Below are 72,089 nucleotides of genomic sequence, written 5' to 3' on the forward strand. Positions count from 1 at the left end.
TCATTTCTAAACTCCTCTAATCGATTCTTATAGTTATCATGTAAACATGCTCTAGTAATTATTCCTTTCTTAATGGAAACTTCTGTTCTAAATTGGGAGGGTGGCCTAATGGTTAAAGTGTTTGCCTTGCAAATACAAGGTGCAGGGTTTGAGTATCACAAGGGACAATTGGCTAGGCTTAGAATGGCTCGCAAGGGCAGTTAGCTTAGTACTAATCTATGAACCTACTAAAAACTCTACCACTGCTGATCTTTCATTTAGGACCCCGCTGTTTCTTTCTCATTGCCTGTACTCTGATATCAATCCTTGCTAGGGAAGGCAATCGCTAACCTGCAGACCAAATAAATTCTTTGTGTCTTCCCATTTGATTACCTTTCCCTCTCTACTTATTTGCTCCCAATACCTTGGTTCCTTTGCCTGTTTTCTCCAATAAATTCCAACCCACCCTCTTGGCTATTGTCTGTATCCCTAATTGCAGTCATGCCTATCAGCAGAACCTCCTTTCTCTATTCATGTGTTGGCTTAGTTCTTTGAATACTTTCTGCTACTTTATGAATATAATATTCTGCATGATTATTGTTATTTTCCTTAAGGGTCTGCATCCAAAATCCCAGCCTCTCCTTGTTTCTTGAGCTTCCTCCCATTTCATCATCTCTTTCCACTTTGAATTATAGTTTTCTGTTTATGCTATGTATAGGAGCCTTAACTGTGTTGCTCTGAAAAACCCCTTCAAATTGGGTAATCCCAATTTGCCCTGTTCTATTGGAAGAATAAGCTTATCCTACTTGACTCTTGCCATCTTCCTGCATGAATTCCAGTGTATAGTTTATACGTCATCGGAAGGCAAGTTATTGATCTATAGTTTTTAGTATAGCTTGCAAGTTTGCTCTTATGTAGGAGTATTGTTTTCCCTGTTGTTAACCAGGCTGGTGTCTGTTCAAGATGTGCATATAAGTAGTTCTTACTCATGGCTATATCTTCATGTAAAGATGTTAATACTTTCAGCCAGAAATTAGGTACTACATCTGGGCCTGGGGTTTTCCAGTTAGGAGATTTTCTTAACTTTGTTTCAGTCTCTTTGGCCATTACTTCATCCCTTTTCATATCCTGTACATTTGAACTTATTATCCTTTCTTCTACTTCTTCTATCCATTTACCATCTTTGTTATGTTCCACAGGATCTTCATAGATATTTCAACAAAATATATCTATTTCTTCTTTTTTTGGTGGTGTTTCAATTCCCTTTGCCTTGTTTCCCAATTCTCTATAAAACTTTTTGGATCATCAATAAATTGCCTATTTTGTACTATTCCTTTATATTTATCTGCTTATCTTCTAAGTCTTTAGGCTTGTGCTGATATTTTTAGCTTATTATTTGTGATAGTGCATGATAGATCCCGATCTGTTTTGAAACTGCACATTGCTTTTATCATGTCTCTCTTTTTGATAATTTTTATTTCTATACTCTTCTAACAGTGGCATTTCTTGTCTTAATTGCTTTATGGTTTTCTCTATTTGATACTACCATGATGGCATTCGATTTCTTCCCTTCCTTTCCATTATTACCCCATGTTTTTCATTAAGACTTTGTTATTAATTTAGCTGCACAAAAATATATCCTATTTACTTCTGTTATATCACATGAATCTCTATGAACTGTCCTAATTACTGTGTTTATTTGCTTTATCAAACGTCTAACTTTTGGAGTTTTATTGACTTTCTATAGTCTGTTTCTTTCATTGATCTTAATATGTTTGTCCATCTCTATTAAATCAAACAACTCTTCTGTTAGACCATTTTCTTCTAAACTGAGGGCACATTCATAGGTTCATAGGTATTTACTAGGCTAATGACCACAAGGGCCTTTTTAAGTCTAGCCATGCATCCTAAATATTTGACAAGTGCTAGTACCCTTGATAAGTGTAAGCAGGGGCTTGCGAGTTGAAACATTTACAAGGAGGGGCTTGGGAGATGAACCATTTACAGCCTGCCTATGTCCATTAGAGACACAGATGCCAAACCAGGGATACATTTCATGTTCTCCATCCAACTGTCCAGGTTACACTTGAATTGGTTTAGGGAGTAACTCTGCTCCCCATGGATGGGGAGCCTGTTTCAGAAAAGGGGTAGTCTCTGGGATAAATACTTGTCCCTCTAGCAGATCCAATTTACTTCACAGGCAAGGTTTAAGTCTTTAGAATGGGTAAATTCTGGTGCTGTTTATTTTTCAGATATGCAGGAGGTCCATCAGAGTGGTGTCTGACAATGCCTTGTATTACAGACATAGATCTCTCCTCAACAGCCTATATGCGACAGAATACAGAGGATAGGGTCTTGAGGCATTCTGCATAGGACATGTTATTTATGCCTTGTATTCATTTAGTAAGGAACCTCTGTGGATGTTCCAATTGTTGGATATGCCTGGTTAGGTAAATACCAATGAGGGCACTGTACTCAATAGGTCTGACGAATGCCGACTAGAGTGAAATGACTTCCTTGGACCTAGGTGCCATACCTTTGTTTATAAGTTGCACAACATAGAATGATTTCCTCAGTACTGTGGTCATGATAGTCAAAGGCTAGATTACTGTCCAGGGGTGGATGACTTCCCGAAGGATACTGTTATACATTTAGTTTTAGTCCATGACTCTGACACCAGTTGTTTGTCTGTGTCAGCCCTTCCTTGAGAACATTTATGTCGGTGCACAATTCAATGACAGCTTATAGTTTGCAATCATTTGCAAACTTAACCAGAGGCCATTGACAATGGCCTTGATTTCAAAGAAGTAAATGCCAAAAAGGAGCAGTCCCAGGATTGATCCCAGAGGTACTCTGCTTGTGATTGGCCTCTTTGTAGAAGTAGACTCCCCAATTCTAACTTCCTGGGTCCTCTATCTAAGCCAGCTGGCTATCCACTGGATGACAAAAGGGTCTGTACCTAACCTGTTAAGTTTGTCAACAATGCCAGAGAGGGGTATTGTGTCAAATGCCTTGGCCAGGTCAAAGTAGGCAGTGTGAACCATTCTGCCCTCATGTGTTACTTTGATGACCTTCTCTAAGAAGTCCATCAGGATGAGTAGGCATTAGAAATTCTTTGTTCTTCATTTCCTGCAGTCATTCTATAGAAAGTTCCAGAGCATCTTCCTGCTACACATTTTTTTCAGTTTCACCCTGTGTCATCCATTGCTCTTTCATATGGGAACTCGCTGGCCTATTTCTCCACATTGACTCCATCAAAGTTGCCACAGTTTCCTGTTCCTTCCCTTGCTGTCCAACTCCAACTGAGTGTTTGTACTGGTTTCCTATGGAAGGCTCCAAAGTATCTTCAGATGGCTACTGATGAGATGTTTCTTGCTCGACTGGTTTCTCCTTAAATTAGGGATCCATTGCTCTATCCTGCTGTGATGTTATCAGAGTTAGAGTTTCTATCCAAATCCTTCACATCGCAGTTAATCCATAACCTCAATTTCTATTTTCTTTCAAGGACCGCAACAGGCAAATAATGAAACAAAACATATATTTTTATCTTGCCATGATTTACTGTACCTCCCAAAGCTGCCTGCAGCAAAATAAGTACTCATTCCTAATTTTATTTATTTTTTACTCTTGTCTGCCCTCATAGGGGTAGACATTATGATTCTTTTGGAAAGCTAAATCTGTCTCATAATGCACAGATTGTGAGAATAAATAGCCTTACCATTTGTTGTCAGACTAGACTTCCATTCACTTAGAATGGAACACCTGAAAAAAACTGCCAAGTCTGAGAGTCTGCAGCTATGTGTCATTGACTGGTCTGCACTAAGTTTCATAAATGTTGTTCCTACTGATGTACTACACATTCTGTGAAAGAAGCTTGCAAAAGTATCAAAAAATTACTGAGATAAAAAAAGATTTTTCATAAGGAGCAGTTTTGCAAGTTTCAATTCCTGGTCAAGTTCCACCCCCAATGGGCTACAGTCTCACATTTCCAGCTTGGCTAGATTTAACTATTTAGTCAACTTTGCATGACAATAGACATCAAACAAATCACAGCCTGGTGTACCACTAAAACTGTTCCCACATATGTCTCTTCACTTCTGAATAGCATTTAATTGATGTCCAAGAATGAAGTTTCCTGGAGAAAGTGTGAGATAGTTTTATTTTATGATACCCTTCTTACGGAGAATACGGTGTTCCACTCCACAGTGGCACAGAATAAAATAATGCATGCAGAATATCAAACCAAGCAGGTATTTCATTTAACTCTACAAGACTTTCTTTAGAATACATGATGACTCCTTTTATCCATTCCTGGCTTCACAGATATCCACTAAACTTCTGCTTTCAGAGTTACCTTTCTACTACCCTTATCATACACTGGGTTCTCCCTGGTTTTCCCTGTCAGTTCTGAAAAACAGAAATCTAACTCTTATCAGAGTAATGGACCTGAAATATCTTTAACTGCAGTTGATTCATAGGTTCATAGGTAGGTACTAGGCTATCTACCCAAAGGCATTTATAAGCCTAGACGGAATGTGTTGATTTTCACCGCCCCCTTAGATTAGTTCCATGTGCCTCTGTCCAGCAGAGCCATTGAAGTGATCCCTGGGGTAAACTTTCTGTTTCCCATCCACTCGTCAAGGTTTCTCTTGAAGAGGGTTAGTGAGGAGCTCTGCCTAATGTAGACTGGAATCTTGTTCCAGAAAATGGGAAGTCTCTGGGACAGGAATCTATCCCTGCAGCACATCCTATTTATTGCTGTGGTGAGGTTTAGATCCCTGGAGCCTGTGGCTCGAGGGGATATGGTTTTCTTTAGGTGGAGCATGTCCATCAATTCTGGGTTGGACATGGCCTTGTATGTCAAGCAGAGATCACCTCTGAGTAGGCGGTATGCAACTGAGTACAGCTGGAGTTTCTTCATTCGAGCTGCATAAAGCACCTGATTGAGGCCAGTGATCCTCTTGGTGAGGTACTTCTGTAGTCTTTCCAGTTGTTGTAGGTGTCTTGTAAGGTGCATCTCAAATGGGGCATTGTGCTCTATGATGGGTCTGATGAGTGATGCGTAGAGGGGCCCAATGACCTCTTTCGATCTGGATGCAAACCATTTTGTGATTAGATGGGCCACATAGAAGGATTTTCTAACCACTTTGGCAATGTGATTATCAAAGGAGAGGTTACTATCTACTTAGGTCCCCAGATCCCTTATTACATCTTCTGTATTTAGGGGGCTACCAGCTATGTGGTAGTTTGTGGGTACTTTGTTTTTTTCCAAAGGGGATGTCTATGCACTTTTTGGCATTTAGCTTGAGGCCATGGTTTTTGACACCAGGTATCTGTCTCAGTGAGACCCTTTTGGAGGATGTCTGTGTCAGCCAGAGAGTCAGTTATAGCCCCTAGTTTGCAGTCGTCTGCGAACTTGGTCAGTCATAGTCCTCCTGTGATTGCCTGTACCTCTGAGAAGTATATGTTGAACAGGAGGGGTCCTAGGACTGAGCCCTAGGGAAAGCCACTTGTAACCGGTTTAGAGTCAGACCTAGCTCTCGCAACTCTTACCATGTGGGTTCTGTCTGTGAGCCAGTTGGACGTAGCGGTTTATGTTCAGGCTGGTGAGCTTGTCTATAATACCTGAGTGGGGAATGGTGTCAAAGGCCTTTGCGAGGTCTAGGTAGGCTGTCTGGACCACCTTTCCCTCATCTATAGCCTTGGTAACTGTCTCAAAGAAGTCCACCAGGTTTAGGAGGCATGATCTGTCCTTAACAAAGCCGAACTGGGTAGGGTGCAGTGTTTGGAGTTTCCTAATTTCTCTACTAATGAGATCCATGATGATGCACTCCATAGCTTTGCAGACCAAGCTAGTCAGGCTTATAGGGTGATAGTTCCTGGGGTCCGTTGTGGCTCCACCTTTGTGGAGCGGAATAACCATTGCTGTGCACCACTCTGTGGGCATGTAGCCTGTGGAAAGGCTGAGTTTAAACAGTGTGTTTAGGTGAGGGTTAGTTAATCTTTGAGCTCATGTAGGACACAGCCTGGGACACCGTCCAGTCCCACTGATGCTGTGTTTTTGGCTTTGGAGAGAGCTGTTTTAACCTGAGTGTCTGTGATTTCAGGGACACTACATTCTTCTGGTATAGTTATGGGCCCTTTTGGGGGTGAGAGCGGGGTGAAGTTTGCCCTGAACCTGTCTGCCAGGATGTTGGCTATATCGGTCAGTTCAGTGTAGTTTGTGTCATTCTGCACTAACTCCGAGCAGATCTGAGAATTGCCACTTAGATTCTTGACATAGCTAAAGAATGCTTTGTGGTTATCTTTGGAGTCCATGGCAAGTTTTCTTTCGAAGCTAGCCTTGGATGATTTTATGAGGGAACATAGTTTCTTGCTGATACTGATCAGGGATGTCTTCCCTTCTTGGGATTTTACTCTTTTCTGTACTAGTTTCCTCCTTCTATTGTATAGCTTGTTTATGGCAGGGGTCCACCAGACTGGTTTCCTTTTCTTGGAGGAGTGAGTCTCGGTTTTGTTTGGGATAGCACAATCCATGCATTCTTGTAGGTGCTCATAGAGTGCATTAGTAAAGGATTTTGCAGCTTGGACAGTGTAATCCTTTAGCATGGGGGCTTTGAAACTTCCCACCTAGGATCTTAAGTAACGTGAAGTTTGCTTTTGAAAAATTTTTCACGGTGGCTTCTTTGACCGGGAGTGGTGGAGGAATGTGGATATCCAGAGTGATTAGTTTATGGTCAGATCTAACCAGCGAGGGGTTGACCTCTGGTATGGAACACCAGTCGCCCATGTTGGTGATGACCAGGTCCAATATGTTGTCACCTCTGGTGGGGGTGTTGATCAGTTGATCCAGTGCATTTGAGTTTATAAATTCTAGGAAATGTTGGGCAAGGGAATTTGTACTTGAGTAGTTCTCCCAGTTAATATTTGGGTAATTGAAATCACCCAATATCAGGGTGTTTGGTTGGAACTTTATGTTTCCCAGTGTTTCCAGGAATGCGGAGTGAGGGTCCTGGGACATGGTGGGTGATCTGTAGCAAGCTATAATTTGAATAGCCATTTTGCCTGTTGTTAGTTGCATGTGGATGATCTCTTAAGCATCGTGCTGTGCCACTGACCTGGAGGTGTGGGTATCCTTGATGAATATGGATACTCCCCTTCCTTTTGTATTTCAGTCTGGGTTTTCTGGCTGAAATGTATGGTATGAGTTGTAGCCTGGTAGTGCTGGGGTGCTCTCTGGCCAGTATTTGAAAGCCTAAGGGTGACAGGTGCAAGCCATCCCTAATGAAGCAGCGTGGCTTGTCGAGCATGTCGTCCCAGGATAACAGACATTGGATCCCCTTTGAATGACACCAGAAGTTTAGCCAATTGTTGAAATTGATAATTTTTTCTCTATACTGTGGTATCATTCTTGGTGAGGGCAGGATGCTACTCAGGGTCATACCAGCCTGGGCTACGTCATCAGAGAACTCCTCCATGTCTCTTTTCATGTAGTCCAGGGAGGTATGGCTCAGATCATTCACACCAACATAGACAATGACAGAGTCATATTTGTACTTGTTCTGGAGTGACCTGAGTGTTTGTGTTATGTGGTGGATCCTGGCACCCGACAGGCAGCTAACAGTAACCTTCTCCTTGTTCAGCCTATTGAGTGGGACATCAGTGTGCCTGACTATAGAGTCACTTATTACTAGTGTGTTGGGTATGTTATTTTGCCATAAGGGCTGTGATTGCATGGCACACTGGTTTTGTGAAGTATGTGTTTCATGGTTTGTGTTTGGGGTGGAGGTTGCTTGGATGTCTGCTTTGGAGGTCTCTGTTGCTTTTGCAGATTTTTATTTAGAGCCTCCGAGTATGTTTTTGTGTATTTATGTGTGTTTTTTGCCAGTGTTGGTTTCATAGGTCTATGTGAGACTGGTGGTGTGATGCAAGTAGTTCCCTTCTCTTCTTGACTGCCTGGTCCAGTCTTGGGTTAAGAGAGCTTAGCCTCCAGTTTGGCTGTATAATTGCATCTCTTGCATGTAATTGTGTTTGGTAGAAGGAGGAGATGGTTGTCTGTGTACATGAGGCAATTGCAACATTGCCTCAAAATGCCCAGATTCACCAGTTGGACCAGAGAGTACACCTGAAACTGCCCTTTGGACATGCCTGGATAGGTACAATGAACTGTTGTACTGATTGGCTGGTAAGGTTGAATAGAGTGCCTTCTCCTTCTCTACAGTATAGTGGGGTCTAGTGCTAAGGCTTATTAGTGCTTGCTATGAATTTAGAGCAAGTGCCGGGATGATAAGTGAATGGTTTGGGTGCTTAAGTTGAAAGATTGTCTAGTTCCAAGGGAAAAATTGAAGAGTAGACTTTGTGGAGCCGGGAATATTTATACCCTAGATAACTGCCACTGCCCGGCGTACAAAACCTTGCAAATGGGGGTTTTATAGCAGGGAAATAAAAGAGATAGAAATTAGCCCAAAGTGGCCAATAAACTGTTAATTTCTGGGCTGAAACCACTACTCCAGGGACAGATAGACTGCTCAAAGCTCCGTCTCTTACAGTGAACAGAGAAACTTCATTCTATCCAAGTAAGGTATGGGCAAACACATAAACTTGTAACACAGCCCTGAATTCAGCACTAGCTTGAAAACTGGACTATACTAGCTTAGAAAAGCAGGAAAACAAGTATATATATATATATATATATATATATATATATATATATATATATATATATATATATATATATATATATATATATGTTTTTTTCTTCAGAAAATAAAGCAGATACAATCAAAAAAACACTTTAAATGCACATAAATGGCTATCACACATGAGTGTGTAGCCTACAACAGTTAAACAGGTAATTTAAATGCAAAAATGACTTTGTTAAAGAGCAGGCAGTAAAACAAGTACAATATGTAGCTGAAACAAGCTTTTTAAATCACAGAAACACTAGACAATCGGCATTTTAGGTGGAATTAGCTAAAGGCAGCAAGAAAATGCAGAAAAATGATAATCACTCCAAAGTCTCTCTTTTGTCTTTCTGCTGCTGTAGAACTCTGCAGGGCACCAGGCAGGAGCTTGATGAGCTCTATACAAGCACAAAAACCTTGCAAATGCTGGTTTTATAGCAGGGAAATGAAAGAGATAGAAATTAGCCCAAAATGGCCAACAAACTACTACTTTCTGGGCTGAAACCACTCCTCCAGGGACAGATAGGCTGCTCAAAGCTCCCTCTCTCACACTGAACAGAGAAACTTCCTTCTATCCAAGTAAGGTATGGGAAAACACAGAAACTTGTAACAAATCCCCGAATTCAGCACTAACCTGAAAACTGGACTATACTAGCTTAGAAAGGTGGGAAAACAAGTATATATATATATTTTTTTTTTTCCAGAAAATAAAGCAGATACAATCAAAGAAATACTTTAAATGCACAGAAATGGCTATCACACTTGAATGTGTAGCCTACAATAGTTAAACAGGTTATTTAAATACAAAAACGACTTTGTTAAAGTGCAGGCAGTAAAATAAGTACAATATGTAGCTGAAACAAGCTTTTTAAATCACAGAAACTCTAGAAAATCGGCATTTTAGGCAGAATTAGCTAAAGGCAGCAAGAAAATGCAGGAAAATTATACTTAATCACTCCAAAGTCTCTCTTTTGTCTTTCTGCTGCTGTAGAACTCTGCAGGGCACCAGGCAGGACCTTGCTGAGCTGTACACAAGTACAAAAACCTTGCAAATGCAGGTTTTATAGCAGGGAAATAAAAGATATAGAAATTAGCCCAAAACTGCCAATAAACTACAAATTTCTGGGCTGAAACCACTCCTCCAGGGACAGATAGGCTGCTCAAAGCTCCCTCTCTCACAGTGAACAGAGAAACTTCCTTCTATCCAAGTAAGGTATGGGCAAACACAGAAACTTGTAACAAATCCCTGAATTCAGCACTAACCTGAAAACTGGACTATACTAGCTTAGAAAGGTGGGAAAACAAGTATATTGTTTTTTTTTTTTTCAGAAAATAAAGCAGATACAATCAGAAAAATACTTTAAATGCACAGAAATGGCTATCACACTTGAGTCTGTAGCCTACAATAGTTAAACGGGTTATTTAAACACAAAAACGACTTTGTTAAAGTGCAGGCAGTAAAATAAGTACAATATGTAGCTGAAACAAGCTTTTTAAATCACAGAAACTCTAGAAAATTAGCATTTTAGGTGTAATTAACTAAAGGCAGCAAAAAAATGCAGGAAAATGATACTTAATCACTCCAAAGTCTCTCTTTTGTCTCTCTGCTGCTGTAGAACTCTGCAGGGCACCAGGCAGGAGTGTGCTGAGCTGTATACAAGCACAAAAACCTTGCAATGTGGGTTTTATAGCAGGGAAATGAAAGAGAGAGAAATTAGCCCAAAATAAACTAGTAATTTCTTGGCTGAAACCACTCCTCCAGGGACAGATAAGCTGCTCAAAGCTCCCTCTCTCACAGTGAACATAGAAACATCCTTCTATCCAAGTAAGGTATGGGCAAACACAGAAACTTGTAACACAGCCCTGAATTCAGCACTAACCTGACAACTGGATTATACTAGCTTAGTCTCCTGCCTTACTCACCTCCATCATCATCAACCACCTTCCCCTTCTACATGGAGTTGGGGTGTCATGTCTACTGTTTTCATTTCTCTCAATTCACTGCCACTGTCCGTTATTCTTCGACAATCATGACTGAATGCCTCTGGTCTTCTGTTACACAATCCATCCATCTCTAGGCTAGATGCCTTCATTTCCTCTTGTCTTCTTCCAGTATCTCTCAAATCTTCTTCACCAGATTGTCTTCTGCTTTCCTACACATGTGACCAAACCACCATAATATATTCTCTTTGACCTTCTCTGCAATTATAGATAATTGGGCTTCTGCTCTGTAGTCATCATTTCTTTGTCTCTCCCACAGTATGCATTCTAACACCCATCTCAGGCACTTCATCACCATCATCTCTAGTTTTTTCATCTGCTCTGCCTTCACTCCCCAGGTTTTTGTATCATACAGTAGAACTGCTTGTACAATTGTTTTGTATACCTAACTTTTCAGCTTCTTTGACATTTTTCTGTCACACTCTACCACTGACACTCTGTACTAGTTGGCTACAGCCCCTCTGATTCTAGCTTTGACCTCCTCATTCAGACTTTCCTTCTCCTCAGCCACCCCTTCCAGATACTTGAAGCTATTAATCTATTCTACTATTTTCCCATTTATCTCATTTCTTAGCTTCTTCGGATATCCCCCTTTTCCTGCCTTTACTGCTGTCTTATCTGTACACACGTTCATTCAATGTGCCTTCAGCTTTGTATTACATTCCCCTATTGTTTGCTGAAGTTTTTGTTCAGAGTCTGCCTATATGCTACATCATTTGCATATAACAGCTTTGTTGATCTATCCCCTCTGAATTGTTTCTTAACATAGTCCATCACCTGTATGAGTAGCAGTGGACTCAGAGCTGGACCTTGGAGCACACCCACTCCCACTGGGAACTCCTCTGTGAGTCTGAACACTGTTCTTACTTGTGCCATTGCACATAGCCTGCAATAATTCTACCAATGTTTCTGGAACTTTGAACCATCACAGGACTGCCAAATCATCTTTCTTGGGACCTTGTTATATGCTTTATCCAAGTCTAGGAATGCCCAGTTGGACATTTTCCTCATCTCCATCTTCTTTTCAACTATCTGTCTCACTACAAACATTGGGTTGGTTGTGCTGTATCCTGATCTGAATCTGACCTTTTCATCTCCCATCTTACTTTCTCCTGATCTGCATATTCATTTTCCAATCACCCTTTCCAGAACTTTCATGCAGTGTGACAGGAGTTTGATACCTCTGTACTACCTACAGTTGTGAAGATCCCCTTTTCCTCCTTTACACTGGCACTAGAATGTGTTTTCTCCAGGCATCTGAGATATACCTTTGTCTCCATACTGCTATGATTACCCTCTGGATACATTTTTCCTCTAACTTGTCTAACATTTTGATCATATCTGCCATGACTTCATCTGATCCTGCTGCTTTCCCTGACTTAATTTGCCTTAGTGCTTTTGTTACTTCTCCTAGGGTGTGCTACTCTTCTTCGTTCATTATCGGCTGTGTCTGTGGCAGTACAGCTTCTGTGGGATATTTGAATATTCAGAATGTGCTGGAAGTACTCATTCCATCTGTCTTTGATGCCCTGCGGACTGGTGAGCAGGTTATTACTGGCATCCTTTATGATGGTGTCTGATATCTATCTTTTTATTTTTCTGTCTTTGCCTTGCAACCTGAAGGCGTTTCTTTGTGCCTTCTACTTAGTCACTTTCCAGAAGCTGATAGAGTTTATCTGATGCCTATTTCTTCATTATTGCAACTACTGCCTTAGTCTAGCCAACTAGGTATTCTTTCCTAGCCTGGTCTGTCAATTTTATCTGCCAGTTTTTCCTGCACTCCTTCTTTCTTTTGATGACTTCCTAGACTTCTGCATTCCACCACAGCTTTCTTATTTGTACCTTATTTCCATACCTGGCTTGGCTGCATATCTGTTCTATAGTCCTCAAACAAGCTGTATTTGAGGCACTGACATTTTTCTTCAAGTCCATCTATTGCCTCTTCTTTCTGAGGTACTAATGCCCTGGGTATTTTCTTGAACAGTTGTGCTTTCTCTCTAGATAACCTCCAGGTCTTCAAACTACCTACTGTTAACCTTAGAGCCTTCTCTGACCATGAGTTTTAGCTAACTGTGGTAATTGGTTGCTTATACTGTGGAGCACATGTTTCACTGGAGGTGACTTTGCAGTCTCTGATTCTAATCAAATTCCCTTTACTTACTAGGAGGAAGTCTGCCTGAGTTGCATGTTGGCCTTTGCTGTATGTGATCTTGAGATTGTCTCCCTTGATGAGCCATGTGTTGGCCACCATCAAGCCATTTTCCAGACAGAAGTCTAGGATGTCCTTTCTTTCTTTATCCGTGTTGTCCAGACAGTCCTCATATCCTGTTCTGTCTCTCCCAGTAAGTGTATTTAGGTTCCCCATTATGAACACCAACTCATGCTGTCCTAATTTATCTAGTTGGTCCTGCAGCTGTTGCCTGAACACATTCTTTTCTTCACTATCACAACCCTGCTGTGGTTTTGGGCTGAGATCACAAATACTGCCCTATCCTTACAGTGGAGTCTAATTGCCATCAGTCTGTCAGTAATTCTGATGAGATCCCTCACTGCCTTCACCACAGTACCCACACCATTTCTAGTCTGTCCTGCCCCTGAGTAGTGTACTCTGATCCCAAGCCAAGTGGCTTTGCTGCACTGCCCTTACATCTTAACCCCCCTGGATACAGAGAATGTCTAACTTCCTCCTTACCATCATGTCATCTACTTTCAAGCTGCATACTGTTAGTGAACCTCCCTTATTCATAACTGCCTGCATAAAGGTTATCAGAGTTAAAGGTATAGAGTTTCTTAGGCTCAGCAGTCACTACTATGTCAAAGTGTACATAAAAGTGTGAGCTGGGAACTTCCGAAGACTCCATAGACTTCATGATCTCAGTGGGAAAGAAAGAACAAAGCAATGTAAAGACCTTGCTGTGTAGGCTTTTCCAAATAAAAAACTTACAATGTGATAGTCAAAATGATGTAACTACCAGAAAGACGCATTCCTAATGTCAGTGTCACAAAATTTCCTTCCAGCCCTAAATTTTGTCCACTAAGGAAGCTAAATAATATAGAAATACCACAAAAAGGAAAAAACAACTAAGCTAATATAAATAAAATATATATGTCAGGCCGCTGATCATTTGTTTGGGATTAAAATATAATTTGGGAAAAGGAAATGTGTTTAGTGCATAGTTGTCTTTTAACTGACAATGTAGGTAGAGTGTTGATAAATGCTTAATAGCAGGGCCAGTTTTATGCACAGGCCAAGTAAGCAGCAGCCTCGGCTGATGGGTTTTTTGGAGCACTCTTTCCATATTTATTTATTTTTAGAACAATTAAATATGTTGTTTCTTTGTTCTAAAAAATAAATTAAATAAATGAATAAGGTGCTCTGATAAGATAAGAAGCACCCATCACATGATGAGCACCCTGGGGGAGGTGCACCACTTAACTTAACCACTCAAGTCAGACCAATATCACACTAGACTTGAACTTTGTAAAGTCCCAGAACAGAGACCTTGCTATATTCAAATGTAAACACAAAGCTGAGTGGGCAACAATCACAAATTTGAACAATACGTTTGAATCTATGATGTCTGCCTTTACTGACAGACTGTAATGTTCAGCAATATATCAGAAAATAAAATATTTTATGAGAAACAGATAAAAAATGTAAGTCAAAATCAAGGCATTCTGCTGAACCATGGACAGCTGAGAGGAATGTGTTGTAAATGAAGACAGAAGTGTTGAGATAAGTATTATTTTTATACACTGATGCAGACAGATATTTCTGTCTTTGTGATTTGCTTGGAGCAACTTAGAACATGTTTGCGTGGAACAAAGGTGAAATAAAATAGACTGTGGGGTTATAACAGCTGGGTGGAGGTTTGAGTTGGCCAGATGAGAGTAACTGGTCTACTTACCATTTGCTCAGTTTAAATAATTACTATCTGGCTTTGCAGGACTAGTGTGCATTTGTGAGAGGCAAGATGGACTACTTAACTGGACACCTGATATATATAGAACAAGTAGGTACAATTTGTGGAGGAAAATGACCTGCTAGCCTATTATTGTTTGCTTATTATTCTGCCTTTGCAGGACTTATGTCATTTGAGTGAAACAACTTGGAATATTTTAATATGTGATGACTGGAACAAAGGTTAAATACATTTCCTGACCATCATCTTTTATTACAATCAGATGTCTGAATTGTATACATAAGTGTCTATAACTGCTTTGTTGTCAGGTGAAAGTAACTGACCCTGTTGTCACTTGCTTGGATTAAACAGCCATCTCAAAAAATAGTCTAAAACCCACCCTGTTCAGAGGTCAACAGGTGTACACAGAAGGTTGCTGTAGATTGTATGCATGTGTATCTTGTTAAAGGGCAGGGGGCAGTATGATCATTATTTCTTTAACCTTCCCTACAAAGTCCAGAGGGATGCACAAAGGGTCACTATAGCTTGTATAGGAGCAGTGTATTGTCCAGAATTAAAAAGTTGGAAATTTTACTGTAATTAGTTTTTTCACTTTCCTCACAGTCAAACATCACATGCATATGCAAGTAGTTATCTTACACATGATGTTTGTAGATGTCTGATGGCAAATGTGCCATGTTCTGTTTGTCGTTTTCATTTTTGTACCAATCTGGCATCAGAGGGATACACAGAAGCTGACTGTATTTGGGGGTAGGTGTGAGTAGACATGCTGTGTACTTATATGACAGCTGCAAATTAAACTATGATTATGGCCATTTGTGCCTTAATTTTAACACTAGTGGGGGATACAGAGAAAGTGGCTACTCTTTTGAGGGGATGGGTGGGTGGGTAGGAGCAGGTACTATTCACAGTTATGATTTATCTATCTATCCTCAAACACATTTGTCTTCTCAGTTTACTGTGAACTGATATTTGGCCAGTTTTGAGCATTAAACCTTGGATACAACTTAATTTCCTCCTTGAAATAATAAGATTGCATTTCTTTCCTTATGTGTAATTTTTGTTTAGGCCAGCACCAAATCAAAAACTGGGAAAAAGCTTTAAAATGCACCTCAGAGAATTGGTAACACAATGGCCTCTGAGTTCCTAGCATCCCCAGATCCCAAGCTTAATTTAGTTAATGTATCCTGAAAGGATACAGAAAAAAAAGTTGGAGTTTAAGACTGATTTTTTTTCTTTATTCATGATTTTCATTCAGGCCATTGCTGGATAAAATGGTATCTCAAAAAGCTGTAAAATGCATTTAAGAGCATCTAGAACCCCTATGGGTGCCTATCAGCACCTGATCCCTGGCTTAATACAGTTGTTTCCACCTCAGTTTTCAGGGAACATTTTGAATGTATGAAAACATACAGGAAAGAAAACTGAAGAGTGAGTTAAACTATAAGAAAAAAAAAGGAAGAAAAAAGTAGTAGATGTTGTTGTTAGGCCATGATTGGGAGAGGCCATTGGTAACGGGTTATGTGTAGAGGAAAGAGGGGTACCATGAAGCCCTTCATCAAGGGCGCCAGTTCACCTTTGGCTGGCCATGCTCAATAACATGGGAAGAATGGTGATACATGCTCGATAAAATACAGGGCTAGGCTTAAGGATAGGCTAACCACATATCGACCAAGTGTGCTAATTCTCTAGGAGGCAAAGGGATGCTTATTAATTAGGGGTATGTATTTTTGAAGTATTTATTTTAATTTTTTTGTACCATGTGGGATGCTCACTATATAGGATTTGTGCTTTTGTAGCTTTAGGAGTTTGTGAGTGATATGATTGAGCATCTGTAAGCTCATGCATATGTAAGTGTATTGTGTCAAGCCTGCTTGCTTCATGAGCTGCAGCTGAAGCTGTAAAATCTACCCAGCACCTGCTGTCATGTTTATCAAATCAGCATAATAAGTCACTCAGGCTATAGTCAGGGGAAGACTGTGTTCTGGCTAATAACAGGCACCGGGTGTAGGAGTGACCTCTTTCTACCGCCTGCAATCAACCTACCAGCATTGTACATATTTCTGCACAGCCCTGCTCCTTGGATGATGATTGGTTTTGTGGGCATTTTGCCTTTCCAGCACTGAAACTTGGCGCAGAATCAGTGGCTATATAAATAACTATTGCGAGAAGCTTCCATTGTTGGTTTGAGAGATACTGATTAAGCAGCAAGCCTAGTAAAACATGCTGCTTTTCAAGTGACAATAGTTTGGAAAAAACACAAAAGTGTGTTGCTACTTTTACTTTGTGTTATTGTTTGCATATATTAGCCTGTCTTTTGGTAATAGGAAGAGAAAAAACAGTACACTGCAACAAAGTTGTAGCTGTAATGTATTACTACTTCTGATAAAGCTAGAGGAGTTGTGTTTAAATGTAAGAGGTAGTCCTGAGCAGTGATAATAATTAAAAAAAAAATGATATGCTGCCATATTTTGGTGTGTGCTCATTTGTACGATCAATAACATATGCAGCTTCATTAACATTTTTTGACCAATTTAGATGAAGAACCAGAAAGATGAGAAGCAACTTTTTGTTGTTTGTCTTGCAATATGCATGTGTTAAATTAAGTCAGAGTGAATGACAGCAGCCTTTTTATGTTAGTGCATCTGACCTTTTTCCATTCTCATCTTCAGATTTGCTTTTGAGTCATGAATCCCAAGAGTGACACCAGTGGTGAAAATGTATAAGTATATCCACAGTGGTTAAAATGTACAAGGGTATTGAGTAAAGCAGTGATGGTAAGAAAGTTGCAAATGAGCAGACTATGTATTGAGGAGAAACTCTTAATGTATTCATGACATCACATTGGTTTAGTTGCCATTTCTGGCCATACAACATGTTTATGCAGCACATACAGGGAAGTGGGTCGGTTTTCAAGAGTTTAGGTACTCCATATATTCCCCGACTGTTAATAAACTGAAGGTACTTCTGACAATGTGAGGTATTGCCAGCTATGCCAGGAGAAGTAGGGCAATGGAAGAGTAACATATGCTAGCACAGCTAGCTGGAATTTAGTAAAGAATTATATGTTATTTGAATATCAAACTGATTTGTACAGATGCTTGTGTTGAAAAATGTATTTTTAAAGCTGCTTGTGTTAAAAATGTACTGACAGTGTGGCCTGCTGAACAGAAAAATAAATATATATGCATTATTGTAACTGTTTAAATGTGTATATTGTAACAGAGGATACTGGAAGAGAAGAGGTTAATCTCAATCCACCTGACTTTGGAAAATAGTAAAAAATTTAATTACTGGGCCTATGCCATAAAGATGTTATCTTACAGTTCTCAATGCAGCCAGAGACAAAATGTTTGTACTAGGAAGCTTTCTGCATTGTCATTGGGTTGAACTAACTGCTACTCTAGAAGGCTGGAGGTTTGAAATTGTTTTATGACTTCTAGGAGCTGCAGCAGATCTTAGCAAGGCTCTGTGTGTGTGTGTGTGTGTGTGTGTGTGTGTATTACTGACATATATTTGTTAAAGCCTGGCAGTTTCTAGCAATGGAGGATTGAACAGGCACCAGAAGGCAGATGACCAGATGTATGTGATGTAATTCGGTAATCCAGCACTAAAAATAATGTTTAATACTAAATGAGACTGAACTCTCAGAGCACTCTGTTTTTGTAACCTGACAAAGAAGGATCTCTCACCTATGTCATCTTGCCTTGCCCTAGTAAGTAACCAGAGAATAATAATTCTTTAGATCAGTCAGGAAAATGTAGTGATATTAGTTAAATATTGTTTTTTTCTGTAACTGTGTGAACCTGTCCACCTGTGTTATTTTTAGTATTTCCTGTGATTGAAACTCTGGTGTTTATTGTACATATATATTTAGTATTTTCATGCTCTTTTATTATTTACTATTAAATATATTTAAACTTTTCATTGTGGCTGGTCCTTTAGAGAATATTTTAACCTTTGAGAGTACTTATAGCTATTGGGGCACTGTGGCCACTCCTGAAAGCCTGACTGTTTGGTCAACATTACCATTTGTATTAATATTAATTTCACTCAGTATAATTAGGTACCCTTGCTAGATCCTTAGAGTTGCTGGCTTTGGTGTGTCTTTTGGCAGTGTAACTACCTTATAATCTGGGCAATAGATGCCATAGCTAGTAAATCTGTGCCATCCTTTCCCAGGTGTGTGTGTGTGTGTGTGTGTGTGTCTGTGAAAATCAAATCTCAAAGTGCGTGCATGTCATCTACTTGAAGCAGGGACACAAAGCACTTGTTTCACAGAGAGGCTGCTGGAGGACTTGGCTTGGATACTCGACTGAGGACTTAACTCTACAGCTGTGCCAGTAGGGACCCTTAATGTGGACCTGGGGAGAGACAGAGAGAGAAACCCAGACTTTGGGTGGAGTGTGTTCCCTGTGTGCTCTTAAGGGAAATTGTGCTTGATGTAGAGAGCTGCATCTGGGAATACTGGCTGTATCCATTTTTGTTCCAAGTGAACATCCCTCTCCAGTGCCAGTGGTAAGGATTCAGGTTCCTTGATTACTGGCCCAGAGTGGGGATGTCACAGTATTTAATATTTTAAAAGTACAAATGATTCTAAAATTCAGCATACCTCATCCAATAGGCATCAGTATAGAAATTCCTTGGCAACATCTAATTCAAAAATTATATAAGACGTTTATAGTGGCTGACAATGTGCATATGCATAAATGTGCATTTGAATTTTTAAGATTAAAAACAAATAAAAAAAAAATTGAAAAGGAGTGCCAGCCATTATTAAAACTTTTCATCTTCTTAAGAATTATTATGGAGGCAAAACTCTGGAATAAACTTCCCCTGTCTGTTAAGCAGCAGACCTTATTATCTTCCTTCAAACATAACCTAGATGACTGGATGGATGCCCACATATTTAATTTGGGAGGTACTATATGAGGGAGGGTACCGGGGTATAAATGGCCATAAGACTCAATGGCCTTGGAATATGTATGAAATCTATAATGAGAATAAAATATATTTAAAAGCCTGCATAAATCATCTAATACAATGAAGAAATGATAGAAAGTTGCACTTAACTTAACACTGCAGGTATTACCATGTCTCTGAATAGGGTTCAAGGCCTATGCCTATGTTTATTTAAGAGACACACTGATTGTGATGTAAAATATTTTAACTGCAATAGATAAAAACTGAGTTAGCATATGAAGATTAAATTGCCTGTTTAGCTCAAAAAGAACACAGTTTATTTGCCTTAAATATTGTGTTTTATAGTGGAAATTACTTAATGGTATTCTCCATAATCCAGTGGATTTTTAATATTACTTCCTTACATTCTGATCAAAATAATTCATAAAATGCACATTACTGGACTTTTGACTGCTTTACTGCTGATATTAAATTAGGAGTACCAGTAGAAGTGGCTACAGGGTGTGAATGTAAAGAATACTTTTTGTCCACTGTTGCATGTTACTATTTAAAAATGAATGCAATCTTTTTCAAAGCTGTGCAGTACAGTTTTTGCAGGTTGCTGCCCTTGTAGCTCCAAACACATGACAAGAAAGTATTTTGACAGTAAAACTACTGACATTTCAATTTTCAAAACACTTTTATTATTTCAGTGATAGGCTGAGGCATCGCATAGTATACAAAATGTTTTGCTACAGACTTGTCTTCTTGCAACAGTGTAACCTAATGCCACTTACATATTGTAATATCGGCTCGTTTTGTTTTTACATGGATTCAGATCAGATGCAGAGCAAAAGTCAATATGTATATGTATTTGAAGGCAAATCAACAGTAAATTAAGAATGTATTGAACAATACCTTGGTTATTCCAGTGTCTCTGTGATGAGATGGTCTGCATTTGTACAGATTTTTTTTGTATTGGTAGGCCCAGTAATGTAGACACTACTTATTTCATACTAGCTTGCTAAAGTGCTCACAAGTGATGGTATAGACTAAGTCACTGTATGTAAATAGGGCATAAGCTTTAAAGGCAAAAAGCAAATGCATGCAACCAAAGGAATTAGAATAAACATGTCACAGTAGAGATTATTATATAAATCCATACTGTACCTTTTAAATGTGTATAGATTTAGACAGTAATCTCTACTGCCATATTTACTCTGATTCTTTTGATTGCATCCATTTCTTTGCTACTGTAGCTAGGATTGCTAAAAATGGCCCTTGGGGTCCAGCCAACCCACAGCAGTTGGCATACTGAAAATTAATTTCCTGTTTAAGTGTTCGTGATTTTGACCTTACAGAAATATTACAGTTTACAGTTAGATACTTATTGCATGTTAGAAAATGCTGTTAATGTAAACTTAGTGTATGAGCACCACTAATATGGAGCTTTCCCTTCATTATTTTCAGTTTTTGTACATATACATGCTGTGTGCTGCCTTTGAGGTTTCAGACATACCTAAAGAAAGTCTTGTGGCTGTCCTTTGCCTGGAAGGCTATGTTTACCTGAGTATAGCACTTTCTAATCTTGAAAGTAAAACAAGAAAACCTGACATACATGAAAAAGAGCAGTACGGCTCAGTCACAGGTAGAAACCAAGACACCTTTTTTTTTTTTTTTTTTTTTTTTTTTGCGCTTTCGTCAGCTGTTAGCCAATGACTTCTTCAGCTGACGAAAGCACAAAAAAAGGGTGTCTTACTTTCTAATCTTGGCTATGATGTTTATTCTTTTGTTTTACAAGCTTTTTATGTTTGGATCCCACCATGGTGGCTTGTTGTTTGAGTTAGTGCTGGGCTTATTCTGGGCATATTTCTGGTAGGCACAACTGCATTTATTAACATTGACATGACTATACAGAGTTTCTGTGAATAATTTCACATAGGCAGCTGCACTCTGAGGCTTTAGGGAGGCTTGAAAATTTCACAGGTTATCAATTAGTAGTATGGAGTTTGCCCCAGAATACTTCCTAAATGTTACAGGGTTAGAAAGGGTCACAGAACTGATTTTTATTGTGAAGGAGACAGTTTTGTGGTCTGACCTTATCAGACAGGACAGTACACTGGAGGGGCACAGCATTCTCCCATGTTTGTAACTACCAAGTTGAGAATGTTTGCACCCCTAGTGGGTGTATGGACTATCTGGTCCAAGGTGTTCATGTTTACAAAGTCTGGGAATCTCTGGACCTGTAAGTTTGGGGTCATGTATCCAATTTTACAGTAGGACAGTTGAAGCTACCCATGAATATAGTATTGGGTTGAATTGTGAGGGCCTCCAGTAAGTCCAAGTTCTCCAACATATTTCATATACATATGAACATATGAACATACACAATTCCCCAACATATTTTAAACACTACTAATCCTATTCAATTCAAGAAGCAGTTAAAAGACCACCTATATAGTAAATGGTAGGGTCTGTATTATAACAACGAATGATGAAATGATCGAACATTGTTATATCGAACTCAAAAGTTCGAATTCACAACACATCGAACTACCAGGACAGCAATTTTTTCCCAGAGAAAAAAATCGCTGTTCCCCAAAAAACAAAAAACAAAAAAACAAAACATTCAAACATTACATAAAGTGGGGGGGCTTCACCCCACACCACCCCTACTTAAATATACCAACTTCGAGATCGCACTACAGTGCTGAAAATGGCAAAGTGATGGAAGCGGTCACGCGACTTCTTTCCCAGGGAAAGAATTTGCTTATATGCCAATTTGTCATTTTGCATTTACGACATTTGAAGTTCGACCAAGATGCATTCGACAAAATGCCTCTTCGGTCTTTTTATAGGAACCCAATTAGTAGCATTTTATGACCTCTTACTAACTTTATCAGAATACTTTTTCCCCCCTCTCTTTTTGCCTTTTTCTCTTTTTCTGTCTATACTGACCTCACTAATATAAATTTATATACCTAACAAAAAAGAAAACAGAAGTACAAAATTCTTTTAGCTCTGTAAGTAATGCTTATGATACTACTCTGTGATCTTAATGTCTATGTTTTCTAATGCAATGTAAATTTGGCAAAGCTGGTGGTGGATAAATTGGGAGGGTGCTCTTCCAGGTTGTCAGGTCTTTTTAGGTAAATTACAAAAGACTGGTACAGCAGGTTGACTTGGGTACTGTGAGGGAAGAAACTACAACTAGGCTATATATGACTGAATTAATGCAGAAGTGCTCCTCAGTGTGAAAAACAAGTTGCTCTTTTGGCAAATGTGTACTGGGTAAAGTTACAGGGGAAGTGTTATAGGAAAATGTAGTTTTTAACTGCCTATGTCTATACTAGGCACTCCTAAATGTGACAGCACTGTGAGCAGCAGAATTTACAGACTCAACTAAAATCCCTCTGAGTTGTAGCCTGGTAGTGCTGGGGTGTTCTCTGGAGCCTTAAACCAGGTTTCTGTTACTGCACATATATTGACTTTCTCCATACTGAGGAGTGCCTCGAGTGCATGCATTTTGAGGTTTAGACTTTTGGCATTGAGCAGCATTACCCGTAGTTTTTTGTTACTTGTGCTATTTACGGCGGTGGGTTTATCTTTTGAGCCTTGCCTAAAAAAGGCACTATGAGGGTGGCAAGAGCCTTGGCCAGTATTTGAAAGCCTAAGGGTGACAGGTGCAAGTCATTTCTAGCAAAGCAGCGTGGCTTGTCGAGCATGTCATCCCAGGCTGACAGACACTGGATCCCCTTTGAATGACACCAGAAGCTTAGCCAATTGTTGAAATTGATAATTTTTTCTCTATACTGTGGTATCATTCTTGGTGAGGACAGGATGCTACTCAGGGTCAGGGTCATACTGGCCTGGGCTACGTGATCAGAGAGCTCCACCATGTCTTTTTTCATGTAGTCCAGGGAGGTACAGTTGAGGTCATTCACATCAACATGGACAATGACAGAGTCATATTTGTACTTGTTCTGGAGTGACCTGAGTGCTTGTGTTATGTGGCAGATCCTGGCACCCGACAGGCAACTAACAGTAACCTTCTCCTTGTTCAGCCTAGTGAATGGGACGTCAGTGTGCCTGACTATAGATTCACCTATTACTAGTGTGTTGGGTATGTTATTTTGCCTTAAGGGCTGTGATTGTGTGGCAGACTGGTTTTGTGAAGTATGTGTTTCATGGTTTGTGTTGGTGGGTGGAAGTTGCTTGGATGTCTGCTTTGGAGGTCTCTGTTGCTTTTGCAGATTTTTATTTAGAGCCTCCGAGTATGTTTTTGTGTATTTATGTGTGTTTTTTGCCAGTGTTGGTTTCATAGGTCTATGTGAGACTGGTGGTGTGATGCAAGTAGTTCCCTTCTCCTCTTGACTGCCTGGTCCAGTCTTGGGTTAAGAGAGCTTAGCATCCAGTTTGGCTGTATAATTGCATCTCTTGCATGTATTAGTGTTTGGTGGAAGGAGGAGAGGGTTGTCTGTAATACATGAGGCAATTGCAACATTGCCTCAAAATGCCCAGATTCACCATTTGGACCAGAGAGTACACCTGAAACTGCCCTTTGGACGTGCCTGGATAGGTGCAGTGAACTGTTTTACTGATTGGCTGGTAAGGTCGAATAGAGAGCCTTGTCCTTCTCTACAGTATAGGGGGGCTCTAGTGCTAAGGTTTATTAGTGCTTGCTATGAGTTTTGGGCAAGTGCTGGGATGAGAAGTGAATGATTTTAGTGCTTAAGTGGAAAGTTTGTCTAGTTCCAAGGGAAAAATTGAAGAGTACACTTTGTGGAGCCAGGAATAGTTATACCCTAGCTAACCGCCGCTGCCCAGCATGCAAAACCTTGCAAATGGGGGGTTTATAGCAGGGAAATTAAAGAGAGAGAAATTAGCCCAAAATGGCCAATAAACTACTAATTTCTGGGCTGAAACCACTTCTCCAAGGACAGACAGGCTGCTCAAAGCTCCCTCTCTCACAGTGAACAGAGAAACTTCCTTCTATCCAAGAAAGGTATGGGCAAATACAGAAACGTGTAACACAGCCCTGAATTCAGCACTAACCTGAAAACTGGACTAAATTAGCTTAGAAAGGTGGAAAAGCAAGTATTTTTTTTTTCAGAAAATAAAGTAGATACAATCAAAAAAACACTTTAAATGCACATAAATGGATATCACACATGAGTGTGTAGCCTACAACAGTTAAACAGGTAATTTAAACACAAAAACGACTTTGTTAAAGTGCAGGCAGTAAAATAAGTACAATATGTAGCTGAAACAAGTTTTTTAAATCACAGAAACTAGAAAATCGGTATTTTCTCTTAAGATTGGTATAGGTATATATATATATATATATATATATATATATATATATATATATATATATATATATGTATGGATCTATATCAAAATAACAAATTACTATAACAGCGAGTTGCAAAATGGCAACACAAAACTGATGAAAGTTTATATTCACGAACATCCAGATCATCGTAAATTTTTCAAGAGTAAGTAAAGAATTGGCCAATAAAACTTAAAAAAACAAACAAAAGCAAATAAAACCCACCCAAGTGGAGGGCTTTACCCCCTCCAACCTCCCAACTAAGTATACCAACTCTGAGATCTCACTACAGTGGTGAAAAGTGCAAAGTTCATCACACTGGCCAACTGACTTTTTTTTGTGGTGAAAACTTATGGCAATCTGGACATTTGTGAATGTAACCTTATATTGTTTTGCAACTTGACTTTATAGTAATTCATTATTTTGACACATATATATATATACATTTGTATGTATATGTATGTGTGTATTTGTGTGCGTATATAAATAACAGTGCAATCTTGCACAGAGGAAATGTATTTTTCTAGCTTTACAGTAGTGCAGTAAGAGGAAAGCAAAGCACACAAATGTAACTATTTGTACAGGAATGCTATTGGCACACAAATTACTAAAATAGACTGTTGTTGTAACTTCTTAAGTAAGTTCTGTGCCAAAGATCACTTTACATTAAATATAAGAAAAAATGTATTCAAGCTGGTACTGCTTGTTTAAACCATTTAGATGAAGCTCAAATGTGAAAGTGTTCATCTCTTGTTTTAACTTAACAAGCAGTGCTATATACATGCAGCACACACACACACACACACACACACACACACACACACACACACACACATATATATATATATATATATATATATATATATATATATATATATATATATATATACTGTGACAACCGTGCCCTGGCCCAGCAATCAAGGAGCCTCAATCCTCACCACTAACACCAGGGAGGTCGTCTCATAGAAGAGGAAAGGATAACTAATACACACAGTAAAGTACAATTTCCCTTAAGTGCACACAGAGATCACAATCAGTCTGGGGCTGGCTGCTCCCTTGCTCACCAGATCCCCAATAAGACTCCCCACTGGCACAGCTATAGGGTCCAGTCTCAGCCTAACTGGTCAAGCTAAAACCTCCAGTATCCTCTCTGTCCAACCAGTGCTTTGTGTCCCTGCCAAGTAGCTGACACAACACAGACACACTTTGAGATAAGTATTTATACAATTTCAGAGACACTCCTGGGAAAGGCTGACACAGATTCTCCGGCTGTGCCCCTTTACCCAGACTATATGGTAGTAATTACTGCCACCACCCAGTTAATAATATCAGCTACTAAAAGACCCTTAAAAGGGTATTCAATTATTACTGTGCAATATTATTATCCAGTGGTAATGTGACTAACAGTCAAGGCTTATTGGAAGGGCTTATTACAATAAACTCTCTAAATATATAATGTACTCTAAAGCATACTTTATCTCTACATAAATCAGCCACAGGTAGAAGGTTTTAAAATATTTAATAATAAATAATTAAAACACAAGACAAAACTACAACACCACAGAGATATCTAAGAGTTCAGAGATCACACAGAAACTTAAAATAATATCATAGGAAAGATCTGATTACACAGAAAAATACTTAATCTAACTTTCTAATCTTTAGCTAATCTTAAGAGAAAACACAGTGCTACAATCCTACTTACATACATACAGAGCATAAGCAGTGCTGGGTTAGATATCCAAGATCAAAATGCTTTTTATCTCTCTCTCTGAGACACAGTTTATAAAACATCACTAACTAACAAACATGTCTCTGGGTCCTCCCCAGATTACATCATGTTGACACTTAGATTTTCCCAGTATTCATATTGCATCATCTTGACATCTGCTCTGAGTTTCCAGGCTAATAGAAACTGCATTATTTAGCAAGCTAACACCTACACAGGAGAATACAACACTAAAAGGCATTTCACATATACACTCTAGCAATTAGTCCTTAGTTAACACAATAGACAGAATGTCTTCAGCCAGCCTGACCGGAACCAACTTTAAAGATCAAAGCATGTCATAAAATCATTTCAATTTCAATAGACACATTTGAAAGGCTTGACTTAGTTTTTCTTTACAGCAAGGGGGCAATGTTGTAACAATCTTGAAGTTCACATTTTACGGTGTTTATCTTTCATTTAAAAACATACACTTGTATTTTACATTTATTTATACAAATTATAGAAATATGTATTAAATTCTATTTGACTAGGCTGACAGCCTTTGTCTGTCTCTCCCCAGTTGTCACATCTCTTCCCCCCAGGGGAACTCAAGAAAGTTTTTCAAGTGCCCCTTGAGAAACATCGCTTGAGAGTGTCAGGTCTATCTGGGTGTACCTCACCCCATTCCCTGTCTTGAGATCCCATCTGCATTGGCATTGCTAGTCCCACTGCAGTGTTGCACTGACATATCATATGCTTGCAACCCCAGACTCCATCTTAGCAATTTGGCATTTTGCTGACTGGCTCTGTTTAACCATGTTAGAGGGTTGTGATCTGTCAACACAGTGAATTTTCTTCCATACAGATAAGGCTGAAGTTTTTGTAGTGCCCACACAATGGCTAGACATTCCTTTTCTACTGCTGCATAGCATTCCTCCCTGGGTTGGAGCCTACGACTGAGGTAAACTACTGGGTGCTCTTCTCCCTCTGAAAAAATATGGCTAAGTACAGCCTCCACCCTGTAGTTTGAAACATCCACCTGCACAACAAAGTCTTTGCTGTAGTCTGGACTGGCTAACACAGGGGGTCTTCCCAAAGCTTCCTTAAGCTTCTGAAATGCCCGCTCACATGCTGGGGTCCACACTAACTTATTTGGCCTATTCTTCCTTGTTAGGTCTGTGAGGGGAGCAGCTATGGTACTATAATTGGGAACAAACTTTCTGTAGTACCCTGCTGTCCCTAGGAATGCCCTCAACTGCTTTTTGGTAACAGGTGCAGGCCATGCCTGAATAGCTTCCACTTTGGCAGGTTCTGGCCTTATCTTACCACTCTCCACTCTATGTCCTAGGTAGGAGACCTCTGCCATACCCACCTGATATTTGCTCGGCTTAATGGTCAACTGTGCCCTCTGTAGTCTGCCCAGCACCTCCCTGACATGCTGAAGGTGCTCTTGCCAGGAATGTCTGTAGATAGCAATATCATCCATGTAAGCAAGGGCAAACCCTCCTGCTCTTTGTAAGATATGATCTACCAGCCTCTGGAAAAGTTGCCGGGGCATTCTTCATCCCAAAGGGCATCTTTGTGAACTCATACAAGCCAAAAAGAGTTACAAAGGCTGACTTCTCCCTAGCACTGGGAGTCAAGGGCACCTGCCAGTAACCCTTGGTTCATAGGTTCATAGGTTCATACTAGGCTATCTGCCCTGGGGCAATTATAAGCCTAGCCTGACCCCTTGATTTGAGTATACTGTGCCCTTTTTAAGGTTTAGTTTACTGTGCCTCTGTCTGGTTCAGTGGTTGTAAGATACTTAGCCCCACCCAGCTGCTCTAGGGCCTCATCTGTCCTAGGCATCGGGAAAGCATCTGACTCTGTGTGACTATTTAATTTCCTGTAATCCACACAGAACCTGGTGCTGCCATCTGTCTTTGGTACCAACACCACTGGTGAGGCCCAGTGACTGTTGGACTCTTGAATCACACCTAGTTCCAACATCTCCTGTACCTCCTCCCTCAGAGTCTGTTTGACTCTCTCAGGCACCCTATAAGGGGCCTGCTTGATAGGCCTTTGGGATCCTGTATCCATCTGGTGCTGCACCTGGTGGGTGCACCCTGGTTTCCCAGAGAACACGTCCCAACAATCCTGCAACACTGCTCGGATTTCTCGAACCTGGGTAGGAGATAACTGCTGGGACATTGCTACCCCTTCCACCGAGGTGTCAGCCCAAGCCTCACTGAGGAGATCAGTCCCCAGATCTCCCTCAGACTCCTCCTGCAATCCACTGCAAATTCTCAGCACAAGGGCCTCCCTATCATGGTAAGGTTTCATCATGTTAACATGGTACAATTTGTGCCCCTGCCATCTGCCTAGCACTTTCACCATGTAGTTAACATCGCTTACCTTTCTTACCACCTTGTAGGGTCCCTCCCAAGCTGCCTGCAACTTATTGTGTCTGACAGGAATGAGAGCCATCACCTGCTGCCCTACAGCATGCTCTCTAGCTCGACCATTCCTGTCATACCACACCTTTTTCTGTTGTTGGGCTTCTTCCAAGTTCTCCTGGGCCAGGCCCATGAGTTCCCTGAGCCTTGTCCTGAGGTTCAGGACATATGCCACAACAGTCTCCTGGTGAGACTCACACTCACCTTCCCACTCATCTCAAATTAAATCTAGAGGTCACCTCACCCTATGCCCGTACAGCAACTCAAAGGGTGAAAAACCCATGGATTCCTGGGGAACCTCTCTGTAAGCAAACAACAGATGGGGCAAATATTTGTCCCACTCCCTCTTAAACTGATCTGCAAATGCCCGTAGCATGGACGTGATTGTAGAGTTTAACCTCTCAACAAGACCATTAGTCTGGGGATGGTAGGGGGTGGTCTTCATGTGCTTCACCCCATAGGACTTCCACAGACAAGCCAGCAGGTCTGATATAAAATTGGCACCTCTGTCAGACAGTATTTCCTTTGGGAAACCTACCCTGCTGAAAATCTCTAGCAAAGCATTTGCCACCTTCTCGGCCTCAATGGGGGACAAAGCCACTGCCTCAGGGCATAATCTACAGTCACTAGGATATACCTTTTCCCTGTGGAACTTGGGGTACTCAGAGGACCCACAATATCCATAGCTACCGTCTAAAATGGCTCCTCAATCACAGGCAAAGGCATCAAAGGAGCTCTCACCTTGTTTCCTGCCTTGCCTACCTTTTGGGACTGCTCACAGGGCCTGCAGTACCCTTTTAAATCTCTGGAAATTCCAGGCTAATAGAAGTTTTGAATAATATGTCTCTTTGTATGTTTTATGCCCATATGACCTGCAAAGGGAATATCATGGGCTATGGCTAGAAGCATCAGATGGTAAGCTCTAGGCACTACCAACTGCTGTACTCTCTCATCTTCTAGCCCTCCCTCATGGGTCAACTCTCTGTACAGTAACCCTTTGTTCCAGTATACAGATTCCCCCTTCCCTTGAGAATCAGATGCCTCCCTAGCTACCTGCCTCAGGCCTTGCAATGTAGGGTCTGAGAGCTGAGCCTGTCTCAAGTCTCTCCTTGTAACCCTTCCCAGCTCCCCTTCCACAGAAAGTCTGGCATCCTCTGACAGTGGTGCCTCACTGTCAGCCTGGGTACTACTACTCACCTCTACCTTTGCAGTTACCCTGTCCAAGGGAAAATCAGTACCCATAAGCAGCTGTGGCTCACATTCAGTCTCACTGCTACAGCGTAGCTCACTCCCTGAAGTAACCACCTCAGCAGTCCTGACTGCAAGTATGCAGTCTGTCTGGGTCTCCCCAGGCTACCAGACCAACATGCTTGCCTCCTAGCCTCACTGCATGTAACTGCATAAGTGCATAGTACTGCCTCATCCAAATCCTTCCCTTTGAGGATATATGCAGGATGGTAGTTCCATACTCCTGTTGTCTCAAGACAAAACACTGTTGGAATTTTGTCTTTCCCACTTACTGGCTCCCTCACCTTTGGTTCCCCAATTTGTCTCCATGGACACCTGTATGCCACATGGCCCCACTGGTTGCATTCAAAACATTTAACCCTAGCTCCTGGATGTGTACCTGGACTAGTGGCTTCCCCTGCTACTGGTGGATTCTGTTGGGGCAGTCTGTGCTGCCCACCATGGGTTCCTTTAGTCCCTTGAGCAGTACTAGGGGTCCATTTCCTGTGCAGGGCTGTCCTGCTTGCTAGGTATAGGTCTCCCTTCTTCCCCAACTCCTCTAACGTAGCACACTGTTTATCACCTAACCAGATCCTCATGTCCTCAGGCAAAGTGCTAAGGGCTTGTTCCCTTACCAAAAGGTCTGCCTGCCCTTTAAAATAAGTGACCTGACATCCACTCACCCAGCTATGAAAATAAGTGCTCAGTTCAACAACATATTTACATACATTTTCATCTGCCTTGCGTCTATGCTCACGAAACTTTTTCCTTTACATTTCAGGTATTAGCTTAAAACATTCTAATAAATATCTTTTTACAGCAGTATAATCTAAACAGTCAGTGTCATGCATTTTTACTAACTAAGTTACAGCTTTACCATGGAGTAAGGGGTCAGGAACCATACCCAGAGCCCTTGATCAACTTCATACTGTTTACATACCCGCTCAAACATATGAATGAAGCTATCAAAATTATCCCCCTCTTTAAACTGTGGAAGAAATTTACTGACCTTTTGTGCTTCTGAGGTCTGGTTACTTCCTTCCCCAGTACCTCCATGACTCTGGCAAAGAGTCAGCATTTCCCTCTCATGCTTTCTCTGCCGTTCATTTTCCTCAGTTTGTAGACTCCTCATTTTCTTGGCTGCTTCTAGTTCCATACATCTGACCTCCAACTCAAGTCTCTTTAGCTCCTGCTGGATTTTTAAGTCCATTGCAGAAAGGTTGAGCTGTCCATTCTCCCAGGATATTGTATCTCCACTGTCAGTCTGATTGTCCTCCAGGCTGCTGTTTTCTGATGCAGCTGTAACCAAGGCTGTAATTAGGTCTGCTTTAGTCAGGTTTCCATGCACCAGTTCCCTAGCCTGGCACATCTCCGCCAGCTGGCTCCTTGTCAGCTTTCCATACTCTTCTGCTGACATGCTGCCTGCTCACCCTGACTAACACTAAGCAAACAAAAGAAATAAAACAATTGTGATCTGAACTCTAAGTATACACTGCATGGCTATTTTAGAGTACAAAACACTTTTAGAGATCACTGTACATAAGCTACAGGAATTCGCTCTACCCACACCACTACAAGCCTATTAGTATGTGAAGTAGATCCCACCACTGCCAAACACTTGTGACAACCGTGCCCTGGCCCAGCAATCAAGAAGCCTCAGTCCTTACCACTAACACCAGGGAGGTCATCTCATAGAAGAAGAAAGGATAACTAATACACACAGTAAACTACAATTTCCCTTAAGTGCACACAGAGATCACAGTCAGTCTGGGGCTGACTGCTCCCTTGCTCATCAGATCCCCAATAAGACTCCCCTCTGGCAGAGCTATAGGGTCCAGGTCTCAGCCTAACTGGGAAACTAGAACCTCCAGTACCCTCTCTGTCCAACCAGTGCTTTGTGTCCCTGCCAAGTAGCTGACACACACACACACACTTTCAGATAAGTATTTATACAACTTCACAGACACTCCTGGGAAAGGCTGATACAGATTATCCAGCTGTGCCCCTTTACCCAGACTATATGGTAGTAATTACTGCCACCCCCCAGTTAATAATATCAGTTACTAAAAGGCCCTTAAAAGGGTGTCCAATTATTACTGTGCAACATTATTATCCAATGGTAATGTGACTAAAAGTCAAGGCTTATTGGAAGGGCTTATTACAATAAACTCTATAAATATATAATGTAATCTAAAGCATACTTTATCTCTACATAAATCAGCCACAGGTAGAAGGTTTTAAAATATTTAATAATAACTAATTAAAACACAAGACAAAACTACTACACCACAGAGATATCTAAGAGTTCAGAGATCACACAGAAACTTAAAATAATATCATAGGAAAGATCTGATTACACAGAAAAATACTTAATCTAACTTTCTAATCTTTAGCTAATCTTAAGTGAAAACACAGTGCTACAATCCTACTTGCATACATAAAGAGCATAAGCAGTGCTGGGTTAGATATCCAAGATCAAAATGCTTTCTATCTCATTCTGAGACACAGCATATAAAACATCACTAACAAACATGTCTCTGGGTCCTCCCCAGATTACATCATATTGACACTTAGGTTTTCCCAGTATTCATATTGCATCATCTTGACACCTGCTCTGAGTTTCCAGGCTAATAGAAACTGCATTATTTAGCAAGCTAACCCCTGCACAGGAAAATACAACACTAAAAGGCATTTCACATATACATTCTAGCAATTAGTCCTTAGTTAACACAATAGACAGAATGTCTTCAGCCAGCCTGACCGGAACCAACTTTAAAGATCAAAGAATGTCATAAAATCATTTCAATTTCAAAAGACACATTTGAAAGGCTTGACTTAGTTTTTCTTTACAGCAAGGGGGCACTGTTGTAACAATCCTGAAGTTCACATTTTACAGTGTTTTTCTTTCATTTAAAAACGCACGCCTGTATTTTACATTTATTTATACAAATGATAGAATTATGTATTAAATTCTATTTGACTAGGCTGGCAGCCTTCGTCTGTCTCTCCCCAAATGTCACACACACACACACACACACACACACACACACACACACACACACACACACACACACACGAGTGTGCGTATATTTGTGTGTGTGTGTGTGTGTGTGTGCATATATATATATATATATATATATATATATATATATATACATATATATATATATATATATATATATATATGTATATATATATATATATATACATATATATATATATATATATATATATATACACACACACACACACACACACACACACACACACACACACAGCTGGCGTGCACACACACACACACACACACACGAGTTGTGCGTATATGTGTGTGTGTGTGTGTGTGTGTGTGTGTGTGTGTGTGTGTGTGTGTATATATATATATATATATATATATATATATATATATATGGGTCTACTTCTAAACACCGACACGATTCCCAGACACAAAACTCACCGACGCCAAATAACCGACAACACACAAACCCGACACAAACCCGACAACGCAAAACACCGAACACCAAAACACCGACACACAGAACGTAAACAACACGCAACACTACATAGCATACACACTAGCCCTGACCCAAACCCTAACCCTAAGGTCCGACACTATCGCACACTTCACCTACCTGCACCCTAACCCTAACTCACTTAACCCACCCCTAGCCCAAGCTCCGACACTAACGCACACATCACCTACCTGCACCCTAACCCTAACTCACTTACCCACCCCTAGCCCAAGCTCCGACACTAACGCACACTTCACCTACCTGCACCCTAACCCTAACTCACTTACCCACCCCTAGCCCAAGCTCCGACACTAACGCACACTTCACCTACCTGCACCCTAACCCTAACTCACTTACCCACCCCTAGCCCAAGCTCCGACACTAACTTCACCTACCTGCACTCTAACCTTAACTCACTTACCTGACCACTCCTACCTCCGTCACTGTCGCACACTTACCGGGTCGCGATCACACATTACCCTTGTCGGTCTTTCCACTGTCGGCGAATCACCCTGTCGGTATACGTACCTGTCGGTCATCTGGCGTCGGTGATTTCCACGTCGGGGAATCGGCGTTTCGGTCTTTAGAAGGGGACCCATATATATATATATATATATATATAAATAAAATATATATGTGTGCGTGTGCATATGTATATATGTGTGTGTGTGTGTGTGTGTGTGTGTGTGTGTGTGTGTGTGTGTGTGTGTGTGTGTGTGTGTGAGTATACATATATATATATATATATATATATATATATATATATATATATATATATATATATATATATATTTTTTTTAATATTTATATATTATATATAGATCTCTCTCTCTCTCTCTCTCTCTATATATATATATATATATATATATATATATATATATATACATGGTTGACTTGGTCGACACTTATTTGTATGATGCCAGTGAACTACTGCAGATTTTGAGTGAAGGCTAGGGCCATTTTGTGCTAATGTTGCTTTGAGTGACCTCCTGTTGGTCAGCAAAAGTACATGATAGGGTTGGGTGTTTGTGTGCAATTGTGAGTATTTTAGGGTTAGGGTAATGGTTAGGTAAGAGGATAGACTTAGTGTAAATGCAAGTATGAGTGGTTTAGGCTTAGTGTAAGGGTTAGGTAAGAGTATAGATTTAGTGTGTGTGTGTGTGTGTGTGTGTGTGTGTGTGTGTGTGTGTGTGTGTGTGTGTGTGTGTGTGTGTGTGTGTGTGTGTGTGTGTGTGTGTGTGTGTGTGTTGGGGGAGTTAGTGCATCTAAGTAACAAGTTGACTGTAATTTCTTTCACTTGTCATCTCAGACGTCCGCTTTGCACATGATAGGTGGTCAGTTTTGCTGGTTTGACAAAACAGGTTGTGTGTGAAAGCATCTGCTCATTGGTACAGTGGCACAGTTATTAGCATTGCCATTTCACAGGGATTTGCTCTGGTTGATTTCATAGCAGGAACTTTTTCTATGTGTAGTATACATGCCTTCACTTTTTCTATATGGATTTAAACATGTGCTCTGGTTTCCTTCAGCACTCAAAAGACTGCCATAAGTGAATTAGCATCCTCAAATTTCACTGAAGGTGTGCATGCAGTATGTGTGTGTGTGTGTGTGTGTGTGTGTGTGTGTGTGTGTGTGTGTGTGTGTGTGTGTGTGTGTGTGTGTGTGTGTGTGTGTGTGTGTGTGTGTGTGTGTGTGTGTGTGTGTGTGTGTGTGTGTGTGTGTGTGTGTGTGTGTGTGTGTTTGTGCATCTTGTGATAGCCCTGACCTATCAGGTCATGCATGGGTGTGCATAAAAAATTAATAATAAAATAAAATTAAAAACATATAAATTACATATTTTTTATGTGAACATACTTAATAATGCTTATATATAATTTTTCTGGACCACAGTAAAAAAAAAACTCAGTTAACATGTCATCTCTCAAAAATAAGGCATAAAATACAACAAGAGCCACATGCTCCAGGGGTCTAAACCTTGTCATCACAATAAACAAAACATGCTGGAGGGAAAGGCTCCTGACCCAGAGACTCCCAAGACTCTGGAATAGACTGCCCATACATGTGAAGCAGAGCGCCTCTTTGAACCTCTTCAAAAGGAACCTTAATGATTGGATGGGAGAAAGGAAATTCATCCTGGGGATCACATCAGTCACCCTGCTAGACAGGGGTTCAGGGAAGTAAATAGTGTGGGAAGAAATAGCCAGGGAATTGCTATGGCTAGGCTTGTATAGGCCCGAGGGCCGATAGCCTAGTACCAACCTATGAACCTATAAGGAACATCAAAACTTAAACCTTCTAGGACCCTGGTGGCCCTGCACCCAGACTGCATAAATGGACTTTGATAAGGATTTAATGGTGACCTGTACACTCATCCCCCTCTATCCTCTAACTGGTGCTGCTCTCAGGTGTGCATAGAAGGTTGCTGTAGCCTGTGCAGTGGACTGGGAAATAGTATTATTATTATTTTTTGAATTGTTCTTGCAATCGATCCTCAGAGATGTGTTAAACTCTTAGCCTAGAGGGTTTCTGTGTATTTATAAAAGTTAGTCACATATCTTTGAATTTATTACTGCTCAATTTCTGAGTTTTTGGCTTCTGCTACATGCCTGCAGTCAACTGCATTACTAGCTGAGTTAAGTACAAACTTGCAGTTTTAAAGATTGTACTGCATTTTATTTTATTTTTCTGTGTATTTAACTGTTTCATTGGTCTGTGTCTCTCTGTAGTTATTTATTTTTCTATTTAATTGTTTCATAGAATACTGTGGTCTCTCTCTCTGTCTCTGCAGTTAGTTTCCTGCCCACCCTGTTCTTGTTCTGGTATTAATCTTGGTGGCTTTGGAATTGCCCGCCCCTCCTGTAAATTTGTATTTGTACACTCCTCCTGGATCTATCTCATTTGCTCACTCAGCTGAGTACAGTGAGATCATATTTTGACTTCAGACACTCCTATCAGTCCCATCTGTTCAGCTCTATCCCAGCTCTATTCCAGTCTAGTGTCACTAGCTCATTCTACGTAATACAGAGAGAACCTTTGTGAAGGGCAAGCCACTTAGGTCCTTAATTTTGAATTATCTTCTGTTTCTCCTTTCTCCCTTTCCACTTTTCAAAAAAAATTTCCTAAGCTTGTTTCCTTCCTTTCCTGTAACTAGTTTAGCCCATATACAGATTTGCTGTATCCAGGACTGTTTGTAAGCTTCTGAGGGCCCCAAACCTTTTTGTGTTGGAGGGAAGCCTTCTAGCTTATCAGTGGGAGTGGTAAGCACTAGGTAGCCTATGTACCACAAGAGTGGTTTCTGACCCAGAAATTGTAGTTTATTGGTCATTTGGGCAGTTTTTCCATCTCTTTCAACCTTCTGGTTTAAAAGCCCGCATTTGCGCTCGTTTCCCACCTTTCCTGTAACTAGCCTAGTCCAGATACAGATTTGCTATATCCAGTACTGCTTACAAGCTTCTGAACCCCCAAGCCTTTCTGTGTTGCAGGGAAGCCTTCAAGCTTATCTGTGGCAGTGGTAAGCACTAGGTTGCCTATCTACCACAAGAGTGGTTTCTGGCCCAGAAATTGTAGTTTATTGGCTGTTTGGGCAGCTTTTCCATGTCTTTCAACTTTCTGGTTTAAAAGCCCATGCTTGCTCTTCTTTCACACCTTTCCTGTAACTAGTCTAGTCCAGATAGAAATTTGCTGTAGCCAGGACTGTTTCTAAGCTTCTGAGCCCCCAAGCCTTTCTGTGTTGGATGGAAGCATTCTAGCTTATCACTGGGAGTGGTAAGCACTAGGTAGCCTATCTACCACAAGATTCAGGTACAGATTCTTAGTTTTTGCACTTGAATTTGCTTATTTGTGTTCAGCACTTGTTCAGAACTTGTTGTTAGCACTAAATAAATTACAAATTACTACAGAACTTAACCTTCCTCTTTACCTAAAGGAAAACAGTTTTTGTACTTACTTTCCTCACTTGCTTAGAGAAAAACAGCTCTTATACTCACTTTCCTCACTTGTCTAGAGGAAAGTAGTTTTTTTTTCAGGCATGTCCAAGGGTCATCTCCCAGTTTTCATCTCCTGTCTATCTGATGAATCTTGGCATCTTGAGGCAATGTAGCTATTGCCTCATGTACACAGACAACCGTCTCCTCCTACCACCTAACACCACAACCTGTGAGAGATGCAATTATCTAGCCAAACTGAAGGGAAAGCTCTCTACAACCAAGACTGCACTTGACAGTCAAGAGGAGAAGGTAAACACTTGCACAACACCACACTCATCACATAGCCCCACTAAACCTACACCACCAAAATCCACACATAGAAACACAAAAACATTCACAGAGGCTCTCAATAATAATCTGCTTAAGCAACAGAGGCCACCAAAGCAGCAACGCAAGCAACCTCCACCCCTCCAACACAACCCAAAGGACACATAGCCCACAGACTCAGTCTGCGAATAAACCACAGCCCATAAGGCAAACCAACGTACCCAACACACTAGTCATAGGTGACACTATAGTCAGGCACACTGATGTCTCACTTACCAGGCTAAACAAGAAGAAGGTTACTGTCAGCTGCCTGTCAGGTGCCAGGATTCGCCACATAACCCACACACTCATGTTACTCCACAACAAGTACAAATATGACTATGTCGTTGTCCATGTTGGTGTGAATGACCTGAGATGTACCTCCCTGGACTACATGAAAACAGATATCGAAGAGCTCTTCGATCTTGTAGCCCAGGCAGGTATGCCCTAGCCCTGAGTAGCATCCTTCTGTCACCCAGAATGATACCACAGTACAAGGACAAAGTGATTGACTTCAGCAATTGGCTAAGCTTCTGGTGTCATTCTAAGGGAATCCAGTATCTCTCTGCCTGGGATGACATGGTCGACAGACCACGATGCTTTGCCAGAGATGGCCTGCACCTGTCACGCCTGGGGTTCCGGATACTGGCTAAGGCTATTGTCGCCCTTGTAGTGCCTTTTTTAGGCAAGGTTCAAATGACAAATTCACCACCTTAACAGGAACAAGCAAGCAAAAACTGAGGGTAATGCTACTCAATGCTAGAAGTCTAAATCTTAAAATGCACTCACTCGAGGCACTCCTTAAAATGGAGAACATCGATATCTGTGCAGTGACTGAGACCTGGTTCAAGGCTCTAGGGAGCACCCCTGCATTACCAGGCTATAACTCATACCACACGTTTCAGCCATCTAACCTGGACCAGAACACCAAAGGTGGAGGTGTGTCCATATTCATTAAGGATATCCACACCTCCAGGCTAGTTGCACAGCATAATGCATCCGAGGTTATCCAAGTGCAACTAACTCTAGGCAAAACTCCAATCCAGATTGTAGCTTGCTATAGATCCCCCACCATGCCCCAGGATTCCCACTCCTCTTTTCTTGATATACTGGAAAATATTAGCATTCAACCAAACACCCTAATAATGGGCGATTTCAACCACCCCACCATTAACTGGAAAACTTCTCATGTACCAACTCCTTCACTCAACGCTTTCTGGAATTCATAAATTCCAATGCTGTGGATCTATCCACACCCCCACCAGGGGCAACAATATCCTAGACCTAGTCATTACCAACATGAGTGACCGGTGTTCCACACCTGAAATCAACTCCTTGTTGGTCAGATCCAACCATAAGCTAATCACCCTAGATATCCACATCCTGCCCCCACCCACCATTAAGGAAACCATGGTAACATTTTTCTCCAAAGCCAACTTCATGCTTCTTAAGACAGAAGTGGCAAACTTCATGACACCCATGCAGATGGACAATACAGTTACGACTGCTGAATCCTACACAAATGCACTCTATAAGCACTTACACAAGTCCATAGTTCATGCTATCCCAAACAGAACCAAGACGCTATACTCCAAAAAAAAAAAGGAAGCCAATCTGGTGGTCCCCTGCCACAAACAAACTCTACAACAGAAGGAAGAAACTGTTGCAAAAGTAAAATCCAATGAGTGGAGGAGATGCCTGGTCAGCCTCAGTAAGAAGCTGAGATCCCTTATAAGATCTTCCAAAGCTAGCTATGAAAACAAAATCGCCATTGATTCTAAGGGCAACCACAAAGCATTCTATAGCTATGTCAAGAATATCAATGGCAACACCCAGATCTACTCTGAGTTACAGCATAACAGCATGAAAAGTACAGAACCGACTGATATTGCCAACATCCTGGCAGATAGGTTCAGTGCTAACTTTACCCCCCTCTCACCCCCTAAAGGGACCATATCTATATAGGAAGAATGCAGAGTCACATCTATGCAGGTAAAAGCTGCACTCTCTAAAACTAAAAACACAGCATCAATGGGACCGGACAACATCCCAGGCTGTGTTTTACACGAAACTTCAGAACGAACTGGCTCCCCTCCTAAGCACCATGTTCAATCATAGTCTCATGTCAGGCTTTGTGCCCACTGAATGGCACACAGCAACAGTTATTCCACTTCACAAAGGGGGAGCCACCACTGCTCCAGGGAACTTTCGCCCTATTAGCCTGATGAGTCTGGTCTGCAAGGCCATGGAACATATCATCTTAGAACTCATAAACAAAGACATTGGTAACCTCCAAACTCTGGACCCCGACCAGTTCAGGTTTGTGAAAGGCAGATCATGCCTTCTGAACCTGATCGACTTCTTTGAGGCAGTCACCAAAGCCGTGGATGAGGGTAAGGTGGTTCACACAGCCTATCTTGACCTCGCCAAGGCTTTCGACACCACCTCCCATTCTGGAATTATAGCTAAACTCACTAAACTAGGCATAAATCCCTATGTCACAAGATGGGTTGCCAACTGGCTCACTGACAGAACCCACACTGTAAACGTTGCAGACTCCAAATCTGACTTCAAACCAGTGACAAGTGGAGTACACAGGGTTCAGTCCTGGGACCTCTTCTGTTTGGTATCTACTTCTTTGAAGTACAGGCTAACACAGAAGGCCTCTGGCAAATGAAGTTCACAGATAACTGCAAACTAGGAGCCATAGTTGAGTCCCCAAATGATGTGGATATCCTACAGAAGGGTGTCACTGAGACAGATGCCTGGTGTCAGAGGCATGGCCTCAAGCTCAGTGCCAAAAAGTGCATTGTCATCCCCTTTGGTAAAAACTCTGTATCCATGAACTACCACATAAACAGCAGTCTACTTAATGCCAAATGTGTGATAAGAGACCTTGGGACCCAGGTGGACAGTAGTCTCTCCTTTGATAATCACATTGCCACAGTAGTCAGGAAATCTGTCTATGTGGCACACTTCATCACAAAAGGATTCTCATCTAGGAAAAAAGAGGTAATTGTTCCCCTCTACTCGGCACTCATTAGACCCATTATAGAGTACAATGCCCCTTTTGGAATGTATCTCACAAGACATCTGCAGCAGTTGGAAAGGCCACAGAAGTACCTCACAAAGAGGATTATAGGCCTCAAATAGATGCCCTACTCTGACCATCTCAAAAAAACTCCAGCTTTACTCTGTAGCATATCACTTACTCTGAAGAGATCTCTGCCTAACATATAAAGCTATGTTAAACCCAGAGCTGTTGGATATGTTACACCTTAAGAAATCCTAATCCCTCCGAGCTACATGCTCTAGGGACCTATACCTTGTCACCACAATAAACAGGACTTGCTGGAGGAATAGATTCCCCTCCCAGAGACTTCCTATACTCTGGAACAAGCTACCTTCTATGTCAAGCAAAGTTCCTCATTAGCACTCTTCAAGAAAAATCTTGATGAGTGGATGGGAAATAGGAAATACACCCAGGGGATCACTTCTGTGGCTCTGCTTGACAGGGCCACAGGAAATTAACTTTCTTAGGTGGCGTAAGCCAGGGAACCTTGTTGGCTAGGCTTACTTAGGCCCTTGGGCCGCTAGCCTAGTACCTAGCTATGAACCTATGAACCTATGGTCATTATCACTTATGTAGCTGCTAAGTATAGTGTTATTATTATTTTTTTACATTTCTCACAGACCTTAGTAGTCTGAAAAAAAAAGTTGTTATAGCTTGTGTATGGGTAGTATGCTGTCTAAGAGCACAAAGTTGGAATACATTGCTGTGATCATTATTTCTTTCCTTTTCCTCACAATCAAACATCAGCCACATGTACAGGTGGCTATTTTTGGATGGTACGGCTAAGGAGAAATGATGTTTATATATGTCTGACCGTAAGAGAATAAAAATGTTACTGTGTTCTTTGTTCTTTCACTTTTATTCTAACCTGACATCAGAGGAGTGCACAGAGGGTAGCTGCCTTTTGGGAGTAGGGTTGAGGAGGCATGCTGTATATATGTCTGAAAGCACCAACTTGAAACACGACTGTGATAATTTTTGCCTTTACTTTCTGCCCAATTTAACTCCAGGGGGATGTACAGAAAGCAATTTTGTTCTTAGGGGTGTCTGAAGGCAGCCGGTAACCCCACAAAAGATTTATGTAGCCTTGCAAACATTTGTTTTCTTACTTTATTGTGAGCTACTCTTTTGTCACCCTTGAACATTAAGCCTTGGACACAACTTATTTATTTATACTGTACAATGTTGGCTAGTTAGAGTTTGTTGAAAGGATGCAGAGAAAAGTAAACTTAAACATTAACATTGAATTTCTTTCCTTAGGCATGATTTTTTTCAGGCCATCATTGGATGAAAAGATTGTTTGAAAGAATATTTGGACAAATGATGAACAGTAAAGCAAAATGTAAAACATGGAGGAAACAAGTAATATGTATGGTGTGGGGGGCCAGGATGGGAGGGTTGTGTGAGTAGAGCTGTAGGCAGTGGGTAAATGGGGGCACTATGGAGCCCTCCACCTCAAATACCATTCCACTTAAGGCCAGCCCTGTGCCTAGGTTTGTTGTAATGCAACATCATGCAGCTAAATGCCAGTTACTGTGAATGTCATTCTGTGGGTGGGCCAACCTGGTGTGGCACAGAGGTCTGTTGTAATTTAAGAGCATGGTAACTGCAGTTCAGTCTGAGCATACTACTTCTAAAGCTTGCTAGTATGAGCTAAATGGTTCCTTAGGAGGGGGTGACAGTGATGTGAGTATATTCTGACTGGAAGTGTCTAGGGGACTCCCAACTTGACACTTTCCAGGGACTTCCAAAATGATAACACAGGCCCTGAGGACATGCAATATGACCTATAATGACCTTATATTTTAAATATATTTCCTTTGTAATCTACCATTATAAGTACAAATGTAATAGGCTATACTTGAATAAATACATGGTACACAATCATTGGAAGCTCATTAACTGTTTACATAGTATAACAAATCTGTTAATTAAACATTGGTTTAATTACTGTATGGAGCTCTAAGCCATGCACTGGGCAGCAGGTGAATGAAGTAAAATGAGTGGGAAATAGGAGCTGCACTAGTCTGTGCAAATGGAACATGGACACTTTTAAATGCAGGCTGGTGTCAAGGAGGTGGTATCAAGATGAGTACACAAAACCATTCTCCAAGGGCAACTTCTTCTACTAGGATCTCCGTATAATGTGTGTGTGTGTGTGTGTGTGTGTGTGTGTGTGTGTGTGTGTGTGTGTGTGTGTGTGTGTGTGTGTGTGTGTATGTGTGTGATATGATATATATTAAATATGGTATACCTATACTCCAATATTACTTTTGTTAAGCAATGTTTGCACATTTGTATTTGACTGCTTTTTCAAAACCACAATGACTTGCATAGAGATAGCTGACAGATCATTTCAGTAGTTTTTTTCACATTTTCTCACTGTTGTACAACCTTGGCATTGGTGTGTGTGTGTGTGTATATACACACACGCACACACACACACACACACATATATATATATATATATATATATATATATATATATATATATATATATATATATATATATATATATATATATATATATATATATGTATCTTAAGGGGTGTGGTGGTCCAAATGTGTTTGCTGTCTGCTAAACGTTTCTTTTTATGTTTTGTTTTTCTGAGTTATGCTTGATATTCAACAGTGGAAAACATAACACACACATATGTATATATGTGTGTGTGTGTGTGTGCTTTGTTTGTGTATATGTGTATATTTTCTATCTATCTATCTATCTATCTATCTATCTATCTATCTATCTATCTATCTATCTATCTATCTACCTGTGTATCTACATAATTACAGATACATAGATGTAGATAGACATAGATACAAATGCACACACACATATGGATCTACTTTAAAATGTTGAATTATCAGAATGTCGAATTGCACATCACCAAGACCACAAAATCGAATGGTGACAACACTGAAATTTTAAATGATCGAGTTTTACATTTGTTAGGATCAGGTCTCACCCTATAACAGCACTTCACTGTTTTTTTTCTAGATATCAGAGAGTAATCACTACGCTCCATGCACTACATTATTGTTAAGAGTGAATGGAGAAACCACATATATTGGAAAGGAGATGAAAATAATTTAGAAAAAATAAAGGAGCAGCAGTAACAAGAGTGATAAATGAAACCTTAGCTTTGACTTTTCGTTACTTATTATGCACATGTATTACACCGATCTGCAGTAACGTCACCCTTTATAAAGATAATACTGGTCTTTTCTGTTTTGTTATCATTTTGATGGTAGCAGCACTGTGTGTTATTTTGGGACTAGTAAGATAGTCACAACTATTTAAATTATGTTTACTGAAGACTGAACTGACTCAGACATATGTTTACTGACAGACATCTTTCAGTTCTAATAGGAAGAGGTAAGACAGTTGGAATAAGCTGTTACTATGGTTATTCTTTTATTGACTGAGTTATGTAAAATGACATGTTAAGGACTGCAATATTGTGTTTTCTTTTATTAATTATCCTCCCCCTGTGGAATCTGACTAATCCTCAGAAATGCCATCTGCGGTAATCATGTGTTGGTAACCTCTTTTGTAAATACAATCATTTCAGAAAAACAGTACTTCTGCAGAAAAGCAGATGGGATTCATTGTAATAAAAAAAATGTTCAGACTCTACCGACTGGAAAATAAGACACTTGTTTTTATATTATCATAACCTGCAATCCCATCTGTTTTAATGGAAAAACTCACATTTTCTGGCTCAGCTTCTAACTTACTTGGCATATGGGATAACACTTGGCATAATAACTTGCAGAACCATAATAAAAAAGCAGTTTCTTGCCTGCAGGGATTGGAATACCCTTGCAAAGAAGAGGTAACATAACAATAAGGTGAAAGGGTCAAAAATTAAATGAACCACCAGAAAGGAACAGACAAATCTGCTGATATATTTCATTTAAGTTTTATGTAAAAGTTTCAAATTGTTTTATACAAAGCATTTAACAAAAAGAAAAAAAAACACAAAACATTGCATAAATTAAAAGAGTTAAATTAATTTACTTCAAGTAGGCAGGCAGAATCACAAGACAAACTTCAGAGCAGTAACTTAATTAGAAATCATGCTATTATTAATTACATATTCTTTTCCATAACAAAACTAAACACTGAAATAAATGCAACAGAAAAGTAAAACTATAATACAGAATAAGTACATGTATGTACCACCAATAAGTGAATATAACAAAGCTTGTAAAAAAGATATCTTTAAAGTGACTATAACCATAAAACTAAAATAAGACAGACCTCCAGATTCTGCAGGCCCTGCATGGTGTGCAGGAATAGTGCAGGAGTTCCAGGAGGCAATATGTCCGCCGTGCGATCCAGGAATAAGCTGCAGGGACGTGCATCAGCGCTCCTGCACTATTTCTGCACAGACACACTCCTGTATGCAAATTACCCCATTTGCAGGTGAAAACCATGCAAATGAAGTGAATTTGTAATCCAGGAAGCTGGCAGCCGGCCATGCAGGACTAGTGTAATCTGCAGAAATGTATTTGGTTAGTAACCGAGTACATTTCTGCAAACTACAAAACTGAGCCATTATAGCTCCAAATAAACGGTGTATATAATGTGTAAAGCATGCCGATGGCTAAATATATAGCTATTGGCATGGAAAACAGTTTAAAAAAGGCATGGAAAACAGTTTAACAAAAAAAAAAAAAAAACTTTTATTTTTTTTAGCAGATTACGGCTGTTTAAGAGTAGGGCAGTGGTGCACAAATAGGATCAGGACAAAAATATAAAAAATAACATGAAATAAGCATTCTAACCAAAATCACTATTTTGCCCTTATACTCAATGGCAGGCAGAAGACAACATGGCCAGTGAATAGTGGTTTCTAAGGGGAAATGCTCAGTGTGGGATCTGTAACTATGCATTAGCAGGCAATCCTATGCAAATGAGGGGAATGATACTGAATCCCAGATTTCCCCTCAATGTTAGTCAGCACCTAACACTGTAAGTGCAGGAATAGCTTGGTGCAAGCCTAGGAGTTAGCTGACATCATAGGGGGAGGTGTTTCAGGCATACTGTAAGCGGACTGAAGCCCTATGGCTCGGGTTTGCCCTTAGCTTAGCAGAGCTAAGCAAGGGGGTGTGTCTGATGCTGCCTAGCGCTCTTTACATTGCCTAAGCAGGTGTGCGCAACGCACACCAGGTTTTAAAAGAAAAAAACGTAAACCAGGAAATAGCAGCTCTGTGCACATTTGAGCACTGGGTTTGTGCGGCGTGCCTCTGGGCTTAAACAGGAAGGCAATAGGAAGGGCAAACAGTAGTAGGAAGGTAATCAAGGAGAACTAGCATAGCTGGCAGGAGAAATGTATCAGAATCAGTCAATTACACAGGCAGCAGCCCAGCCGAGAACACTACTATAAACTATGCAAACACCTGTCCCTCTGTTTTTTTCCCACTCTACACCATCGGTGTATACAAGCAGGGAAATTTTAACAAACAAAAACAACAAAATGATAGGGGCTGCAGTAGCTGTCATACATCAACATGTGGAAGAGGCTGTGGGTGGTGAGGATTAGAATGCTGTCGACTAACCCACAATGAGGAGATGGAGAAGAGTGTACAGACTCAGGGTAACCTACCAGGGGCTACATGAGCTGGAGATAGTGGACTGCTATAGGATGGACAGAGACCTCCTACAGCAAATTGTTGCTCTGCCAGCCATGCCTGGCACACACAATTAACAGAGGGGAACCCATCCCAGTGGATACCAAGGTATGTGTAGGCCTAAAAATACTAGCCACAAGTACCTTCCAAAGGCCGTCTGGGGATATCATGGGGATCTCACAAGCATCAGCATCCAGGGTACTCTACCAGTCCCTGGATGCCATGTCAGCACATGCCGGTGAGCATGTATATTTTCCCAATACCCGTGAGGCATTGGGCCAGCAATATGTGTCTATTCCACCAAATAGCAGAATACCCTGAGGTAGTGGGTGCTATAGACTGCATGCACATACACATCGAAGCACCACCCAGTGAGCAGGGTAGGGTCTACATCAACGGCAAGGGCTTCCCCTCCATCAACTGCCAGGTCATGTGCAATGCCCAGGGCATTATAATGAATGTGTGTGCTGGCTGTCCTGGAAGCTATCACGATTCCCACATATGGCATCTGATGCAGCTGTACCAGAGATTTGCTGATGGGGACATCTCTTACGATGCTAGTTATGCACTGGAGCCATGGCTGATGGCACCCATCAGAAATGCACACGCACCCGAACAAGAACTCCATAATGAGGCACATGCATAGACCAGAATTATAATAGTGTGTGTTTGGGATGGTCAAATCATGGTTCTGGTGCCTGGACACATCCGGTAGAGCCTTGCAGTACTCACCAGCTAAATGTACTCAAATTGTCATCGTATGTGCCATGCTACACAATATGATCTTGCGGAAACAGCTGCAGGAGGAACAGCATGGGGCAGGGCTGTAAATATCATCAAGATTTTGTTTTGGACAATAACTTTATATATTTTGAAGGAGAATATTTTAAGCAAACGAGGGGGGTAGCTATGGGGGCAGCTTGTGCCCCCATATATGCCAACCTCATTATGCTTAATTGGGAGGACACCATTTTGTTTCCCAGCCAATATTTTACTTATGTAAGATATTATTCAAGGTTTCTTGATGATATTTACATTTTATGGGAAGGTGAACAAGAAATGTTGCAACAATTTATAGATTTTCTCAACACTAGTAGTGATTATTTGAAATTCACATATACTCAGGGTAACAATGGTTTACTGTATTTGGACACCCATATCTATTACAAAGAGGGTGTTGTTTAGTCTACAATCCATAGGAAAAGTACTTTCTCCAACAGTTATTTAGCTTATAACAGCTGTCTCCCACAAAAAGTTAAACAAAATGTTTTTAAGGGGCAATGTATCCGTGCAGCATGTATGGTTTCTAATTTTGAAGATATGAAAAAAGAATTAGAGTACATTAAAAGTTTATTCATCCAAAGAGGATATCCTGAAGAAATGTTGGATGAAACAATAATATATGTCACTAACCAGTGGAATATTAAATATAGACCACTTTTGGGAGATGGCAATATATTTTTTAACAATTGAGATACAAAATCCCTTACAAACATATCGAATTATAGTTATCAGAGACTGTTTATATTACAATATAACTTAGGGGTAGATCAGATAAAAAGAATTATTTATACATTTTGGTATTTGATAAGTAGTGACACAAGTTTGGTAAAATTATTGGGATCCAAACCAAATTTTATATATAAAATGGATAAAAATATGAAGTTTCTTATGGAACATAGATACACAGAGAAGAAATGTAAAAATTTTTTGAGTAACAACACAAGAAGTAGTAAATGTGGATTCTGCAATCAATGCAGATATATGTCTTTGGAAAGTAAAATAAAATTACAGAATGGATTGAAATCCAACATAAATTGTAGATATGGGAACTGCAACACAAAAAATGTAGTATATTTAGCTAAATGTGGAAAATGTTCAAGTTTTTACGTTGGAAAGACAGAAAGATGTCTCAAAAGACGTATATATGACCACATATACAGTATTAAGACCAAGGATAAAACTAATGTCTTATCCCGACATGTTGATACTGAAGGCGATGACCATAATTTTATGTTTAGCATTCTTGATACTATTGAAATGGATCCTAGAGGTGGTGATATTAAAAGTTTACTAGCATACAAAGAAACATGGTGGCAAATATGCTTAGATGCCACCACTTCTCCTGGATTAAATGAATTTATATCAACCAAATCGTTGTTATTAGTATAAAGTGATACAAAATAATTATTATTTATTAATTAATATTTATGCAACTTATTTATTTAATTATATATGTGAATTTTTATCAAATTTTAGCAGTTATTTTATTATTAATTTTATGTAAAATATTTAATATTGGATTAGTTGGTTGTTAAAAGGAATTAATTTTAATGAAAATGGAATAGTCCATTTCCATCTTTGTTGTCTTTAGAGTTACTATCATCATTATTTAGTTATTTATTATTAAACATCCAGCAAGATAATTCATTTAAAATTTTTTTTTTAAATTTATAAAAAATAATTCATTTGAACAAGAATATTTTTTTATTATTTTTTATTTGTATATTTATTATTTATCACTATCACACATATAAAAAATTCTTTAAGTATATATTTACAAATATTAATGGGTTTGTTGATGTTTGAACATTATTTTGTTTATACATTACGCGTACTTATACGTATGTTCCTATTTAATTATGGTATTATACTGATGAGCAACATTAGGTTGTAAATGTGTAGTTGCTTCATTTGAACTGAGAATGTTAAGGTTAGGAGACTCTTATGTAGTGGTAAGATTGCCCTTCATTTAGTTATTTATTTAGTTATTTACTCAATAATGTGTTAGTATGACTTTAAATGGAATGAGCAGTTTTGGCGCCATAAAGTTTATATAAGTAGCAGATTAACTTGAAAGTAGTAGTTCTGATGAAGACCAGTTACTATGGTTGAAAGCGCTTAACTCTGTTTGCTACATATTTCGTCTGTCTGTTTTCTTTGCTTGTCGTTTTAGTTCGTGTTCGTGCTTTGTGACAATAAACTGTGGATTATTTTTGGCAGTCATTGGCACTTATTGGTGTTTTCCAAAGGCATTTTTTGGAACTATAGGGAAAGTATCAGAGAATATTTGCATAATGTATGGAAGAGGAATTAATAATAGAGGGGAGGGTGGGAGCATGGGCAGCAGGGAATGTGTGAAGTCCAAAACACAGCCGTGTGCACATACTATCCCTGACTGCAAACACAAAAATGGGTGGCTACAAACCTGCTCGTAAACCACAATAGGGGTAATGTCCTGACTTATGACCCCTGCCTCTGGGTAACCTGTGTGAATCTGTACAGCTGTGAGGTATTGCCACAGCAAGATAAGGGCATACCGTCACATTGATGGCTGTACAAGTATGGGATCCTCTGCCACCACTGTACCATGGTGCTGACCCAGTTACAAAGACCCAGCAGTAAGTGTCTGCAGCTCCCCCTCCAGAATGGCATTAGTTTGCAGGAATATGTAGGCATTTGACCACAATACTGGACACAGCTGCATTCACCCTGTGTTCCCCAGGACATCACTACGAGCAAAAATGTCTACCTGACAGTACTTGATGACATAAAACATCACATTGTATAACACTACACATGTCTGAATATCTCTGCTAAGACAAGGACAATGTAGCAGAAGCATCACAGACACAATTACCTACAGTACCCACTATCCTTTGTCCAGTTTGACCCCATATTGTCAACTGATCTACAGATATCCTGCAGAAAAAGTTTGCTAGCTTTAGGTGTAGAGCACAAAAGTCTGCACTGGAGTACAATCTACCTGAAATGGATCCACACATTCAATACAGAAGGGCATACTGGGCATGCTCCCACATTTAGAGAAATGAAGGCAATGTCAGACAAAAAAATACTGAAAGGTCATACTGGGCATGCTCACACACTTAAAGAAATGAAGCCCATGTCTGGCAACAACAGTGGATCATAAATATCTGACAGTTGCAGATGTTAGTGCATACACTCCTCAGTATGCACCAGTTATGCTTTGCACACACATTGGATAATAATAAACACATATATCCAAGGACAACACACTATAATATGCCAAAAGTACACATACATAGATGTGTGGAAGAGAGTGACAGTGACAAAGAGCCTTTCATCATGAGGCCTGTCCCACCCAGCACACAGCCAAATGGCTACAACCACATGATGTGTAAATGTCACTCACCGTCGAAATTAGCCTCTGGAATCCCACAGCATTATAGACTCTGTGGTGATAGTGCTAACTGTGCAATATGACTGTACAAGACAGTAGTCATCTAGGAGTTGTATACACATACCTGAGGAATATAAACCTGTGTGCACCTGAGTGTGTGTGTCTACCTCTAGATGAATGAGCTATGGCACATGCACACACACTGCCTCCCCATTGCCCTACTATGGCAAGCCTGCTGATGTCAGGCACTTTGAAATACACCTTTGGGGAAGGGATAGCCCAGTAATCTATGTGGCACATCCTATAACTGTGTAATGCTGTAATGTGATAAACTAGGTAGGAATTCTAATCACCAATGTGGCAACTCTGTGTGTGTGTGTGTGTGTGTGTGTGTGTGTGTGTGTGTGTGTGTGTGTGTGTGTGTGTGTGTGTGTGTGTGTGTGTGTGTGTGTGTGTGTGTGTGTGTGTGTGTGTGTGTGTGTGTGTGTGTGTCTGTGTAGGGACCAATGCTTTTTAGGCTAGTCACACTCACTACAATTCAAATGCCCTACTTTGGCATGCCTGCTGATGTTAGTCACTTTGAAATACACCTTTGGGGAAGAAATAGCCCAGTAATCTCTGTGGCACATCCTATAACTGTGTAATGCTGTATTGTGATAAACTAGTTAGGTAGGAGTTCTAATCCAAGATGTGGCAACTGTGTGTGTGTCTGTGTATTTGTTTGTGTAGGGATCAATACTTTTTAGGCTAGTAACACTCACTACAATTCAAATGCCCTACTTTGGTAAGCCTGTTGATGTCAGTCTCTTTGGAATACACCTTTGGGGAAGGAATAGCCCAGTAATCTCTGTGGCATGTCCTATAACTGTGTAATGTTGTAGTGTGATTAATTAGGTAGGAGTTCTAATCCCAGCTGTGGTAACTGTGTGTGTATTTGTCTGTGTAGGGATCAATGCTTTTTAGGCTAGTCACACTCACTACAATTCAGATGCCCTACTTTGTCAAACTTGCTGATGTCAGTCACTTCAAAGTACACCATTAGGAAAGGAGTAGCCCAGTAATCTCTGTGGCACATCCTATAACTGCATAATGCTGTAGTGTGATAAACTAGTTAGGTAGGAGTTCTAATCCCAGACATGACAAGTGCATGTGTGTTTGTGTAGGGAGCAATGCTTTTTAGGCTAGTCACACTCACTATAATTTAAATGCCCTACTTTGGCAAGCCTGCTGATGTCATTCACTTTGAAATACACCTTTGGGGAAGGAGTAGCCAAGTAATGTCTGTGGAGCGTCCTATAACTGCGTCATGCTATAGTGTAATAAAATAGTTAGGTAGGAGTTCTGTTCCCAGACATGGCACGTGTGGATGTTTGTGTTTGTATGTGTAGGGAGCAATGCTTTGGAGGCCATTCACAGTCAATACAACCTCCATTGCCCTTCTTTGGCAAGCCTGCTGATGTCATTCATTTTGAAATATACTTTTGGGGAAGGAGTAGTCCAGTAATCTTTGTGGTGCATCCTATAAAAGTGTAAAGCTTTTGTGTGATATAGTAGTTTGGTAGGGGTTCTATTTCCAGACATGGCAAGTGTGGATGTTTGTATGTTTGTTTGCCTGTGTAGGGAGTAATGCTTTTGAGGCCATTCACAGTCACTACAGCCTCCATTGCCCTTCTTTGGCAAGCCTGCTGATGTAGTACACCTTTGGGGAAGGAAAAGTCCAGTAATCTCCGTGGCATGTCCTATAACTGTGTAATGCTGGCAACCATGTGTGTGTGTGTGTGTGTGTGTGTGTGTGTGTGTGTGTGTGTGTGTGTGTGTGTGTGTGTGTGTGTGTGTGTGTGTGTGTGTGTGTGCATGTGTGTTTGTTTCTTATTCATATCCTGTGCGGAGGTGGCTGTGAGTGTGTAATAACTGCAATCATTGCGGATTAGTTTTTGCAAATTTCTTATATGGTGGGCCTTTTATATGTCACAATGTCCACCTTACAAGGATAACAGATGTCAAATAGCTGAGAGGCTGGGGTGCCAATCCATACCCCTACATGTGACATCAAAGCCTGGCAAACAAATTAAGCAACACTTGTATTACCTAGAGAACACTCTCAACCCATGTCTCGTAAACAAACACACTTGCCTAGGCAACACCCGCTTTGTTGGTAGTACCCTGCATATTGCCCACAGATAGTAACCATGGTGTGATTGCAGTGGACTACAGAGGGCATGACACCTTGTCCCACCACTACAATAGGCACATAATTGCAGACTTCATGCGAACCACAAAGGACATACCATTCCTTAAACACATGCCCTGTATGGACAGATGCCACTGACACCAGGGAATACCTGTATCATGCTATTAATGCAGGTGCAGGTTCAACCTGGTGTCCATTACCAATTCCCGCCACATGAGGCCAGGACTGGCACATCTGATGATAACAATTTGTGTACACAACATGGGCCAGACACCCCAGGTACAGTTCCACATGTCACTGAACATGCATGTGGGGCATGTGCACATCCTAGAAGCCATCCATGTCATGGACTATAGAACACATACATGGCAAGCATTGTACAGCACTGGCCACACACAATAGTAACCCAGGTGACTGGATGGTGAATACAATACCCACCTGTGTGGACCAATCCAGACACTACATCCCTGAGCCACACTGCAGACCATTGTCATGTGGCCGATGCCAAGCTATACCCTTCACCTAGCCTTGTACAGCCTTCTGGCATAGTCAACCACTACACACCTGTGTAGGAGTGCACCCATGCATGTCAGTATTGGCACCTGTTATGCTTTCAACCACATTCACACTAACTACAACTCCCATTGGCCTACTGAAGCATGCTGTCTGATGTCAGACACCTTCACATACCCTTTGCCCATATATCATCTGGATAATCCCTGCGGTGCATGTGATATCTGTGCATTACTGTATTGTGACAAACTAGCTAGTTAGGAAGTCTATTCCTGACCCTGCCAACTGTGTCAATGTGTGTGAGTCCCTCAGAGAGTGTGGCTGTGTTGACATTGACACCTGTTCATGTGGACAGGCACGTTCACTAACCTACCTTATCACTACTATATCTCTATTGCAGATGTCACTCACCATCAGATATACCTTTGGACAGCTCCCCAACATGTAAGCTATGTGGCGCATGCAATGACTGCATAGGCATGTGATAGCAAAACAAAGTCAAGGGTTTGAAATCCCATACTGGTAGGTATGTGACACAAACATGCTTAGGTTTTACTTTTCCACCCCCTCCCTGACTTACTTTTTCTCTGTCTGTCTCCCTCCCTCTCTGGTGGATATGGAGAAGTACACCTGCTTTGCTTAGGCAGCAGCTTGTGTTTTGAAAGTGATGCTCATGATCAACTGATGGCCTCTGCATGAATTGCAGTCCCCCTCTAGCTGATTGCATGTGGAACAGCTGTGGTAACATTCCCATAGCCAATTGCATGGAAATACACTCCAATATCTAGGAACATCATGTTGGTGTTGGGCCTTTTCATTCACTGTGAGCAGGACCTCAAGTTGATGTTTGGCAAACAGCATCACAGATGGTATTGGGATTTACCTCTAAAAACATACACTGTGAAAACAGACAAACAAACAGGAGAGGGATGTGCCAGACATGACTGCAGAATGTAAGTGTTGCTCTACTGCATTTGGAGTAATGTCAGTTTAAGAGGGTGTGTGTGGATATGACTGGTCTACATGTTTTAATACCTGTCATGACAGTGTTATGTGTTTGAGGAAACTCCCATCTGTAGGGTTATATGCAGACTGGGCAGAGTGTGGAGCCTTATGTTTCTTGTGTTACTCACAGAACACCTATCTGAGAACTGCAGAAGCATAGTGTGAGGATTGCAGTCAGTACATGGTGACAGCCATGAGAGTTACTGACTTCATATCCCTCATAGGACATATGTCACAACAAACCCAGGTACTACAGTAGGTGTATGAGGTTATCACAGCAACATGCCAATATTGGCCCAGTGTTTGTAGCTCCAGCCACAAGTCTGTCAACCTTTGTACATATGTCATGCAGTAAGAGGTGCATATGTTCTGTACACCATTATTTATTGACATCATACCTGATAACAAGCCAGTCAGATATCAGACTGTTAGACATGTTATGTATAGTAGGGGTTATTTCTGAGGACATAACCTGGGCATTCTGCGGTTGTGTGTACAGTATCAGGGTCTGTGTACTTATGGTAAATGTCGGCAGTATGTGTATTGCGCATACATACCTTGAGCTGTGCACAGACTATGGTAGATGCCATTGTTCTTGGTCCTGTTCTATCTGATGTTACATGCTGCTCCAGTGTATGGTACCCTATTGGCTCACATGTCTGTAGGGCTAGACACACACGTGTCCCATACCACAGACAGGCATCAGACTACACTGTGTCATGACCCAGTGTATGTAGGGTTAGTGTGTGAGTGGCACATATGAGGATGGTGTTTATCAGACAGTCCATATAGTGTCATATTAAGCTTGTGTACCATATGTGGCTGTGGCTGTGTTCACATTGGTTGTGGGTATGCCCTTTCTCACTGGTGTTTGTTACTCTGTGCTGTGACATGCGTGTAGAGCCTGCTATATTTGCAGGTACATGCATATTCCTCCATACAAAATGTAGTCCAGTGTTGTGGCAGTCTGTCTGTAGTTTGCACAGTGCTTTGTGACATGCCTAGCAGCCTAGTGCAATTACCCAGTGTGCTGTTATGTCCAGTTATTTGGGAGACATACTTTTGCCAGGCCACCATAACTGCTGTGTATTTCTGACAAAGCAGTGGGATTCTGTACAGATGTATGTCACTAACTACTGGGTAGTATATGGCCATGTGATCTCTGCACCACCAGGTATTATGTGTCAGGACAGACTGACGTGTGTGAATGCATAAGCTGTGTGGGCATATGTAGTCCAATATTTACGTGATATACCCATGTACATGGCTATTAACATCCACATTGTGAGGCGTGGTCCACGTCTCACATGAAGGAGAGATGTGTACACCTCTGGACTTACCACAGAGTGCCAGGATGTCCACATATATTGGTCATATCTGTGCTGTAGTCCACAGGATCATTACTGTGCTAGCAGTGGTACTGTACTATGATGTCCTTAGGATGTCTGTCAGTAGCCAATGGGCACATGTCAAATGCAGATGTGACCTCCCACACACAACATGTCTGTTAAGACAACCCCTGTTACAGTAGCAACAGTCTACATATATACCTGCAATACATACATGACATCCCCGTGGACAAAGAGGTTGGTACTATTGGTGGTAAGGTAGGACTCCATTCCATGTTCTGGACATATGGTAAACATATATATATATATATGTATATGTATATATATATATATATATATATATATATATATATATATATATATACATATATACATATATACATATCTACATACATATATGTATATGTATATATATATATATATATATATATATATATATATATATATATATATATATATATATATATATATATAAACTCAAATATATACATATACACAGCAATATATGTCTACACATATACAGATATATAGATATATATGCACATATAGTTATGGATATCTACATATATATATATATATCAACATAAATAGGTATATATCTGATTAGATATGTATGTATATATAGTTATAGATATCTACATATATATCAACATAAATAGGTATATCCAAGAAATAACAGAAGAGGCAACACCACAGCAACACCACAGCTCATTGAAAGAGTTTAATATATAGACAAAATCCAAACAGAGAGTGCTTTCATGTTTCAAAGTATATTTCATCAGACTTTAACACAGCCTTCATCTTCCATCTGAGCTAAATAATGCCTTTCCCAATACATCCCCCAATCACATTCTAAAACTAATTAAGACATTACATAAACAATTACATCCTAAAATCCATCACTGAATATCTAAACAACACTAAAAAGTGCAGAGCTAAAAGGTCCTATGCACATTAAGCACTTCATTGATAAATTATAGTTATAGTTTTAGTTCTGCATTTTTGTATTTTTGCATTGTTTGTAAATTTATCTATGCTGATTTTGTGCCCTAATATGAATTTTATGTTATTTAGTTTTTTAATATATAGCTGTTTTTTGCACATTTAGGATTGAATGAGTTATATTATTTAGCTATAATGGATTATAGATACAGCTAGATGTTAGATGCTTTTATAACTGACTTTTATAACTGATTTTTAGTGTTTTTAGATAGTCATGATGGATTTTAGGATGTAATTGTTTATGTGATGTCATAATTAGTTTTAGAATGTGATTGGGGGATGTATTGGGAAAGGCATTATTTAACTCCGATGGAAGATGAATGCTGTGTTAGTCTGATGAAACATTCTTTGAAATGTGAAAGGGCTCATTGTTTGGATTTTGTCTATATATTAAACTCTTTCAACGAGCTGTCGTGTTGCCTCTTCTATTATTTCTTGGGTCTACATTGTTATTTCTAAGAGGCGCTTTATCCAGGACTGCTTTTGTTTTACCTCCCTTAAATAGGTATATCTGTACACATAGGATGTGCATGCATATATATCTATATAAGCATACAGCTGCCACTGTGATGCAGCAGTTAGCGTTGTCACCTCACAGCAAGAGGTTCTCCCGTTCGATTCTCAGTTGGAGTGCCTTCTGTGTGGAGTCTGCATGTCCTCCCTGCGGTCAAGTGACATTAAAGACATGCAGGTAGGTGAAGCGTGAATGGGTGTGCCTTCATTGAAAATTGGGTGTCGGGCTGGCAAATTGGCACCGTAAAATCCACTGCCAATTATGAGCGGATTGGAGTTCCACTGTGGCGACCCCTAACTGGGAAAAGCCAAAAAACCGAAAGACTGCATATACATATACATATATATATATATATATATATATATATATATATATATATATATATATATATATTTTTTTTTTTTAGAGAGAGAGAGAGATCTACAAATGGCCATATATATGATGCACTCTACAGATGTGTAGATATACGTATGTATGAATATATGGAATAAATGCATTTAGTCAAAGAACGTGACTTTTTCTGAACCCAAATGTCAAATCTCACACTGGTGAATGGTCAGAATGTCAAGCATGCACCAAATTTGACATTTCTGACCGCTCAATCACCAAATCAAGCGCTACCATGGGTCAAGAAGGGGGTATATTTGCCTAGCTGGCATTCGGTGTTAATAGATTTGGAGTTTGGAAATTCAACATTGTGCAAACCTGGGTCACTGCCTTTGACATTTATTACGTCTGACAACTAACAATTAAATGCATGTATTCCTGAATATATATGTGTATGTACATGTAGACATATATCTACATATGTATATGTATATATCCATATTCCTTTCATGTGCAAACATCACGGTTGTGTATACCTTCCCAGATGTATCTCACTGTATGCATTTGATATGTGTATATTTAGATATAACATATGTGTTACAACAGTAATATCAATAACAAGTACTACACAGTTGTGGAAGTCAAAGCAGTTGTTCAATACTATTCAATATGTGTAGTGACAGATATAATGGAAAAACAACAGCTGTCTTCACAGCTGTCATGGTGTAGCGGTTAACTGTTGTGACTATAGTGTACAGGGTGCTGGGTTCAAGACCTGCAAGGACTGTGTATTTTGTTGCTGGCAGAACAAGGGCTGTTGGATACAGAGTGGTTAAGGCAGATTTGAGCAGCTTTAAATGGGTTTGCAGAAAGCTAAGTGGTGCTAATGTACAGTTAAATGTAAGGGCACTTACACAGAGTAGGCTTCGCTTACCAGTGCGCAAATCTGTCTAGCTGTTATATTGCAGCAATGCTGACACCTGCTAAGCATGGCTCAGCCCTGGTAACCAGTGCTCACATCCCAGTCTGATAACATAGAAGGGTAATGACATCTGTAATAAGTGTATGTAATGCCATGTACAATACATGTGTCTATGTGCTTTCATTACAGTAGCAAGGGGTGTGAGTGTCATGTCTGGGACACGCAAGTATATAAGACCTGTACAGCACTGTTATCCACGTGAATGTGTTACATACAAGGGTAGTAACCCAGGATATGTGCTGTCACACTGGCATGTAGTATAATATGGTGGTACTACTGTTGACAGTGCTTTCCCAGGCAGAGTAGAGTTCTAAATGTAGTACTGACAAGCACACCTGCCGGCATAGCTGGACTCTGAGTACTCATTGTCGTGTTCCTTGTGTGTGAGCCGTGTCACAGTATATATCCCCTACTGGATAATGATCTGACATGTGAAAAGTAACTGTAGACTACCGTCTGTACAGCACATGTCAGTGAGAGCTTCCAACATGTAGTAATGGCAAACATATTGTTGTCAGACGTCTATCTGTCGACACATTCATCCTACTGCATAGCTACTTGCCAAGTTGATGTCTGCCAATCCCTGTGCAGATGGCAGGTATCCAGCTTGGATACATACAGCCAACCTATGCTTGACTTGACTGACACTGACATGTCTGCCCAGCTGTGTTATAACTGGCACATATAGGAAACACCCTGTATGCACCACATGCCACGGGTACCTCCACTAAACTACCACAGTCAACAGAACATGCTTGGGTACAGGTCTCCATCACAGACACTAACCATGTGTTGTAATACATGTTGCATACATGTCAACTGGATCACCTCAGTGGCCATTTGCAGGAGGCACCCAGAGGATTGGCTGATGTATGTCACTCTCACCCTGAGTGTCACCACAGTGGTGTCTGTCGATAGATTGCCTGCTGACACATGGCAGGTGGCATGTTACCACTGTACACACATTTCCTATACTACCCATCTCTCCATGGACAATAGCCAGTTACACACCTATGACCACCTGCTGCAATGCACCCCAGTACTGACACTTGCGTACATGTGCATTACTGAGGATTACACTGTGTGTTAGTACACCTGTAGTTGAGAGTACCATGAGGTCCTTCACAACCACTGCGACAACCATTGCCATAGTAAGATCTGGCTGCTGCTGTATCAGACATTCAGACAATCAGACTTCCTGTCCGTCCGTTTGGTCCTTGCGCCCTATATTGGGATTGTAAGTTTGATTTTGGAACATTGCCCATTTGAGAAATCCATTATTTTTTTGGTACACCTGGGGTCTTTAAAATAATATTTGATATATTTTTTTATTGTCCCTTTTAGTGTGGGTTTTTCCCATCTCTATTCACAGCATGGACCTGAATAGCATTTTGTCCGGATTATGTGCTGATAGACAGGATATAGGTGTTTTTGGGATCGACACCCCACCAAGCAATGATCCGAACACTATTGAACAACCACTGACTGTGGATTGTGATATGTTTTTTCATTCTCTTACCAAGGCATTTAAAACACTCAGATCCAATATTTGGCATCTTAAATTATTTCGAGCATATTCTACTCAGAATATGGCCCCCAGGGGACTCAGAATACGTCTCCAACCTTTAGTGGGGAGACTGGATGATAAGCTGAACCAGGACTGGAAAGAAGCATTACAGATGAGGTCCATGTCATTTGTGAATATATTATTACAATATTATGAAAGGACTGTTGATATGAACATACAGGAAATTAAGACATTATGTTCGGATGTTAGTAAATTTGAATCTTCTTTGAAATATCAAGATAATATTAAAAAACTTTCACAAGATTTGACTGAACATGAGAAGAATATTAAGGAACGTAAAATTAAAAAATTTCACAGGGACTATTCGGATTATCAACAGGGTAGACCATTTGAGCTCAGTCAGTCTGTCAGATTTGCTGACATGAACCAAACAAGGTCAGGGCCCAGTCGTACCAAAAAGAGACCTCGATCCATTTTGAAAAATAGGGATAGCTCCTTTAATAGTACTTCAGGGGATGATTCTTCCCTCACGGATAGTGAGGGGACTTCTGATAGGGGTTCTCCAAACAGAAAGAAAAGTAATAGAAATATCCCTTTAGAAGGGGCGCGAGGCATTGGGGGGGGGCAGGAAGCACAGGAAAAGAACCTCTGAATGTCTCGTTTCAGGGTCTACTGAACAATTTTCTGAGCTAGTTTCAGCCCAGACATCTAACCAGAATGTATTGAATCTTTCTAGAACTGTATTATCTGAGGAACAAACAGCCTTATTGAATAAGGGACTTAACTATATACCAGCCTTTTTCTCCCAAGAATATCATATTATCCAGGATTTGCAGGTTTTTTGTCGTAACCTTAATTTAAAATTGTTTTTTGCTGATGATTGTTCACGGGTCTCAGATGAGTTTAGGTTTGGTAGATCATTGTTTCAACCACCTATGAATAAATATGTGTCCATTTTTATGGATTCTATTTTGAGGGACCTCCATTTTGAGAATTATGGTCATATTATGTTACAAAATAATCTTACCTCAGGTGATAGGTTGGCTTTGGATCAATTACGTAATAACAAGGAAATAACAGTACTTTCAGCTGATAAGGGAGGTGCTGTGGTGGTTCTTAATACAGATGATTATATACAGGAGGGGTTGTTACAACTATCAGATAAAACCTGTTATATGCATATGTCTATAGATCCCACACCTCAATTCAAAGAAGAAATTGATTCCTTTTTAAAGCTTGCTTTTGAGGAGGGGATTATTAACAAAAAATGTCTATCATCATTGATGGTTTCTGAACCCTCCAAACAGATTCTCTATCTTTTGCCTAAGATTCACAAATCACTCAATAAACCTCCTGGCAGACCTATTGTCTCTGGAATAGGATCACTTACGGAACCTCTATCGGCCTTTCTCACGAAATATCTCAAACCTTTGTTGGGTTTCATTAGGGCTAGGTTGCAGGACACAACCCAATTTTTACAGATTATCCAGGATACCCAGTTAGAACCAGGTTGGTATATGTGTACTTTAGATGTTAAAGCCTTATACACCAGTATTCCACATTGGGCAGGCTTACAATCTCTTCAGTATTGGCTTAATAGGGCAAATCTATATTCACCCGGGTTCAATACTTTACTCATTTGTATGTCAGAACATGTACTCAATAAAAATGTGCTATATTTTCAAGGCCAATGGTATTGGCAATTGCAAGGTACAGCTATGGGAGCGTCTTTCGCTCCTATTTTCTGACCTTTTCATGGCCTATTTTGAGGAGTACATGATTTATGATAATTCACACAACATTTTTCAGGTTGAAATGGACATCTGGCGACGTTATCTGGATGACTGCTGGTTAGTGTGGTGTGCGGATTTTGGTTACTTATGTGAATTTGTTGAATATCTCAATAGTAATATATGGGGACTGGAATTTTCATTGTCATATGATCAGAATACGATCAATTTTTTGGATGTTACGGTTTCCAAAAATCTGGACCTCACATTATCTAGTAAGGTTTTCCGTAAGTACCCACAATATAACACCTTGTTACATGCTTCCAGTATGCACCCACGCCACACTATCAGGAGTATTCCAGTGTCACAATTCATGCGTATTAAGCGCCTTAGTTCTAAGGATGCTGAATACGAATCAGCTAGCATGGATTTATGTAACAGGTTTGCCAGTAGGGGCTATGACCACAAAGACATTAACTTAGCCAGATGCAGGGTCAACCGAATGAACCGGGAAAAGTTGTTGGAATACAAAATGGAGAAAAACGCTACATTGGGAACTCCTATACGTTTTGTCACTACCTATGGTAGAAATATCAATATGATTAGGAATACCATCAACAAACATTGGAACATCTTGCTGGCCAATGATCATTTGAGGTCACTTTTGGGACAACAATGTCATTTTGCTTACAAACGTGGCAAAACATTGGGCTCATATTTGTCACATTACAAACACATAGGTAGTGGGGGGATTACCCATAAACAACTTACGTTACATGGTGAAGAGTTATTTGGTTCTTTTCCCTGTGGCCATTGTGGTTCATGTTCACTTATGAACAAATCTAAGGAGTTTTCAAGTCGCAATACCAGCCAGATATTTAACATCAAAACATTTGGTAACTGTGGTAGTGATTGGGTTGTGTACCTAGCTACTTGTTACTGCGGTGCGTTCTATGTGGGCCAGACTTCCAGGCCCCTCAGATCCAGAATGAATGAACATCGCAGTGATATTAAGAATCTTAAATCTACTAGTGCTTTGTACCAACATAATCTCAAACATCCGCAGGCTAAATTTAATTTTATGGTTATTGATCGTATTACAGGCGATCGTAGCCATAAACAGGGTTGGCATGGTCTCTTGGATCACAAAGAGAAATACTGGATAATCACTTTAGGGGGTCTTTTTCCTCCTGGCCTCAATGATCATCTGTAGGTAGTCCTGTATATTGGGTTTCTTAGATTATATTACTCATGGATATTACATGTCCAGTTTCAAATCATGAACATATGCAGTTCCCCAGTTTTGATACATTGTTATTGTATTTTATTTTGTGGTTTCTCATTATGTTTTATGATAAACAGGTCCCAGGCATGACTGCTTTGTGGATGTTTAGTTTTCATTATCACGGATATTGTATTCTATTCTGTGGTTTTTCATCATGTTTTATGATGAATATATTCGAGATATGTCTGCTATGTGGATGTCTAGTTCTCATTATTAATATGATGAATATTTTACTAGCCATTTGAACTTTTTTATGGTGTATCACAGTTCACCATTTGTAGTAGTTCATCTTTTTGATGTATTTCCTTCTATGAATATGATTAAACAGTTCTATCTAGCACCTTGGTGCTATTTTGTTTTTTTCTTAATTTGTGAATATACTTAGTTTCAGGATGTCCCATGTCTTTCACAGGACTTAGGTCTAATTAACAATTTTTGGGTGTTATTTCCCTTTTTTTATTAATATTAGTTTTGTTGTTGTATGATGAAACGCTTTAGGCTATGGTTGTATTTTACAATTTCACTGTCTCATGAATATTCATGTCTTCTGTTTGCCTGTTAGTTTACATTTTGTATATATTACATATGTTAACAGGGCATTGTTGTTTGTCCTACACTGAAGAAGGCAGGTTATGCCAAAACCGGTCAGTTTGTTAATAAAGGACAGATTTATTTTTAACATCTGAGTCTGCTCTTGCTGGTCTATTTTTGTTTTTCCTTGTAGTAATAACACAACAGAGTTGTACAAATGGATCAATAGGCATGGGATACCCATTGAGTTCTGGCAAGTGTGTATGTGTGCATGTCTGGATATCTGTAGGGTACAGCATTCCGAGGCCACATACTCCTATTACAAAATGCTTTGCCACACAGTAGTATAGATAGTGTTGCTGCTGCCTATAGGTGAGGTATGAAAATGCAACACCCTTCTATGCCTGTGGCATGTGCATTAGATGCATATCCCTGTAGTACCACCACTGTTGGGATGTGCAATGGGTTGTATCGCAGTCGTGGGCAGTGTGTGATGGTGGGTATGTCAGAGGGTCATCATGGGTTCCAGTGAGTACAATATCCACTGTAGGATATGGGTGCTTTGTACACTGTCACTACACCATGGTATACCCGGTAAATGTCCCATGTACCACTGTATGGTGACCACTGTCACCATCAACCATACAGGTAACTGATACCACAATCCAGCCCAGTTATGCATGTGCTGTGTGCAGGCTACCTATAACACATGGGACACACTGACAAGTTAGTTAGCACCGATAGGCCCAGGCCTCTCGGATGTGTGTCTGCCTATGTGTCTGTTAATGTGTATATGATGGTAGTCTGGGGATGTTCTGCATGTAACATGTAACCTGGAACACACCTCACCCTAAATGCTGTGTGGTGTGTGCAATGAAAGCCACACACTTCAGTAGCACTACATACCTAGGTAGGGGTCTAGTCCCAGTGTTGCCAAGTAAGAGTATGCATGTATGTAGATGGGTCTACATCAGGTTGCTGATTATACATGTCCCAGCAGGTCACCTGTCCATGTGGCACAGGCAATAACTGTTATACAAACCTGTGACATGTGTTCAACTGTATCCAGGATATGTCACAGCTATGGTGTTATACCCCTTGTGGAATATGACTGCAGATCATCCTCCTGCTGACACATGTACACCTACAACACAAATGGATAACATTATGGAGACCACAATCACTCAGTGTTACTAACAGCTATAATGCATCATGGCTGGACAGCTACACTACCTAACGTGTATGCATAAAACATTACTCCTGACAACATGTTATACTGCAGCACATTGGTACACTATAGTACAGTCACCGTGTGCATCAGAGCTTTATTAGCCTGTCCCTGCATCAATGTTATGGATGACAGGGATGTGGCACAGGTATCATCATATGCACAGAGTGTGTTGTTGGTTTGCCAGAGACTGAGGGTGGGCCATACGTTTGACACCATGTGTGTGGGTGAGGGGTGTAATTAGTTGAAATGGGCACAGTGATGTGGTGTGGGTAGGTATGGGGGTTGCCCTAGGTGTGTTTGTGTAGTGTGTGGGTATGCATGCATACAGTTCTACCATGTGGCTGCCCTATACAGGTGTTTCTTGGACAGCTGCAGACCATACTTGGCAGGGTGTGCAGTTCACTGCCTCCGGTCATGGACACACAGACTGTGCCTGCCAGGGGTTCCATGGACACATCTAGGTACAGGCCTCAATGTGCTACTCTCCCCTGATGATGATGACAGATGTCCGCTGGAACCAGGTCCCTCCTGGGACTGGCCAGGGCCACATGCACATGGCCTGCTGTGGTGTGGTGTGGACAGCGCCACCCCCTGCAGTGCTGGGGCTGGTACTGGAGTGCCTTGATGTCCTAACACATCCACGTCGACTGGCTACCATTGGTGTTGCTGGCCTACATCCACGAGGCCATCACCTCACTCCCACCACTTGTTCAAGCATGGAGAAAAATACGGTCAGTGAGGCCCACCATCTCACAAAACCATCTATCCATGACCTCGGTATAATCATGGAGGGCACCAGACAGTTCATGGGAGTTATCACTTGCAGATGAGAGAGCAGCCCTCTGCAGCCTCAAGCCCTGTCTGGTGTTTAGTTCCATACATGCCTGCGCCTCCATGACAGTCTGAAACACGCACCTGGTGGTACCAGTTGTGGTGCTTCTGCCAGGGGCATGATGACCAGCGACCCTACGGTGAGCACCCCAGTACATCTGCCGATGTGGTGCCCTGCTGGACATCTGGCTATGCCTGCTGTGGCCAGACACAGTAGACATAGATACCACACTCTTCTGTGCACTGCCACCAACTGTCAACTGTCCCTCTGCTATGCCAGTGGTGATGGGGTATGTATAGGCACTGTAACTGTGTGTGGGGTTGTGGTAGCTAAGAGGGGGATGTCAAACGATGGCGCAGTTTCGGCCCCTGACAACCCCGCCTGTGCGTCAACAGTACTATCATCATCTTCGGTGTCTGTATGGACACCAACATCAGAGTGCATGCAGGAGGGACCCTGACCCACCTCACCACCTGAGGAAGAAAACAAGAAATGCACATTAAGACCTGTACAGCATTGCATATCAGTACACACATACACACACATGTGCAAGCGCACACACACACGCACACACACACACACACACACACACACACACACACACACACACACACACACACACACACACTCCACCTTAATACCTACCTGTCCCTGATTTTACTGGCAGTCCCACGTTTATTCACATAAGTTCACCATCCTGCATCACACTTGGTAACATACACTCATTAATACCATGTATCATTCCTCTAAATGCCTAGACGAGTGATACAACACAAGACCTGTTACTCCATTACTTCCTTGACTTGAGTGGAGTAGGTTTTACATGGCCTCACTGCTGTCATCCCATGTTCACCCTGTCTATGTCCGGACATCATGAGCATGGCCCCTCTATGTTAGGGGCTATTATGTTCACTCCATAATGTCATGCACTGGAGTGTCATATGTAAGTATAGCTCAGTACATACCAGATATGCTGCTCAATCAACTTATCATGTGGACAACAGTAATATATGGATACACTCCCTGGTGTTGTCTGGTAATTCCCCAATGCATCTGTAGTGCTGCATACGTGGGTAGTCATTCACCTTTCAAGCTGATTGATATATTAAGGGTGTGCCTGGTGTCTACTTTCCCTCCCAATACATGTTCCATGCTTCAGACCTTATTATACTATCAGCTGTCCTGTGATTACATATCAGACAAATATTCCTGGTGTCTCATGCGTCACTTCATGTCCATGTACTGCACGATCCAAAGGGAAGTACTGCTGTATGAACAACCACATATTCACATATGTGCTTACATGGACACCCACACAAACACACACACATGCACACACATCCTACATGCATCAACGCCAATCCACTCCACCAGATTGCACTTACGGACAAAGTAACCCCCCCCACACACACACACACACAAACAGGTGAGGTTGCACAAATATAGTACACACATTCCTCCCATTACCCATCTGTCAACATGCATAACATATGGTACTCAACAGCATGCAGTGCAGCTATAGTCAATCCATGCTAGCAACAGTATACATGTGTGTGATTCATGGGCTGTATTAGTAGGTGATGCCCCTTCCCCTGGAAAACACTGCATCCATGTACACAGTATTGCTGTGCACCTGTTCTGCACCCTGACATGTACTGTGCACCAAACCTCACAGGTGTACAAACCATTGCTGAATGTGTATTACTTGTCAGTTATGTCTGCTTTAATGCTCACAGCCCCTATGTTTTTGAGACACACCTATCTGGGATGATATGTGGACTGATGTCATTTGTGAATGTCTGATGTCTGGTTTACAGATTTCAACATCAGTGGTGCATGTATGACCACTCTGATACTATTACACTGACAACCATCAGACCTTACTGTGGCTACGGGGAGTGTACACACCCTAATTGATATGACACACTCTTCCTTGATCTGCCATGGGACCACATCACCTCATATATTAACAGTACATGAGCCTGATATGTGACATATGTCCTGTACATTTACGTGCAGTGTCTAAGAAATGTGTAAGGTGTGCAGATGCTGACCACATTGCATACACTCCATGGATGCATATGTGTGCACAGCCTTATCATGACAGTTTGCTGCAACTATTGTTATGTGTACTACAGCAGTCACTATTCCTGGAAGTGGTATACTTGCATGGGCCATCTGCATTTGACAGTATATGGTCAGTCTGCCCTACACATGTCCCCCAACTCTGCATGATTGCAAGGTCTACTCATGTGCACATCCCTTGGAGTTCACACACTGCCCTCTCTATTGCTGTGGAGTTAGGGTTATGTCTGCCACAGTTCCTGAACCTGAATGTGTGTAAATACAGCCATTCTTAGCATCCTTAGGATCCCTGCTGCAGTGCACTGGTGTGACATGCTGACACACCCTCCCCACCTTCAGCCTTTTTGCAGATGCATGACAAGTATGGCCTACACATGTGTGTCAGTTTGCAGTGTCCCATACACTGAACACCACATGTAATAACCTAGTCCCAGCTAATAATATGGACCACAGTATTATGTTATGCTATCGTGTAGATCTGTAACAGTTGCCATTGTAATATTGGTATATACACTGTTGTTGCACTGTATAAGGGTGGTGTTTCACACATGTCCCTACTGTAGGCCATGTGTCCCACCATTATGTTCATCCCTGTGGACACATTTCACAATGACAGGATGTTAGTTATCTTGCAGGTGTCTGACATATCCTTCAGATACCTCATCATGGTCACCACTTTGATGCAGTGCATTTAACAGCAACAATACGTGAACATGTATGGCATGCATTATGGGTAGGTGCGTTAGATGTGTGCATGGAATATACCATAGCCATTACATGCCCTGTATATTGGTAAGCATGAACATAAATCATACTCACCAGCTACAGGCTGCAGCCTTGGTGGTATATCAGAGGGACCTACATAAGAGTATGAGAAATGTGATGTCACTGGCCACAGCTGTGGCATTGCTATAGGGTGGGTGCAGCATTACAGTACATCAACAGTACAAGTCCACAATACTACCGCTTATGCACATCTGTTTATTACTACTACGCAGCAACAGACTATATATATGACATTTCACATATGCATGATCTACCTGCACAGATGCGGATGCATACACAACAGTGGTCTATTGATGTGCCCTGTGGCCTTACCTGCATGCTCCTTAGCCAAGTGGGTGGGTAGCACCCACCTCCACAATGGTCTCTGCCAGTTGTTGGGTGTGCGGGCGGGCAGGTGCAACAAGGCTGATGAGGAGCTCCTCAACACGTGTCAGGGGTGTATGGATAGCATGAACCCCCCTGTTGTGAGTTGATCCCCCAGACTGCAGCAGCACACCAACGGGCATTGCAAAGCAGGTCAGTACAATAATGCCGGACTTGCTCATAACTGCAGTTATGCAGGCCGACATCATTGACCCTGTGGAGTAGATCGTTCCACAGGGCGGTCCGCTGCTGCTGCTCATGGGTGACCCTGCTGAAGAGAACTGGATAGTGCTGTATAAGGTAGTTCAAGATTACCTCATTTTCCACTGCCAAATACCCTGTTAAATGGCCGTGGGACATCTTGCCTGAAAGACATAAAGATGGAAACAGGTCTGATCACCAAGGTTACCATAGTTCCTAATACACATCTCTGTCACCCCCTCACCATATCAGCGGTAACAAACTGTTCACACAACTCAGGTATGGCTACAGCTTACCTACCATTGGGACATGTATTGTACCACACTTTGCGGAATGTGTTTGTAGCCATGTTCTCTATCATGGCTGGCCTGTTACGGACTATTTCACATGCATGCCATTGTCAGGGCCACTATGGTTCTATATATGCATGTGGTATTCTTGCTATATGATTGCTGCACATCTGTCATTCTGTGTTATTGGGGATATCTTTGCATGCTGTTGGATATGTTCTGGGATTGTGTGGACTATTACTTCCCACATATGTTTTAATGTTTTAAAACAGTGACACAATAGCATGTTTAGGGGATAGTTGCCAGCAGAACCACATCTCCCACCTCATCTGGCCATGGTACCAGGCCACATCACTTATGTGACCCACCCTGGGGCCTCCTCATCTACTGGTCCAGCACTACCTTCAGGTGGAACCACCTCCGGGGTTGTTGTTCCCCTCCTGGGGGCACACACAGACATGATCCTGTCACCCAAGGTCAGGTCCAGGGTCAGTTCCATAGGGGGCTCCACAGCAACTTGTGGGATGTGCTACAGCACCTTGAGGCACCCTGTACACAATCACAGGGTCCACATGCTCCTCCTGCTCAGCCTCCAGGCCAGGCACCTTCAGGGCCATGGAACTGCTGTTGTGACTATCAATGAGTGGGGGCCTTGTTCCCATTGTTTCCATATGGGGGCTCATGGGGCTTCAACATCGCAGACCACATACACCATCCAGAGTGTTTACCCATCACATGTGTCATATACCACCCCTGTAGGCTGTCCTCTATATCTACCAACCTGAACCAACTCTAGAAATATACCTGCTATCCTTCCCCATATTCCAATTCCCTACTTCACAGACAAGGGCAATGTGGTGCTAACAAGGCATTCACATGTGACATACCCGTCTATGCTGCACACACTTACAGCTGTATGTATCTGTGTGTATTGCTATGTGTGATGTTCCCTCACACATAGCATGCAGCACTGTGGTGGTAATATAGGGGACATATATTTACATACATATGTGTGTTGTGTGTTTGTATATATGTAGACATACGCACATATATGTGTATATATATATATATATATATATATATATATATATATATGCGTAGATATACTTTATGTTGTATATATGTATATATATATGTATATATATATATATATATATATATATATATATATAAATATATATATATATATATATATATATATATATATATACCTATATATGGGGTACATTCAGACATTAGTTCCACAATCCCTAACTCTTCTTCTTGCACAGCTGCACTGTTCTGCCTTGCTACAACACAGACAGGTGCCACATACGGACACTGCCTGACATTGGGGGGGGGTTATATATAGGGCCAGATTGCAGGTAAGCCTAATACACACCTATGGCATTTCAGCATGCTACAATACATGTTAACCTGAGTGTCCTGCAAGTGGTGGGCTCTGGAACCCACGTGTCCATCATTATGGCATTACTTCCACCACCAGCTATTGGCCACAGTAATATACATCCTTTCCATTACACAACATACACTATGTTGGCTTACATCTTGTCAGCCAGTGCTGCTCTGCACAGTTGATGGGTATGGCCCACTACCCACAGGGACAGACTCTATTGTCCATAGCAGTTGTTCAGTGAACATCATTACAACAGCAACACCTGATGGCACATATATATCATTCCACATCATCCATCCTAGTATTATGGACCAAGTACTACAGTCAATTACATGCATATATACTTCACATACCTGTTGTGCAAATGAGGTCTGTTGTGGATGGTTTCCTTGTAGGAGTTTTTTTTCTCCTTGGCTATGGCCTTAGCCTCTCTCTCTCTCTCTCTCTCTCTCTCTCTGTGTCTCTCCAGTAAATGGATAGAGTTGCTTGGAATAGATTGCAGCATGGCTTTTGTAGGTAATGCACATGATCAGGTGATGGCCTATGCACCAATCAGTGTCCTCCACTTGCTACCTGCATGCAGCATGCTATGTAGTACTTCCAATTACCACTGTTATGGCAGCCAACTACTATAAAGCTCTACATCATGTGGGCGTGGTCTCTTTACATTTCCTGTATGGTGGATATCCTTCCTGTGTGTGGGAAACAGTGTTACAAACAGCATGTAGCAATACCTCTTACAAGAGAACTTGCACACTCAGGCCAGCCACATATTTGTATGAGGTTCCAGAACTACAGACAGAGTGTGAGTCGTGTTGTTGTATGCATTGTATAGCACCAGTGCTACAGGGTTTGTGTGTACATTCTAGTTTAACATGGACTGCAGTCTGTCTGCATAGCTCTCAACTGTGAGCCTATCCACTTGATGGCCAGAGGTGTGCCTGTTATGTTTTGTCTGTCCACCACACAGGTCTTGTGTCAAATATATCACTGACAGTGTGTGTGTTGAGTGCTATCAGTACATGGCTACATCCATTTGTGTTTCTGACTTCATATTCCTGACTAAGGGTATGTTGCA

The sequence above is a fragment of the Protopterus annectens genome, chromosome 7.part0 (assembly GCF_019279795.1).
Source record: "Protopterus annectens isolate FY-2018-M chromosome 7.part0, PAN1.0, whole genome shotgun sequence".
In the NCBI taxonomy this organism is placed as follows: domain Eukaryota; kingdom Metazoa; phylum Chordata; order Ceratodontiformes; family Protopteridae; genus Protopterus; species Protopterus annectens.